The sequence below is a fragment of the Beta vulgaris genome, chromosome 4 (genome assembly GCF_026745355.1).
Source record: "Beta vulgaris subsp. vulgaris cultivar EL10 chromosome 4, EL10.2, whole genome shotgun sequence".
Lineage (NCBI taxonomy): Eukaryota > Viridiplantae > Streptophyta > Magnoliopsida > Caryophyllales > Amaranthaceae > Beta > Beta vulgaris.
In genome coordinates this window covers 30,871,413-30,942,544 of record NC_079205.1, presented here as the reverse complement: position 1 = coordinate 30,942,544, position 71,132 = coordinate 30,871,413, and the positions used below count along the sequence as shown (strand labels likewise).

Below are 71,132 nucleotides of genomic sequence, written 5' to 3'. Positions count from 1 at the left end.
GTTTATAGATGGCCGCGTACTCGGAGACAGATGGGAGACCTGCACAAGATGAAGGTTAGACTACCCCGGGGGTGGATCCGAGACCGCCCCTCCGACGATCAAGTCAGTTGATATGAATTAATTGGGATTTGTGAAGTGGATTGTCTAGAATTCCTTACCTTAATAAATGGGGATCTGCCCACTATTTATAGGTGTTGAAATATGTGAAGTTTGTCCCTGCCATGTAGGCACGAAATTTAAGGCAAGTGGGTCCCACTGGAGGACTTCCATGCTGGCAGGAGAGCTTAGAACCTTGGATCATGTAGTGGCCCACCAGCCAAGATAGGGCCCAAACATTAGCCCCACACGAAATACATGGCAGGGGACTTAGTCGAGGCCATGTGTTTTGCGGAAACCACGAGGCCGTTGTTTTACTACGAAGGGATAGAGAGGCCTGGCTCGAAATCATTCGGGGATACATGAGCCCTGCATAGCTCGAGGAAGTTCAAAGACCTCGCTCGAGGTTACCCAGGGCCAATGAGCCCAAGGTAAGTCGAGGAAGTTCAGAGACCTCGCTCGAGGTTACCCAGGGGCCAATAAGCCCTACGTAACTCGACGAAGTTCAGAGACCTCGCTCGAGGTTACCCTGGCCAACGAGCCCCAAGTAACTTGAGGAAGTTCTGAGACCTCGCTCGAGGTTACTCGGGGGCCAATGAGCCCCAGGTAACTCGAGGAAGTTAAGTTACCTCGCTTGAGGTTACTCAGGGACCAATGAGTCCCACGTAACTCGAGGAAGTTTAAGAGACCTCGCTCGAGATTACCCAGGGGCCAATAAGCCCCAGGTAACTCGAGGAAGTTAAGTTACCTCGCGCGAGGTTACTGAGGGGCCAATGAGCCCCAAGTAACTCGATGAAGTTTAAGAGACCTCAGTCGAGATTACCCAGGGGCCAATAAGCCCTAGGTAACTCGAGAAAGTTTAAGAGACCTTGCTCGAGGTTACCCGGGGGCCAATAAGCCCTAGGTAACTCGAGGAAGTTCAGAGACTTCGCTCGAGGTTACCCAGAGGCCAATGAGCCCCAGGTAACTCTTGGAAGTTTTGAGACCTCGCTCGAGGTTACTCGGGGGCTAATGAGCCCCAGGTAACTCGAGGAAGTTAAGTTACCTTGCTCGAGGTTACTCATGGGCCAATGAGCCCCAGGTAACTCGAGGAAGTTCAGAGACTTCGCTCGAGGTTACCCAGAGGCCAATGAGCCCCAGGTAACTCGAGGAAGTTTTGAGACCTCGCTCGAGGTTACTCGGGGGCTAATGAGCCCCAGGTAACTCGAGGAAGTTAAGTTACCTTGCTCGAGGTTACTCATGGGCCAATGAGCCCCAGGTAACTCGAGGAAGTTTAAGAGACCTCGCTCGAGATTACTTGGGGGCCAATGAGCCCCAGGTAACTCGAGGAAGTTAAGTTACCTCGCTCGAGGTTACTCAGGGGCCAATGAGCCCCAGGTTACTCGAGGAAGTTTAAAAGACCTCGCTCGAGATTACTCGGGGGCCAATGAGCCCCAGGTAACTCGAGGAAGTTAAGTTACCTCGCTCGAGGTTACTCAGGGGCCAATGAGCCTCAGGTAACTCGAGGAAGTTTAAGAGACCTCGCTCGAGGTTACCCAGGGGCCAATGAGCCTTAAGTAACTCGAGGAAGTTCAGAGACCTCGCTCGAGGTTACCTAGTGGCCAATGAGCCATAAGGTAACTCGAGGAAGTTCTGAATCCTTGCCCGAGGTTACTTCGGGGGCCAACAAGCCTCGAATAATTCGGGGAAGCAACCTCGCTCAAGGTTACCCAGGTGTCCCTGGTTCATTTGAGGGGTATGACACCGTAGCGCTTGACGGGTGTCTATATCAGCGATGGTGGGGGCCAAGATATCCCCCACTCGATCTGGGTGAGGTGCATAGAAGTAGGTCTTCGGACTCCATCTGGGCGCGGATTGCCCAGGGAGTTAGAGCTCTGACGAGGAGTGGTTTTCTCGAAGGTGCAGCCGCACTCCGACACTGGATCCAGCTAGGTTCCAGTCAGTTATTTGGAGGGCTAGAGGAGGCTCTGAGCCCGTCACGATATAAACCGTCCTTTTCAGGCAATCTATATAAACGAGGGCAGGCACTTTATTTTGTCTCATCTATGTTCTAATCCTTTTGAGAATACGCCTTTCTTTCCGTACGATCTCGAGAGCCCTGAAGGTCGATTGCTTCTCCTCAAGCCGTGGATGGACGTCGAGGGTCTTTACTTAACAAGGTACGATCTCTCTTCCCTTATTTCTTTCCTTTTCTTCCTTATGGACCGCTCTGGATGGAGCCCCCCATCGATGGACCTGCGGGGTACCTCTTTTAGCTTGGGGACCCCGCCTCCCTTGCTGGAACCATTGTTCGACGGGATCCAAATTGGAGGGATTCTGGTGGTGTCCGCGGCCTTCGAGTGCCTGGACCCTATGCAGGTCCTCGATTCCCTACCATATTCGAGCGACGGTGTATCCGTGCTCTCTGATGGGGAGGGTGAATTAAACAACCCCCCACTCTGTTACCATTGCTCGACCCCGGGCCGTTTGGAGTTACTTAGATGATCTTCTCGATAACTAGGCTATTCGAGTGATGGAAGGGAGCAGTGAGGCTAACTTTCTCACCGCAACCACGAGTGATAGAAGTGAGGATGCAGGGGATCTACCTCGAAGGATAGCCTACTTCCACCTACGGGGCCGTTTATGGACTTTATATCGGGAAATCTCTGGTTCCTCGAGAGCTCCTTCTTCCAAGCATCCTTATGCCCTTTATATACCAGAGCCTACCGAGAGTGTCTCCACCCCACCAACGGGTTGTATAGCATAGTATAAGGCACACCTCGAGCTAGGACTGAGGTTTCCTTTGCACCCTTTTATAGTCGAGGTACTATCATCTTATGGTTTGGCCCTATGCCAACTTATGCCCAACAACGTGGGCTCGATGGTTGGGTTCCTGGCAATTTGCAAGATGATGGATGTCCGACCTTCCTTATTTTTTTGGAGGAACATGATGAAGTTGGTCGTCATGTCCGCAGCCTCGAATGGAGAAGGCTGGTGGAGCTTCCAGGTTCGACACCCTTACAAGGTCGTGGGTGTTATGCCTACGAACCAACAATTCTTCGATACTGAGTTTATGTACGTGTATCGAGCCGAGCAATGGGATTTCCCTCTGGTCCCTCTACTTGAGGGTCCTAATTTATGGTTGAACAGATCTGTACCTCGAATGTTAGAGGACGAGGCTAGGGTAGCCATTTACTGTCAATGTCTCTCCGTCCTCGAGAGGGTTGACAAGAAGCAGGTCCCTCAGTTCTGGAATCCCGCCACAGACGACCTGAGCAATGAGCATTTCCTGTCGACGATGGGGTTGAGCCCAGCCTATCCCCAGGGTAGGGACTTTTTCATGTTTAAGGCACTCGACCACCACCCTCTTTCTCAACGCTTTCTTAACTTACTGTCTCGTTATTTTTGCAGTTATAGCTCGCCAAGAATTCAACGAGGAGATGCAGAAGCGACTGACCGCCAACGAGGAGATGCAGGAGCAGCTGAAGATGAAACTGTCGAAGGGAGACACCCTGGTTCCTTGGGCCCCAAAGGTAACTCTTACCTACGAACGGTTGAGTTTTGTGCGTCTATTATTTTCCGACTCTTTACCCTTTTTCAGGATCCTTCAAAGAGGCTAAAGTTTCGTCCTCCCACCAAGTCTGCTATCATTACTCCTCAAGGGGAGGTCGAGAGGAGAGATGTGAGCACAAAGGACACTCTTCGACCGCCGCGGGATACCCCGAAGTCCAAGGGGAAGTCGGTCGAGATATCATAGGCGGAGGATGCCTCCTTAGCTCGAGTGGAAGAATTTCCCCTCTCGAATAATAGGAAGGCGTCGGAATCCAAGGCTGATACTCGGGACTTTACACAGAAGTCCACTCTCGAGAAGGCCTTCCTTTTCGACTCGGTGGTCAAGAGGTTTATCTCGAAGCCAGACCTGAGGCTGATCCGGGATCTTGCCGAGGAGGAGGAAGTCGAACAACTTCACTCATCCTGGATTGATGTAAGTTAAGCTTTTCTTGTTTCTTGTGCGGTCATTTTTTGTGATATTACTAACACTATTTTCTCTCAGCACTCGATCCGTATGGCGGTGATGAGTCATCGACACACCGTTGGCTTTTGCAAGCTTCGAGCAGGTTTGAAGGAGAAAACTGAGCTGGCTAAGGAGCGAGCTAAAGAGATCAAGGAGTTGAACAAGAGCTTCGAGGAGGAAAGGGCACTCTGGGCCAAGGATAAGGCCATCTTTGAGTATAGGATCAAACGACTTAACGAGCCAAAGAGACTGTGTCTTGTGCAAGCGGGACGAGATCATCGAGGAATGCAAGACCTCGAAGGATGGGCTGGAGTTTGCAACGGACATGGGCCTGGAGGCATTTGGGGTGGCCGCTCGAGAGGCTGTGGATAGGCTCCAGGATCCCTTCCGGAAGGTGTATCCCCAAGCGAGCTGGTCCCCAGTCGAGGCGGAGTATAATATCTCCGCTGAGACAGCCTTCCACGAGGGCGGTGGGGCCAACCTCACGCTCGAGGTGGACGATGCCATCGACATCGGCGAGATTTTGGGGGGGGGGAGCCCCAACAGGCCGAGAACCCCCAAGCCTCCGGAGGGCCCATTGCTCAAGAGGAGGTGGTCCCTGAGGAGAGCTCGAGCGACCGGGTGGCCTCGAGTGACAGCTCCTCGGACAGCGAGGACGTCAAGGCGGTTTCTGAGACCTCAGAGAGCGATTCCTAGAGCAGTTCTGCTTAGCTTCTTGCACTTTAGGCTTTTAGTAGCTTTTTGCTTTTGTATTTAACAGTGCCCTGCGAGGCATTTTAGGTTGCTTTTTTTGGTAGAAATGAAGATTCATTTTTAGCCAAGCCCTTAGTGGCTTTTAGGATGTACTTTGTTCTTGATGAAAATGAAGATTCATTTTTCGCTCATCTTTTGCCTTTTATTTTATGTCCGTCGATGTTGTATGCCACTCGATGTTTGCATGCCCTTCGATGTTTGAGGACCTTCATGGTTAGGCCTAGGGGACCAACAACTAGTGCGCGTGCGAGGCGCATGAGGCCACCTTCTAGGCCTTGCCACGTGGGAGCCCATTAGAGGGGAGCAATTAATGCCTTTCTGGGGAATTGTAGTCAGTATTGCTTAAAAGTACGGACAATTATCCCTGCAGAATTCACAATTCTGTTTTCTCTTCTTCTCTCTCTAAACTTGATCTCCCCTTCTTTGTTAATCTTCGACCCACGATGTCTACGCCTTTGATAACCGCCGAGGCCCTTCGAACGGCCAAGCGTCGAAGGCTGGCTTGGGCTGGCTTGGGCTCATCTTCATCCTCGGGGGCTGATCCTCCCCTCCAAGAGGGGAAGCAGCTTCCTACCTTCCTGGCTCCTAAGCTGGAGCCGAAGGAGATTAAGGCCGAAGAACCGACCTTAGTCGATATCGAGGACCCTCCTGCCCCTTCAGCACTTGCTATCTCGAGCATTGTCGTACTCGCGACGGCCTTGAAAAAGAAACCCTGGCCTGAAGAGGCCATGAGACTGCCTTTCTCTGCCCTTTCGAGGTCCGAGATGGACGCGCTCTTCGACAAGGCCTCGGAGCACTTGGTGATGGAGCTGGACGAAAGGGTGTGCCTGTCGCCCGATGGCCAGGAGGTCGAAGCCGTTAAGGCGACCATGACCGAGGTATGGTGACTTTCCTGGTTTATACTTGGTCATTTTAGCTTTTAATTTTCATATTTGTTAACGTCTGATTTTTATCAGCTGTCGATCAGGGTGTTGGCCCTGGCTCAAAGGTCTGTTCCCGAGATAGCTGCCGGGACAGTTTCGGGGGGAGATGTCTTGGGACGAGAGGAACACTCTCGTCAATCGACTGAGGCTGGCCGAGATGCGATTCTCGGAGGTCCAGGACTCGATGGCCAACTCCCTGAAGGCCTTCGAGGAGAAGAAGGTGGAGCTGGAGCAGGCCCTCAATGTTGCCCTTAATCAGAGGGACTATGCTAGCAGGAGGCACAGGTTGGCGGTCAAGGACCGCAAGAAGGCCGAGGAGCGGGTCGAGAAGGCTCGGAAGGGGGCTGAGGAGGCCATTGCCAAGGCTCGAGAGTGCCGGGAAGCCGTGGTCCAGGACTGGAAGGACTCTGAAGAGGGGAGGGCCTTCCTCGAGGACACTTCCCTCCAAGCCTCTGAGATAGGGCAGGCTGAAGCCCTCCGCAACGTGCGGGTGGTCCTCGACAGGCTTGCCCCCGATCTTCTCTGGTCCGAAGTTGAGGACGGCGTCAAGGCGCTTTCCCAAGAGGAGGGGTCTGCTGATGACCAAGTTCCTCCCCTCGCCAATCTCGAGGGGTGACTTGTGGCTCTTCTCCTCTTCTTCACGGCTTCAGCAGTCCGAGGGATGGACCGTGGCTCTTCTTCTTTTCTTCTTACTCCTCCTTTCTCCTTGTCTTCCTGTAGGCTTTTCTTATGTCTCCTACTAGGGTAAACATTGTACCCTTTAGGCTTTATTGTTCGATCTAAGCTTTTCCTTTAACTTGTATTGTAGCGACTTCGATGGCTTGTACTATGATTAATGGAATAAAACTTCTTATCATTTGTTACTCATATTATTTGTTTGTCCCTTCGAGCTTTTATGCTCTTCATTTTACTTCAGAATTATCGTTGTGCCTGAATAAAACTTCTTAATGCCTTACAAAATGATTACAGGAGTGCCCATGTGGTATGCCCCCAAAGCTCGAGGGACAAACCTATTAGACAAAGATTTTTCAAAGGTTGTCCGCGTTCCATGGTCGAGGAAGGGGACGCCCATCCTGGTCTTCGAGGCGGTAAGTGCCCAGACGGACGATCGAGGTCACGCGATATGGCCCTTCCCAGTTGGGCTGTAATTTTCCCAAACTAGGCTGTCGTCCAGTGGACTCGAACTTCCGTAGCACCCAATCGTTGACCTGAAAAGGTCGCTGCTTGACTCGACGGTTGAACAGCCGAGTGATTTTCATCTTATAGGAAATGGCCTTGAGGAGGGCCGTTCCTCGAGTTTCCGGAAGGAGGTCGAGGTCAATCTTCTTTTTTTCATTGTTGATGTCTTGATCATAAAACGTGATCCGGGGCGATGGAATGCCTGGCTCGACAGGTAGGACCGCTTCGCTCCCGTATATTAAGTTGAAAGGGGAGTGACCTGTTGCTACTCGAACCGTCTTCCTAGTGGACCACAGAATTCCTGGTAGGTCATCGATCCACGAGCCTTTTTCCCCCTCGAGCATTATTTTGAGCCCTTTCAAGACCACTTTCTTGGCTGCTTCAGCCTGTCCGTTGGTCTGAGGTCGACTAACAGCAGAAAACCTGGTCTCAATCCCAAACCTCGAACAATAATCGCGAGTGGGGCCGCTATTGAACTGCCTGCCGTTGTCTGATATGAGTACTCGAGGGACCCCGAACCGGGTGATCAAGTGTTGGCAGATGAATTGTTGAACTTGCCTATCAGTGATGGAGGCCAGAGGCGCCGCCTCGACCCACTTGGTGAAGTAGTCGACAGCAACCAGCAGGAACCTCCGCAGCCCTGATGCTAGGGGGAAAGGGCCCAGGAGTTCCATTCCCAACATGTCGAAAGATAGGGGGGCTTGAATAGTGGTTAAGGTACTTGCAGCTTGATGCGGTAAGTTAGCATGCATTTGAGATTCTTTACATTTGCGAACCATAGCCGAGGCATCTTCCCTTATGGTGGGCCAGTAATACCCTGCTCGAAGTGCCTTGGCGGCAATGGTTCGTGCCCCTTGGTGGCTTCCACATGACCCTCGGTGAGTTTCTCGAAGGACATAGTCCCCCTCCTGGGGAGTGAGGCAACGGAGGAGGGGGTGAGTGAATAATTTTGTATACAATTGTCCTTCATGATAGGCGAACCAACATGCTCGCCTTGCTTCGAACTCGCTCTGCCTCGAGCTCATCTTCAGGGAGGATACCATCTCGAACGAAGGCTATGATTTTGTCCATTCAAGTGGGACTTCTGTCGAGAGAGGTTACTCCCCTATTAATGTTGGGCACCTTCAGGACTTCCCATACTATGGGTCGAGGCGAGAGATCTTCTACCGAACTTGCCAGCCTTGACAAGGCGTCTGCTTGTTGATTTTCTGATCGACGGATGTGAGTTATGAAGAAGAGAGATAAGCTGGTGATTTCATCTTTCACCTTCCTTAGATACATCCGCATACTATCCTCTTTGGCCTCGAATTCCCCTGTTACTTGTCCCACGATCAATTGAGAGTCTGAGTGGGCTTTGAGTTCTCGAGCGTCGGTCGCCTTACAAAGTTGAATGCCTAAGAGCAGCGCCTCATATTCGGCCTCATTATTCGAGGCGGCGAAGTCGAACTTGACTGCATACTCAGTTCTGTTGGCTTGCGGATCGAGGATAAGGAGCCCAGCGCCACATCCTACTTTCGATGATGATCCATCGATGAAGAGGCTCCAGGGTCCTTTTTCGATGGCCTCAGGCCGGGAGGTGCACTCTGCTATGAAGTCAGCGAGGGCTTGAGCTTTTATGGCGCGGCGGGGCTCGAACTCTATACCGAAGTCAGATAGTTGGTTGGCCCAGTCTGTAACCCGGCTTAACTGATTTTTTTCCTTCTATCACCTTTCGTATAGGTTGGCTTGTGAGAACTTTGAGGGGGTAAGCCTGAAAGTAAGGCTTAAGCTTCCGGTTTGCCAGGACTAAGGCGAAAATCATCTTCTCGATTGGGTGATACTTGGACTCCGCACCTCGGAAGGTGTGGCTCACGAAATATACTGGATGTTGATTCTTCTCACGCTCGGCCACGAGGACCGCACTGATGGCGTGCTCAGATACTGCGAGGTACACGAAGAGTGTTTCTCCTGGTAAAGGTGAAACCAACTTAAGGAGACTTGCTAGCTGGTTTTTAAGTTGCTGGAACGCTTCTTCTACTGAGGCATCCCATTCAAACGTTGATTGTTTTAGAGCTCGAAAGAAGTAGATGTTTTTATCAGCCGATCGAGAGAGGAAACGTCCTAAGGCCGCCATGCAGCCGGTTAGGCGCTGGACTTCTTTGACAGTTCGAGGACTTTTCATCTCAATAATGGCTTGTATCTTGTCGGGGTTAGCCTCAATCTCTCTCATCGACAAGCAAGCCTAGGCACCTCCCCCCTTTTACACCGAAGACACACTTCTTCGAGTACAGCTTCATGTTGTAGGTGCGTAGGGTGGAAAGTGTTTCTCGTAAGTCAGAGAAGTGATCTTCTTCTTTCCTGCTTTTGACGATCATGTCGTCAACGTAGACCTCGACGTTCCGTCCGATCTGTTTTTCAAACATTTTGTTTACAAAGCGCTGATAGGTGGCCCCGGCATTCTTGAGGCCGAAAGGCATCACCTTACAACAATACTACACCCTGAACTCGTGGTGAAGGCAGTATGGACCTGGTCCTCAACGGCCATCGGGATCTGATGATACCCCGCATTTGCGTCCATGAAGCTGAATAAGGCATGGCCTGCTGTCGAGTCAACCAACCTGTCGATTTTTGGTAGGGGGAAATCATCCTTAGGATGGGCCTTATTTAGGTCTGTGAAATCGACGCACTGCCTCTAGGCTCCGGTTTGTTTTCGAACCAGGACCCCGTTGGCTAGCCACTCGGTATACTGGCATTCCCGAATGAAGCCAGCGGCTAGCAACTTCTGCACTTCCTCGGAGACCGCGGCCCTCCTTTTGGCCCCTTGGTGCCCTAATTTCTGCTTGATTGGCCTATATCCTTCTCGAATGTTCAGCCGATGAACCATAAGCTCTGGGTTGATGCCGGGAATCTCGTCAACAGTATAGGCGAAGACATCTTGAAATTCTTTGATGACTTTGAGGATTTGGGCCTTCATCCCTTCCGGGACCTGCTTGCCTATTCGGACCGTGCGATTACGCTTGCTATTAATACACACCTCTTCATCTCGGTCCGTTGGTCGAGGCCTCTCGCACCGCTTCAGGTTATCGACCCTGTAGAGCCCCATGACAGGGAGGGGCTCCTCTGGCTCGGGACACTTTCTCTTGCGGGAGATTTTCTCACTCTGGCTTTTTAAACTGTTGACGTAACATTCACGGGCGAACTTCTGGTCGCCGAGAACCTAGCGACCTTCCTGTCGTCCCCTTCGAATTGCAGGAGTAGTTGATACGTCGAGATGGTGGCTTTTACCTTATTGAGTGTGGGATGCCCTATGATTACGTTATAAGGAAGGCTGGTGTCGATCACTAGGTAATCAATGATGACATTCCGTCATGCCCCCTTCTCTCCCATCCGTGTAGGCAGTTTGACCGAGCCAAGGGGATGAACTGATTGCCCCCCAAATCCTACCAGCGGCTGGTCGATAAGGGCGAGATCTTTTTCTTCATACTTCAGCTTTCTCAAGCAGTCCATAGTGATGATATCCGCAGAGCTCCCGCTATCAATCAGAACACGACCTACCCGTAGATTGGCTATCTTCATTTCGACAACCATAGGGTCGTCGTGCGGGGTTTGTATAGGTTGGTGGCTGTCTTTGAAGGTCATAGTTGGGCATATGGCGGAGGAGGTCGCATCACTCACGTGTTTCAGGGTGTAGAGGTGCTTCTTGTGAGAGCGGCTGGTTAAGCCGCCCAAGGCGAACCCTCCTGCGATGACGTTAACATACCCTGCAGTCTCGTCACTTCAAGCCTGCTTTTCCTGGCGGGGTTCGACTTTCTTTTCTTTTGGATCCTTCAGATATCGGTTCAAATTTCCTTCGTCGGCCAGCTTGTCGAGTGCTCTCTTTAATTTCTGACATTCACGCGTGGTGTGACCACAATCGTGATGGAACTCGCACCAGAGCCTCTTATCTCACTTGCTGGCTGATGTTCGAATGGGATTGGGCTTCGGCAGGGGATACTTCCCTTTGATATCGAAGTAGATCTTTCTTTGATTCAAGTTGTACCGGGGATCATTCCAGTGGTTTTCTAATCGAGGCTTTTTGTCTTTCTCTTTCCGAGGGACATCTCTGGGGTTGTCCGCTGGAGGGGTATACTCATACTTTCTCTTCCTGGAGCTAGGCTCCTCGTGTGTTTTACAAATGGGGAACCTAAGGTTCTCCACGCCCTTCGACGAAAACATCATGAGGGCTCTCACCCCTCGAAAGGCTAAGGTTCCCCCTATCGATCATTAGGATGGAACCACTGACCCTATCAATCATCTGGACACTCATTTGCGCTTTGAAGGCGGTCAGATGATTGATAGGGTCAGTGGTCCCATCCTAATGATCGATAGGGGGAACCTTAGCCTTTCGAGGGGTGAGAGCCCTCATGATGTTTTCGTCGAAGGGCGTGGAGAACCTTAGGTTCCCCATTTGTACTTCCGACTCTTGACTCGACTCGGAGCTCAAAGCCCGCTGTTGATGTCCCCATCGATGTTGAAGCTCTTTCTCCTTTCGAGGCTCCCTCTGATCTTGGCGCTCCTTTTCCTGAGGTCCCTCTCTCGAGGTTCCCTCTGCTCTCGGTTAGGGTTGGGAGGAGTACTTCTTGCTCCGGATTGCGCTCATTTCTCATTCAGGACTTCTCGAGCATCACGGTTACCGTTCCTTAGGTAATGCTCGTTGATTACATGTCGCGCATCCCCTTTGTTGGGGGCGGCCTGAGTGGCCCGTCGAGGCACCCGTGGTGAGTTCGAGGGATCGAGGGCTATGACCTGGGTTTGCACGAGGTTCTCTGCTCGATTATGGTTGAGCACAAGTCGAGGCATGGGGGGCAGAGGAGGTCTGTTCGAGGTACCTTCTCCCCTTGCTTGGAAGTTCAATATCAGGGCCCGGAGGCCACGCTCAAAGTTGTCGCTGAGGCGGTCGGCTAGTTGCTGAAGGTCTTATTGAGTGACTAGGTTAGCACTGGTCTGCTCGAGTGGCGGGGGGCCCGCTGGGGTTGGAGCTATCCTAACTCGAAACGCCTCAAGGTTGACTGCACTTGCTGCCACTCGAGGGTTCATCTCCTCAAGGATGTGCTGGTTGCAGGCCGAGAGGATAGGAGCCTGTCGGGGGTTACCCGCTGTCTCATCGGCCACCTCGTGAGATGGCGCTCTCGAGTGATTAGAGGGGACGGGAGCCCTCTGTCTCCTTCGGTCTCTTCGAGTGACGGCCATGGCCTTTAGTTCGATGTCCCCACAGACGGCGCCAACCTGTTTCGGGTAAAAACTTGTATTTAGGTGGGATGGATCGAGATTACGTTTATAGATGGTCGGGTACTCGGAGACAGCTGGGAGACCTGCACAAGACGAGGGTTAGACTACCCCGGGGGTGGATCCGGGATCGCCCCTCCGACGATCAAGTCAGTTGATATGAATTAATTGGGATTTGTGAAGTGGATTGTTTAGAATTCCTTACCTCAATAAATGGGGATCTACCCACTATTTATAGGTGTTGCAATGTGTGAAGGTTGTCCCTGCCATGTTGGCACGAAATTTAAGGCAGGTGGGTCCCACTGGGGGACTTCCATGCTGGCAGGAGAGCTTAGAACCTTGGATCATGCAGTGGCCCACTAGCCAAGATTGGGCCCAAACACTTTGATACATTCCTTTGCGCCAAAATAATGGAAAACTAAGAAATATCCAAGTCTTGCTCACGTTTACATGTCCTAGATGAGTATCCAAGTCCGAGAAACATAAGATATAACTTTTAATATTTTGATGCCAACAAAATATAACATAATCCCCTTTTTTGTTCGTTTTCTTTTCAGATGGGCTGCAAAAGAGGAGGGTTGAAATCCATTACAAGACAAATCAAGAAGGTTTTTTTTTCAGTAATATGACTCTCTATACTTTAAGTCTTCAACCCTTATCAACCTCTCAATTTTTTTGTATCAATGAACCAAATAGGATGTAAATGAATTAAAATAGTAAAATAGAAAGTTGTCCAAATACTCACATATTTGAACACTGAAACAATCAGCTTCTTCCACTTTATTTTCGGTTCAGAACCTTCTTTTCTGGTACTAGTTATACTTAAATGAAAGCAAAAATGAAAAACATAACAAAAAAAATATATATCATACACTTAAAAGCCAACAGTAACATAAAAAAAAATTATTTTACCAGATTTATATTTAACAGCCACAACATCTTCATTACAGCAATGTTTTTCCAAAATTTCATTTGTAACATTCAGAGCCCCTGAAACTTCAAATTTCTTAGTATTAGCCAACTTTCGATGCACAAAGCAGATGCATTAATACAAGAATAACAATGTACATATAGTTTATCAGTGATGTATATGTAGTTAAGATTTTATGTACATTCGACAAAGTATATATCATACACTTTAAATGCAGCAACAACAACAAAAAAATTCAAGGGCCGGTAAACAAAACAAAAATGAGTTTCTAGTTACCTTAGATCATGAAGGTATCTTTGATGGGAAATTTCGAATGTCATGGTATCCAAGCTCTTCACCAACGCTGCATAGCCTCTTTTTCTTTTGATGTTGCTCAATTGCCTTCTCCCTATCTCCCTTTATCCTTTTTCCACCACTTCCCTTGTTACTTGATATCTTAGGGGGTTTAATGGTTGTCTCACTAGGAGCCACAGATCCAAGTAGGAGCTCTATGTCTTATGCTTTGCTACGAGTGTTATTTGCACCCTTTTGGGATTCCATGTCTAATCTCAAGGTCGGAAGGTTTTTAACAAGTTCAACAAGATCTTCATTCTGCTCAGCCTCACTTACACAATTGTAGATTTCTGACCATAAGTCATTCAAGATTTTCTTCTTGTCCACCATTCTTGTGCATTTGTCTAAGATGTTGCCTTCTAAGTCAAATATTAGCTTTTTTGTTGCCATTGTAGTCCATCTGTTAAGAACATATTTCTCGGGAATCATGGCTAGGTTGTTTTCCTTCCATACCCAAACCATGTGCCTACATGGTAATCCATGTCTCTCGAATACCTAGCATGAACAATTTGTTTCATAGTTGGTGTTATTAAACACCACCTCAAACGTTCTTTTACGATTACCTCATTAATCTTGGCCATTTCTAAGTTATTTTCTCTTTTGAACTCTACAGTCCCATAAGAAAAACAAGCTCCTCTTGGACCTGATAAAATATGGAGTGTGTAAATACCTCTAAAGCATGCTTCTCAATGAGAAATGGTGTCTTACATTTTGAAAATTTGTTCTGTGAGTCATTGTCAAATTCAGGTTCTGAGTGTCTTTGCGAATCCGTTGCAATTTCGAAGCGCATATAAAACTCCACAAGAGTAACATGGAGATTAGTAAAGGAGGTAAAAAAGTTTTTCACTTTTCGACATCGAAGTTGTCTTCATGATCCCACACAAGAATAAATCTCTAAAATAAGCAGGGATCCACGCATTTCTTATCTTATACCACTAAGTAAGCATGTTTTTCCAACTTGAACTCAGCAATCAGTTTGTTCCATTTTTTTCAAATTCTAAAGGCTCCAACCCTAGGTCCCACACACATAACCGTAACTTTTCATGGAAGTTTGTATCACTCAAAATATTTCTATCCATTTTGGCAGGCACCTTCTCCATAATATGCCACATTTATTTCTTATCTTATACAATTAGCCACTCATGTTTTTCCAACTTAAATTGAGCAATCAGTTTGTTCTATTTTTCTTCAAATTCTAAAGGATCCAACCCTAGGTCCCATACACATAACCGTAACTTTTCATGGAAGTATGTCTCACTCAAAAGATTTTTGTCCATTTTGGCAGGCACCTTCTCCATAATATGCCACATGCAAAATTGGTGCTCCTTTTCTTAAAAACTTTCTTCACTACAGCTTTCATTGCTGGATCTTAGTCCGTTATCAAACAAGTGGGTTCATTATTTCCCATTGCCTTCAAGAAAGTGGTAAACAACCACTCAAAGCAGCTTATGTCTTCCTTGGCAATAAAACCGGCACCAAATGTGATACATCTTTTATGGTGATCAACACCAGTAAATGGCCCAAAGACTATATTGTACTGATTAGTCTCGTACATGGTATTAAAGGAGACCATATCCCCAAACAAATCATAGTTTTTCCTACAAATGTGATCCACCCAAAAAGCCTTAGTAAGAAATTGTTCATCATCTACCTCAAAGTCATAAAAGAACAACCCAAAATAAATTTTTCATTTTAAAGTTGTCCACAAACATTTAAGTATCAGAGCCATCAATATATGCTTTTAGACCTCTTGAGGAATTCTTGAAATCTTGCTTTGAAGCTCTGATATTGTCATATCCACCAACATTCTCTTTTAAGATTCTGAAACTTTTTGTGGGCCCAATATTCAATTTTGAATTATCAACTATGAACTTCTTATGCAAAATTGTCACTTTTCTACCTTGCTTATGAAATTTTCTACAACTTGGGTGTAAAAAGAGTGTCATAAAAGTTTTTCACAAAAGATCTGCCTTCTTCCCGAAGCTTGAGAACTAACTGAGATTCACACCCTACTCATGTCACCAACCTCCTAGTAGCTGCTTTTTCATCTTCCTTTTGTTTGGGCTTATCCTCAATGTTTGCCTTACGCTTCTCTTTAAAACCTGTCGTATTGTATATGCAATATTTTATTGCAACAACACCACTCTTGTTCTTGTTAGTCGTCGACTTTCGACTGCTGAACCCACAATGTAGGGCATAAGCATCATAGAATTTAATCCCTTCTTCCAAACTATCAAATGTCATCCCTAACATAGGTGTTAACTCATTAGAGCACAAAGGCATCCACTCCCTTGTTCCTCCCGGGGTAACGAAAGGGCGTGCTCTAGGAGTAACCCATGTAGTTGTACTGGAAGTATTTGTTTGAGCTGGAAAGGTAAGCATATATATCATATATGAATTAAGCTTAACTTATGCAAAACAATAGAAAATAATACATACAAGAACTTTATCTTATGCGCTCAATAGACAATGCATACAATAGCTTCATCTTACGTATTATGTATGCACAAAAATATAACAAAACAGAATTTTAACCACATGAAATAGTATTGAACCAACTAATTCATCATGATTACATGAAATAGTATTTAACCAATTAATTCTTCAAACTCATTATATCATATTACCATTTTTTACATTAATGAAAGTTTTGAAAGTCGTGTATTAGCTAATAGTACCAACTATTTGAATACTAAACTAGCACGATAGTCATCACAAAGTCACACCCTATCACATACGAGAAATCTTTGGTTTGAAATTTGATAAACATTTATGATTAAGATTCTTATTATCACATCGAAGAAAGCCAATCATTCATCTGCTACTTGTATTATTGGAGTATGTTGATTATGGTCTTCCATAGTAGGTTTAATTTCCATGAAATCTTCTGGAGAATACAATAATTTTAGTTGAAAGACACAATAAACAAGTTAACTGAAAGAATCACAAGAATAAATTAGATATGCATAGATAACAGTTCATGTTTGTGTAAAATATTGACAAATATCCAACTTCTATATTCATAAGAGATTTAATGTACTTGTAGGTCTCTAATGATGTATATATGGCAAAGATATAATGTGCATGAGTTGCATTGGTACACCAAAGGCTAGAAAGCAAACACTAAACATGCATCATACATCAAAAGGTGTTAGACTAGAGGCCAAAGCACATTAAGCTAGCTAGCCTTCTCAACCTTTAATTTTCTTCTATCTTAAAGAGACCCTCATGATTATTACCTCCTTTGTAGTACTACTCTTCTAAACTACTAACTCTTCTAAACTTTCCATTGCACCTCTCTTCCTACACCTCTATAAGATTTTCTTTCTCTTATATTCTTTCCTTATTCAACTTATTTCCTTCTATCTAACATAAATTCCCAACTTGTACTTAATAATGTCCTTGAGATTTAATGTACTTTTAGTGTAGCCTTAATGTACATGTAGTAAATATATGATGAACATGTTTTTAATAAAAAAAAAAAAAAAAAAAAGGGAATCAAAGTAGCTTTGTTAACACAAATGATTATTTTGATAAAGAGAGGATAAAGGAGTTGGTAAATGTGCATAATGCTTGCATAAAAGAGATGCATGAAAAGTATGTCCCAATCTTAAATTTAAGAATTAGTTTATATGGATTTAGTTGTATGATTGGTCTTAGGTTGCAAATAAAATAAAAAATCCCCAGAAATCATAAGCAAAACATACAAATTTTATGCATTTAAAAAGAATAGCACATAATATCGGGCAAACTAAAATAATCATAAATCATCATAGTATTTCCCCTCCACCATTTTCGCTCACACAAAATACAATAAAAACCCAATTTAGAACCCAAGAATCAAAATAAACTACAACTTTCTGAGAATATAACTTCTACTCAGATACTCGAATCACAAAGAAACAAACCCACAAAAAGAAAAAGAAAAAAAATGATCTTTACATTCAAAGAAAGCAAGGCAAGGTTGTTAATTTCTGCAACTAAGCAAGTAAGCAAAGAGTAGATTTCAAGTGAGATGTGTCGCCGATAACAATGTTGAACGAAAGGAGACCAAAATTTCTGCAATTCAACTTGCTCATTCTAGTATTTTTTCCAATTTCTATTTTCTTGTCGAAACTATACACATAGAGCAACAAAATACACCCTATGAGAAAGAGAGTAGCAACACAGGACTTGTAAGTGATGGCAACATAAGTGCCACGTTTAGCCATGACAGAATATCAAGAACAACAAATTTCATTGTTACTAATTAATAAAAATTTTTATCAAAGAGCTAATTTAACAAGAAGAGCATAATATTAAGAACGACAAACTTAGAAAATAGATTTAAAGCAATCAAAATTTCGTACTTGATAATGATTGAATTGAACGATCGAGGAGCACCCATATTTGATGAATTGAACGATGAGCAGAACCAAAATTTGATGAATTGAACAAACTTTTGATGGATGAATCAATCAATGAAGAGAGAAAAGTTCAGATTTTTGCTCGAAAACAATCGATCGATGAAGAGAGAAATGGGTTTTCGATTTTCCCCATTTAGCTGTTGTTTTTCACGCTTGAAATTATCAATATTGCGAAAAGTTATGGGTTTGGTTATTCGAGCATGGGAAAATCGTAGCCCTTAGATTTTTATGATCTAATGGTTGTGATTTACTCACACATATTAATCTATTCTCATGTAATTCTTCATTTTCACGGGATCCCGACTCTACATATATATATACATACACATATATATAGGGGCTAGATCACATGAGAATGCTCCTTACTTGAGAAATGAGAATGAATCTCAACCACACGATTGGATTAGAGTTACAACACTTGTTCATTAGAGTTATATCCCCTAAAAAAATTTGAACCCAAAAAAAAAAACAAAATTTTTGAATTTTTTTTTCTAATATTCTTTTTATTTTTTTTTTGAGTTACATCATTTTTTCATCAAAGTTACATCACTTATTCATAAGAGTTATAGCGCGTAAAATTCATTCTCATTTCTCATGTAAGTATGCATTCTCATATGAGCTCACTTCTATATATAGGGGCAAGATCACATGAGAAATGAGAGTGAATCTCAATCACACGATTGGATTAGAGTTACAACACTTGTTCATTAGAGTTATATCCCCTGAAAAATTTTGAACCCAAAAAAAAAAAAAAAAAAAAACTTGTGAATTTTTTTTTTCTAGTAATTTTTATTTTTTTTGGAGTTACATCATTTTTTCATCATAGTTACATAACTTATTCATAAGAGTTATAGCGCGTAAAATTCATTCTCATTTCTCATGTAAGTATGCATTCTCATATGAGCTCACTTCTATATATATAGGGGCAAGATCACATGAGAATGCTCCTCACATGAGAATAGAGAATTAATATCAACCATACAATTGGATTAGAGTTACAACACTTGTTCATTAGACTTATATCCCCTAAAAAATTTTGAACCCAACAAAAAAAATAAAATTTTTGAATTTTTTTTTTAATATTCTTTTTTTTTTTGGAGTTATATCATTTCTAAATCTTGGGTGCTCCTCGATCGTTCAATTCAACCATTATCAAGTACTTGATAATGATTGATTGAATTTTTGAATTTTTTTTTCTAATATTCTTTTTTTGGGAGTTACATCATTTCTTATCTTCTTCTGCCTCTTTTTCTAAATCTTCTTTCTCTCTTCTCTGAATTAGTAGTTGTGATAAATGTTGATTGGCAGTTTAGTCTAAGCTATCATCATCTGTGAATATGCTACAACCTTAAATATATTTTATGAGAAACTAATTTTGGACATTGATGGTAGAGAGGAAAGTGAATATGGTGGGGGGAGGTGCTGGAAAGTTGTTGTCATGGGAATTCAAGAAACTTTAGAGATAAGCTCGGAGATGATTTTTAGCGGTGGAGTAGGGAGGTGTGGCGGTTGATGCGCCGATGATGGTGGAGCGAGGAAAAGCCAAGCTTTTGTGGTGTTGGTGGAGAGACGAAATGAGGTGGCTTTAGAGTTTTGGAGGTGGAGGCTTAGAGCAACTTCAATGGTTAGCTAAAACAATATTTGGCTAAAGATGCTACATCATTTTCCTTAGCTAATTCTATCTTTATCCAACTTCTCTTTAGTGGTTTACCTAAACTATTATGTTGCTTAGGTAGGTCCCACAATCACTTTTTCCTTTTTTTAATATATAAAATATTACTTATTGAGAAGCTATTTGTTGGGTGGGACCCAACACTTTCGCTAAGCCAATTTGCTCTATAGAGCCAATTTGTCTAGAAAAGCAAAATTCCATTTTGTGCTCCAATGGTTAAGCAACTAGCTAAGTATTTTGCAAAATTGCTAGCAAGTCCTTTTTTTGCACATTGGAGTTGCTCTTAGACGGGGATAAAAAGAAAGAGATCATATTTGAGGGTTTATTATAGATTCAAGAAATTGAGTTATGCTTTTAGTAATGAGTTAAAAAAATGGTTATTATTAGGAAGAGTTATCTATTGATAAATTTTTTTAAGAGAGTTATCTATTAATATTAAAGCCAATCAATGTATTGAAAAATCTAAAAAATTTACTCATCATTAGATAATGAAATAGGTATTATAAGATGATTATTTTATATATTAGTAGTATGAAAAAATATCTCAATTATATATATGAAAACTCTTCATAAGTTGATGTTCATACAAAGTTCTAAACATATCCTCAAAAACACAAACTCAACTTTATGAAACTTTTTTCTAAAAAAATATCACACTATCCCCCAAGTTACTAAAAATAATCAATACCCTTAATTACCAAAATTAATTAAAACATTTAATATATAATCATGGTGCTAATTAATTTCTTTTGTTAATGATTTCGCACGCATAGTATGCATATAAGACTAACATGTGTGTGTGTATGAATATGAGAATACATACTTACATGAGAAATGAGAATGAATTTTACGCATTATAACTCTAATAAACAAGTGATATAAGGGTATGTTCTCTTCGACATAAAACAACTGAACTGAACTGAATTGAACTGAACTGGATTGAGCTGAACTGAATTGGACTGAACAGAACTGAAATGAATAGTGATATGTGAGAGAAAATATTATCTAGAGCTGAACTCAACTGAATTGAACTGAACTGAATTGAATTGAACTGAACTGAACTGAATTGAACTGAACTGAACTGAACTGAAAATAAGTTGGGGAGAACATGCCCTAACTCTAATGAAAAAGTGATGTTATTAAAAAAGGAAAAATTATTTTAAATAAGTAAACCTTTGGTTGATCTTCTTAAAATAAGTCAATCTTTTGATTATCTTAGAATAAGTTAACTTTGTATCTACTTTTGCTCTAAACAAGTTAATGACATTGAAATTATGATATGTGTCACATTTTAATAGGATAACATTGTGATTCAACTCATTTATAACAAAAGTATAGACAAGGTTAACTTATTTATAGTTAATCAAAAGGTTGACTTATTTTAAGAAGAATGCGCAAATGTTAACTTATCAAAAATAATTTTTCCTTAAAAACAAGAATATTAGGGAAAAAAATTATCTTTTTAGGCTCGAAGTTTTTTCGAAGTATAACTAAAAAAATTCATTTCTCGTGTAAGGAGGCATTCCCGTGTAGTCTTGTCCCTATATATCAGATGGAGAAACTAAGTATTAAAAATATCTAGTCTAGCCCATCCAATGAAAAATTTCTAGATCCACCACCCTATTAACCCATTGTTAGATTCTTATAACAGCTCCTGAAAAATCAATTGTAGAAACAAACACTTTTATTTTGGTAAACAAAGTAGCCAAGGTTTACATACTAAAGTTTAAAATATTATAATGAGGTTAAATGTTCCAAACAACAACTGGGGGTGGGGAAATTCCTGGTTACAACACAGTCCTCATCCATGGACCTACAAGCCTTTGTTAAACTATCCGCCGCACAATTGAACTTTCCGTCACAGTGCCGAATCGGAATCTCTGGGAACATCATGTGCCACCGCCTGCAAGCATTAGTTACATTAGAGTATTTGTTAGCATGTTCCAAATTTAGAATAAGTCCTGCTACATTCAGGCAATCTAAGTATATGATGGATCGCCCTAGCTGATGTGTTTCAACTAAGGACATAGCTGCCAGGATCGCTAGGAATTCCGCTGTGAGTGCACATTTATATATATACTCTTTTCGAAACCCATATGCCACTGACTACTGTTGTGATTCACAACTCCACCAATATATGCAGCTTCATATGAGCTAATAAAAAAAGCATCAACATGAAACATAAGGCAATCGGGAGGATGAGTAAACTAGGGAAGGCCCATAGGCGATTTGGGAAGAATTTTTGAACATGCTAAAAGAAAATATCTTGCACAACCCATGGCTTAGGATATGAGACATGAAGTAGGGGAAGGGCCAATATTTTGAAAAACACGGTTATTTTTATCCTTCCGAATCTCCTGACAAAGATAAGGGAACACGGTACTCCAAGGAAGACCTTTAAGCTCATCATTAATAAACATGTGATTCTTAAGCCAAGCTGTAAAACTAGACATTTCTATTTTAAGGAATATCATGCTCGTCCATACACCCTGACTCTTACAACATTGCCTAATAATGTGAGTGCAGGTTTCCATACAAGTTTACATCTTAGACACCCCAAATCCTGAACAATTTCCAAAAGCGCCCTATATGGAATCCTATCATGCCACAAAAGCCACATTAAAAATTTAATTTTTATGTACACTTTCCCTTTCTAAATCCACGACATGACATCATTTAATGGAGCCTCCATGAGAAGAGATTGATAGGAAAGAGAAAGAGTGAACCCTCTGGGGATAACAAATTTTGAAACAAATATGTCCTCCTCTAACGTCTTGCTTGGAGGAGGGGTACTGAGAATGTGGTCCTGGATGACCTGGGGTAGTGTAACAGATAGACTAGCCATATTCCACTGGTCCCCTACAACTAGACTCGCGATTTTTCTATCCGCCTCCTCAAGAAAAGGTTGGCCTTGGATCTAATTGCGAATCGGCCCAATCTCAAGCTAGTCATCATACCAAAAACTTATGAGTTTTCCATTACCTAGACTCCATGAGCTATTTTGACGAAGTAGGTCCCACCTTCTCCCAATATTTTTCCAAACCATTAAGCCATTTTTTAACTTTGTAGCGTGATTTTTGTGGATGTATGTTGAATGGATACATTCTTGGGAAAGATTAAGCTTATCTTAGGATAATTTCCATCCCAACTTAGGCAGCTTGTTCATCAAGGTTTGGCAACAAATTCCTAAACCCCCTTAATGTTTTGGAAGGAAATTAATTTGACGATTAATGAGATGCAATTTCTTACACCCCCCCCCCCCTTCGCCCTAGAGGAAGTTATTCACTAGTGGAAAAAATCGCAAGGGCTGCATTTAAGGGCTGCGATCAATGCAAAAACCGCAGCCCTTTTAGTTAAAAGGGCTGCGTTTTTAAAAAAACTGCAGCCTTATAAGTAATGTTAAGTGGGCTAGCTAGGGTTCTCACAATGCAATTTCCTCTCCCTAATTCTCTCTCCTCTCTCATGTCCACATCCTCCTTCTCTCTTACCCTCCTCCCTTCTCCTCCTTCTCTCTCATGTCCACAACAACACGACAACAACAGTTCGTTCATCCTTCTCACAACGAGGGTTTCCCCTCTTTCATTAACCCTAAAATCAGCGACTCTCTCACCCCTTTCATCCTCTGTCCTCCCTGTTCGCTCCACCACCCACGATGGCATCCCCCTTTTAATCTTTCTCCTCAACAAACCCCTCTTCTTCTCTCTCACCCTCGTTTCAGCCATTGTCTCGTCGTTCCTCACAACCAACCACCACTGTAACCTTCTCTCTCACCCTTGTTCCTCATACTAACACCACCGGCTTCAATTCGTCATCGTCAATGATCACCGGCTTCAATTCACTCTCGTCAACAACCATCGGCTTCGTCGTTATCAACAACCACGTTTTTTCCGCTCATCTTCAACCACTACAACCACGGCCTCGACGCCAACCACCAACGCACGACACCACCAAATGTCAAACACTAGTCCAGCCACCAACAAGTCGAGTTTAGCCATAAAAGAACAATGGGGTTTGAGTTTTTGGATGTCGATTGTAATTTTTGAGTTTTTTTTTTCAGATCTAGGTTTAAGTTTGAGCTTTGTTTAATTTTCATTTTCGTTCCTTTTTTTTCATTTTCATTCCATTTTTTTTTCATTTTCGTTCATTTTTTCATTTTCGTTCTTTTTTTTCATTTCGTTCCTTTTTTTCATTTTCTTTTTTTTTTTTTCATTTTTAGATCTATAAATTTCGACTGTTCTTGTTGATTTTCCCTGTTGTAAATTTCTTGATATATTTACGAGTAAAAAAATCCAAAAAAAAACATTTTTTTTATTTTTTATGGGTCGAAAGGGCTGCGGTTTTGTGCCAAAACCGCAACCCTTTGTACAAAGAAGGGCTGCGTTTTAGGCACAAAACTGCAGCCCTTCCAATATGGAAGGGCTGCGTTTTTATGCCTCAACCGCAGCCCTTCATTTTGAAGGGCTGCGGTTTAAAAACGCAGCCTGGCCAAAAACGCACCCCTTAGGGCTTTTTTGACCGCATCCCTTCCGTTTTTTCCACTAGTGATTACAAATATTGTCGAGGTCCTTGTGGGTTCTCGCATGAAGGATTGACACTTGCATACAACGTGCAGGGATTGTGGTAAGGTGGAAGAGATCAAACACAAACCCCAACCTTCGACAAGAATTTCGCTTTTCGATTTGAAAGACGCCCTCCGACTTTATAAACTACAAATTGAACCTGGGCCCTAGTAGGGCGTTTATGGGAAATAGGGAGACCAAAGTACATGCCAAGGTTTTTATTCTCCTCGACCCAAATGGTGTCAGAGAATAACTCCTTGAGGTCTTCTCTACTATTAGGGCAGAAAACAAGTTTAGCTTTTAGCGTTATTTATCCTTTTCACTGACATTTTACAGAAATTTTCCAACACATTCCGGACCGAGAATGTTGTAGAGTCATCTACCCTACTAAATAACAGGATATCATCATCAAAAAGAAGATGAGAAACAGGCACACACTTCCTCCGTACCCCAAACGAAGTCCACCCCCCCCTTATCAGAGGCCTCATTAATCATACCAGTGAAGGCCTCAAGAAAGATGTTAAATATATAGGGAGGCATAGGGTCGCCTTTTCTGAGCTCGCATATGCTAGAAACTATCCGATCTTCTCCCATTAATGAGGACAGAAGACGAGGCTTCAAAGACACAGTCATACTGATCTGGATGGACGCCTCATCAAGGTTGTTGTTTTGGAGGCACTCCCTAATGATAGCCCACTCTACCCTATCATAAGCTTTTTCAAGGTCAATCTTAAACGCAAACTAACCCTACTTCCCCTTCTTTTTATGCATAGAGTGGAGGACCTCCGACACCAGCAAAAGGTTGACATCAGGGACCCTCCCCTTAATGAAACTATCTTGGTTGTGAGATATACAAGAGGGAATGATTAGTTTCAATCGAGTAACAAGGAATTTTATGACCAATTTATACAGCGTGTAACAAAGAGTAATAGGGCGAAACTACTTAACCATTTCTGGAGAGGGTTCATTTGGGATAAGGCAGATTAACACCTAACATAGCTCCTCGGGGACCCGACCTAACTGAAACAATTGTTGAAAGCTAGAACAGACCTCCTCCCCAAAGACATCCAAGGTCTTCTAAAAGAAAATAGGGTGATACCCATTAAGGCTAGGGGTTTTAAGCGGTTTCATGCTAAATATAGCTTTTCTAATCTCCCTTGGAGATGGGATATTTCCAACACTAACATCTCCTAGAGACAAACTATTTCTCCTTGGGTACACCATCTGCTCCAATGTATAAATATCCTTGTATAAAGGATAAGGTTGTGAATTTTATCCTGATCCGTAACCTCATTCGCCACCTCGTCCCTCAGGTTATTAATCCTAGAAGCATTCCTCTTAATAACTACAATCATATGGAAGAAACTCGTATTTATTTCACCCTCACCAATCCTCTCCGGCCTACTTTTAGATTTCCTGAAGATCTCTTCTTGGTCTAGGACATTGAGAAGTTCTTTTTCAAGCGCTAATTCAAGGCGTTAGTGAAACCTGGACAGAAGCTTAGATTGCAAGTACTCTTGAACCCCCTTTATCCTAGCTAAATATTCCTCCTATAACATTCCCAAAGACATTTTTATTCCACGTGATAAGATTAGCTCTGAGGACTAGAAGACTCTCCTTAACATCCTCAGCTTGAACCGGCCAAGAATTACTAACCTCTTGCCTAAACCTATCATCCAAAAGCCACACAGGTTCAAAACGTAAATTTTTTCCCGCTAAGAAATGGGGTATTATGAAAACGAATGAATTGTACAATCATCAAATTATATGCGAGGAAGGTGCCAAATATTTGTTTCAGGAAAAAGATGAAACTATTTAGAGTTGACCGATCCCTTAGCTTATCAAGCCTTTCATAAATTGGTTGACGCTTCCTTTTATTGTTCCACGTGTACTTCGGCCCATAAATCCTAAGTCCAATAAATTACAATTATTCATAGTATTAGTGAAAAGATCTATTAGTTTTTTGACAGCCGGACACTCCCAAAGTTTTTCTCCCGGGCTGACAATTTCATTAAAATTTCCTACTACCAACCATGGTTTATTAAATCACATGCAAAGTTCTCAAGATCTTCCCGCAACAATTTTAGAGCATGAAATTTAGTACTTGGATAGATAGCAGAAAAAGTAAACGAGGTTTTAGAAGAGGCTACCTCAACCACGCCGTAAACTCCCTGAGTTCCTTCTCCGATGACATGGAACTCAAGAACATGGGATTTCCATAGAAGAAGGATACCGCCCATAAAACCCACTAGTTTAAGCAAGTGTCAAGAATCAAAGCCAAGATCACTAAAGATTTTGTTAGTTTTTTCCCTACCAACTCAAGTCTCGGCCAACAACACCAATGATGGGTAATTTTGTTGCATGAGAAGCCTAAATTTAGGCTTAAAAGAGGGGAGACCGAACCCTCTAACATTACAATCAAGCACTGTCATCCCCTTGTGAAGTGGTGTTTTTCCAAACAACATCTTAAAGACGTCCTTGTTTCCTATGACCCGTGGATCGACTTCGATTCGGTTTGAGGTCATGCTCACCTCCTTTGATGTGGCGACAAGACTACCTCAACTTCGCGAGGGTTTTTTTTCTGCCATTTACCTCACCCTAGGATGCCGACATTCCCATTTCTTTTAGTGGTAGGTAAAGACATGCCATCATCATGGCACTGGTGTTGCTGACGCGGATCCAAAGACATCAAGTCAAGTAGAGCCAATCTCACTTCTTATGGAACACATGGGGTTCATTTTGAAGACCTATAACAATGCATTTGTGTCATGTGATACTTGGCTCGAAGAAGAAGCTAGTTAGCATTTTAAATTAGTGTCATTATTACTTAAAATGTTAGTTAAAGTAGTTGAGTTGTTTAAAACTTCAATAAGTCCAAAAATATTATGTTGATTTCGGATCATTTAGTCTTAATATCATGGTTGTATTTTAGGAAAGAGGTGCCTTAACTTGGATGACTAGTTAGGCGTGTGAAATCCATGTAATTAAGGAAAGATTTGCTATCTTTCCTTAAGCTTTTGTTTCCTTAAGTTCTAGCTAGATTCTAGGCTAGAATCAAGGAAGAATAGTTTCCTAAATTACTCTATGGTGGCCGAATGGCTAGGTTGATTGGAGGGCAAGTTGATTCTTGTCATTATAAATAAACATGTCATGCTACATTACAAGAGCATAAATGTTTTAGACAAAAACTTTGTTATTGATTTTAATAGTGACTTGCAATTATTTTCGACCACTACTTAATTTTCAGGATTGTTAATTTACTAGTGTTTAATCTACTTAATTCCAGGAGTGGTTTGCGTGAGGTTAAGAGTTAACTAAAATATTCAGGAGTGTTTATTTTAGTTTTCATATCCGAAATTCCTTGTGTTTGTTCGAAGTTCTTGAGTGTTCAACAATCCTAGTTGTGCATTCATATCAGTTGCTCATGAAAACCATTCAAGCATCCCTATTTTTGACTACAACTATGGTTCGAGTCATCGGGAGCAAAGGAATGAGGTCCACCCATGGTCCCAATGTTGCGAGGAGTTGATGTTCTTCGCTCTCAACTCCTACCTCTTTGTTGAGGAACCATGACAAAATTATCTTCATTAGTGGGGGAGGTGGGCAGCTTCCATCATTTGAGGCACATGTGTTGGGCGAAAATGGGAGTCTTCATACATCATGAGGTGATCGGCTCTTTTTGGGTAGAGATAAAAGGGTTGGCTCTAAGCTCCTTCACCTCCTTGAATGTTATTTCCATGTGGAACTTGTTGGGTTCCTCGAGGGAATCTGAAATGTAATACTCTGTGTCCCACGAGGTCAACTCCAATTTCAGTGGTTGTATAAACATGTTAAAAACCACCGGTTTCTAGCGAAATGACAATCATGACATGTCGTTCCAACGACGAAGGGGTGGGGAATCTAGTGGAGGTGGGGAGAAACATCTGGGTAGGTCTAGGTACTCCGGGTCTCTGGGCATTATCATCTTTGGATTGTGGCTTTTTGTGAGAAATTTTTTATGAGTTTCGAGCTGAGAGTTTAAGAGAGAGTGGACTAGTTTTTTTGGGGGGAAATGAGAGTGGGGGTGTGATATTTAAATATTTGGGTTTATTAGAATGTTCATCCGTGATCAACAAAGGGGTGGCGTGAACAGGTGAGGGGGAGCAGGGATGGGATGGATTGAGGCTATGTTTCGTTTGGTGAGAGGGGATAGAGGAGAGAGAAATTGTACATTCTAAATCTTGGAGTGCACCAAACTGATTTTGATCCAGAAACTTAGATTTTTCTTCCATTGGCCCACCCATATTTTTGGAGGGATTGACTTTACATAATGTCGGCCCATTAGTCTTATCAACCGCCTTTTGAGCCAGATTAACATCCCCTTTTTTAGGGTCCATTACACCTTCTCATACTTTTTTCCTTCTCCTAGGGGCCCACTAGACTTTTATCTCTGGGTTTCCTCCTACCCTTGACCTAGGCCCATCCTTCTTCCTCTTGGACCCTCCCAGTGGTTGCCCTAGACACCTTACTTCCTTCTTCCCCTAACGTCTGCTAGAAACTCCTTTTTGGACATTGATTCAGGTCATGCCCAACTATCTTACATCTAGGGCAAACGCATGGACTTTAAGGGTATAGATAGTCTTGGAAAGTATCAACAATCCACACTTTTCCTGGCATATGTGTAGTACCATGGACTTTTTAACTTATTTTATTTATTACTAGTTTTGTTTATTAACTAAAAAGTGACCTTACTGTTTTATGAAATCATAAAGTGGCATATTTTTACGTAAATTTCCAAGTATGTTTTTTAAAAAGGAACGATTAGTCATATAAATGATTTATTGATGATGAAATTTATTTATAAATAAGCCTCTAATATTTCCTTTATGAAAGCAAAGTTTATAAAGTTTTTGATTTTCAACTTTGGCTCAATAGTAGTCCAGATGTTCAAGCTTTGAGCCCAAACCATTCTTAACCAAGTGCTGAAAATTAGCCTCAAAATCAGATAAAAAGAAAAAAGGAAATAAATATAAACCCATTTTCTCTCTCTCCCTCCTCCTTTCTCCCACGTACCAACTACCATGGAAACCATGATTGTACTCCTCCTATTTCACAAAACTAACAACTGAATACTTGCTCTTACAACCATATTATACGCATCGATTTTGTTCTAAACCCATGAATTTGGCCATCTGATTTCTTAAATTCCATGGACTCACATGGTTTGAGAATTTTAAATTGTGAAATTCACCTTATTATAGAGCATGACTCTATAAATAGCATGACTCTATAAATTGTAAAAATCAGATGCAAGGGTTTCTTAAAATTTTCGAACTCTCTCACCTGAACAGAGAAAAGACTAGCGACTGAAGTTCGTCGCAGCTACACATAGTCGTCCACCATCGCCGGCGCCACCTCCTGCAGCTCCTTCGTTGCAGCCACTAGATACTTCTCGCATCAACGAAAGTCCTTTTCTTACGGTAGAAATGTCGCTTTTTTTTTTACACCTCCGTTCTCCTTTTTTTTAAAATTTATTTAGGTTGTTTGAGACTGGAATAGTGGAGTACAGCTGTGACTCCTTTTTTTTTTACAACTTATTTATAATTATGTTGGAAAGTAGTATGTAAACCAACGAGTCACGTGCTGAAGTTGTAAAATATTCACTAGTAGAAAAAACCTCAATTGCTCCGATTTTCTAGGCCGCAAATGCTCCGTATTGCACGCATAGCAGACGCCATACGAGCATTTGAGACTCTTACAATGCTCCGGTTGCAACCGAAGCATTTGGCAACACAAATGCTCCGGTTTTCCTTATAAACCTGAGCATTTGTGCTTCCAAATGCTCCGATTTTTAAGGAAAATCGGAGCATTTGAGGCCCAAAAAATATAAAAAAAAAATTTTGCTTTTTTTTTTACACTAAATTAATACATAATCAATTATATATAGGTAAAAAGTTATATTTCTAATATTTTTGTTCCTGAATACAAGAAATACTACAAATAAACAACAATTGCAAATTATAAGAAATACAATTATGGGCTCAAAGAAACACAAACACTAAAATTTTTTGGAGTGTGGATTGTCTATAAATGTCTTCATATTTTTGGAGTGTGGACTGTCTATAGATGTGCCCATTGTACAGTGCATAGTAATCTTGTGTCCTCGCATGGAAGCATAAAAGAACTGAAAAATATGCATGCAATAGTCCTACACTAAGACTATATATTTTCATTCAATCAACACACGATCAATATGTATGAAAATAAATGAGTAGTAAAACAAGCAATGACCTGAGAATCATGCTGATTATACCCACTGAATTGGAGAGCAAAGCAAGCAAGTTTCCCTTTAAAATGGCGTGGTGCGATTGTTGTCCGCCAGAAGACCACATTTCCCTCAATAGATCACCGAATGCCATGGCAAGCTCACCCTACATATTAAGAGTATAACAAAGCACATGCTAAATATCAACTATAATTTGGCTACTTGAAGTATTTGACATTTGGGTTTGGTACATACTAACACCTTATAATTCAGTAGCACTCATCTTGAACAAATTTGAGGATCAAGTTTGCAACAGTGGACGGGTTTTCTACATGAGGAATATGTCCACAATCTGGTATCAGGTAGAGGAATGTTGCAACTCACTATGCAGCCTTTGGATTTTTTGCCATAGGGAAAATGAGATCAATTATTTCTATATTCAGTCGAATTAAGACAGTTGATGAGATTAAGATATTGACATTTGAGATGGAGGAATCATTACTTATTACTAAAACCTTTTAATAGTCTTCTTTAACAAAACAAGTGAAGTAGGTAATGAGATGCAAGTTGCCACTTACATGTGCAAGCTTATAGGAAATGATCTGATCATCCTCACCCCCAATGATAAGTGCCCGTTGTTTGACCTGTCAAGTGTAAGTAGCTTACTTCTTTAGGCACAAGTATTGGTTTATCTTACATGAACTTCTTGGAGAAGATAATATACGAATGTAGTCATTGTATTAGGACTAACATGTCTTTCAAAAGTAGTTTGGATGATTTATAAGCAAAACACAAAGATCTCTACGCTGGTATCTAGTTTTCTTTTTTTTTTTAATCCCCAATAGTATTACTCTCCATTCCAAAATAAAAGCTTGTGTTTGACTTTTAAGGTTCAAGCTTCTTAATGTTGACCATTCATCTCCTAAATAATATGAGGAGTTCTGATGCAAAACATATTCATGGATTCAACTTCTTACTAGATTCGACTTATGAAACACTATCCATAGATAATGCTTTTTGTATGTTCAATAGGTGGTGACAAGCAAGACAACTTAAAATCAGGGAAGGTTTAACCATGAAAGTTAAGTCTAGTCATATCCGACAAACCTGTTTTATTAGAGAAGTAACTTTGTAACCTCCACTTGCCATGAAACTAAGAGTTGCACCCCTCCACGATGGAAATAGACAATGTAATCGACCTATCTGCAAATTTATATTGAAAATAATCACCTTATCATATGAAGGTCATTTGCTTACTATAAACTTCTTAACTGTAAGAAGGATGAAAAGATTCTCACATTCATCCAATCCAAACTGGTCCTTACTGTTATATTCTTAAACACCAACTTATTCACAAATAGGCATAGTGGTATGCTTTTCAATAATGCATGCAAGCTGCTCCAAGAAAAACTCAAAATGTTAAATACCCGAGAATGAAACGACAAATGCTGAAGGCCATCAAGAATACATGAGTATGACAAAGAATGGCACACACACCAGCATTAGCAATAATAACAGACAGCTACGCCAGTCCACCTATACCTTCTGAATACACACTTGCATCTATAAGAACCAATCTATCAACCTAAAAACATGAGCAATAGAGAGTTTAGACTTTACATATAGAAGTGACTAGCGTGTTAGATTTTTAGAAGATCTTATGAGGGCAACTCACAGCTTCAGGATGGTTCACGACAAAGTCAACTGCGACAGCAGCCCCTAGACCGGCTTGTTCCTACAAGTATCATCGGTCTCTTGATGTACAATTTCCAAAACTATGATTACCAAGACGCAAATGAATACTTGTAAACGCGACATATTATTCAGTGGCAGTAGAAAATGAATTTGAAAAAAGACATGGATTTAAGATTTTAAGTACCTGGTATAGATGATCACGCTTAGATGCCACATCACAAGATGGAAGCCATTCTGATAGACCATATTGAGGTCCAGTGGTGCAAGTTAGCTAAAGAAGAGAACATGAATCTAACAAAGAGACCAATAAGAGGCACAAATGTTCTGTGATGTATATCAAGGCAGCATACCTAAATTAGAAAAACTCCAACCAAGAATGTCAGCGGCCCAACTCTCTATGCCAGCTTCTTCAAGTAATGGGTAGACACATCTGCATTCTAAGATTTATGAACCATGTAGAAAATAAAAACACAAGGTCCTTTGCACACAATACAAGCACATATCACCACAAAATACGTCACCTATCAAAACCATGAAGGAGAACAACTGAAGTTGTCTTTCCTTGTACAGAGGGCCTAATGCAGCTACTCATGATACAAGCGTCTGAAAAAGAGACCTGCAATGACATTAAACAAAGCACGTTAGAATTCGGGGAAGTTAAAATCAATCCCATACAGAACCAAAGCAAAACCATCGAAAAAAGAAAGAGGACAGGTTGTCTCTAAAATGTCATTTCGAGAATCCTGAGAACATATTTTTGTTCTCAGATGAAAACCATTCTTGTTAGTATGACTGCCTTATTTTTGGCGAAGTAATTCACAAGGTACTCCTTCAATCTAATATAAATTATAGGGTTTTTAAGATGCTAACTGTAGTTATGTTTTTCAATAATTATGTAAATATTCAATTTTCATTTTCACTATATACCTTAATTTTTTATGTGCAAATCACGAACTCATCGAATATTTGAAATAACTTAATCATTTGAACTCTCCCTTTCTTTTACCGATATATACAACAATTAAATTACATCTAATTTTACTCGGTAAGGGTAAAATGAAACTTGCTACTTAAAATTGCGCACCAAGGTAACAATTGTAATGTTGTCCTCACTCTGCCACATGCTGAACATAATAGATGCAGGATTAGCGGTCAAATTGAAGCTATAACAAGATCAACCATGAACAAGAATCTAATACAAAATTCTTCGCAAGATACTATTTCAAAAACACATTTCCAGCTAGGTGTTACACCACAATGATGGCAACTACCATAGAGTCATCCATATACAGCAACACTATCACCTAAATGAGGAAGTCTACCCTACATTTTTAAGAAAACAAAGTACAAGTTAGAAGGAAATTAGATACGGGAAAATCAAGAGAAAAATAGGAACGCTTAAGTGATATGAATTGACATGCATTACATTAGACAACCACAGATTACTTCTTAGGGTAGACTTCCCCATGGTACTTTCAGAAATAGTTTAACTTATGCCAGTCAGGATTGGGCAGTTAGATTTTAATAAAACAATTAGCTATGAACAGCTTAAAGCATTTCAATACTACATACAATAAGAGGTCAAGAAGCTTGAGATAATAATAAGAGGAAATTAATTGATCAATAAATCTTGACGATACAATCTTAGCTGGATACAGTGTATGTTATAGCACTATCACTTTCCAAGCCATTAATATTATTCCACCTCCAAAACACATTTCCAAGTTCCAACAACTAAAAGGAAAAAGTTCCAACCAAAACAAATCCCAGTTGAAGTACAAGAGCATTCTAATCTTCAATTATGCAACTTACTAGTTCAATTGGAGGATACAAGATGTGACTATTTCACATAAAAAGAGGAGAAATAAAAAGGTTAAGGTACTTAGTAAAGAAAGAAGACTAATAATAATCTCATATGCAAGAATGCATAAACTTATGAACTCGATAGGACTATGGTAATTATAACACAGATAAATCATATTAGGAGAAACAAGCAATAATGGCTTATCCTTTTGTTTGACATCCTCATTTGTAAATTCAACAAAGTAGCATTTGACATAGGCGATTAAGAACTATTCTGGACTATATCCAAAGAAGACCATATAAATAAAATAATGCTGGGAAGCAAAAGGGTTAAGACATGCAACTCTATGCAGTTACTGCCAGATAAGAATCTCTTCACCAACAAGCTTGTACATTTTATATCTGTCTAGCAGAAAATGAAGAAGACGTTAAGCAGAAGAATCACATATGCCAAGGGAAAAAATAGGAAACCAAACCAAACTTAGCGATTGTCTACAGAAACCATGAACATGTTGCTCTTTCACATATTCGTATTCACAAACGTAAAAGTAGCATTTGACCTTACCAAGTCAGACTTATGGTGTTGAACATTGATGAAGCTTAAGGCATTGAGCCGAGATGAAGAATTTCGACCATAGTCTTATTATTTTTTTGAAGATTATAACTTATGAATGCACTACTTCATAAATAATAATATTATTATTTAATATTTACTTATAATTATGATTGAAATTTTTGAAGGATGATTAAAAAAAAATTATATGTATCGAATCCAAGTCGTACCCGTTTTCTTAAAATTTTGATTTTGCCGTTTTTCGTCCTCGTACCTGTATCCGTATCTAAGCTACCTAGCATACCACAACAAACCCCACTGCACCACCTCTCGACCACTACCGGCGACCACGTCAGCACACCAAACACCGCCCAATAGCCACCATTCTTCTCCCTCCTTCTCGTTGCTCGTACAACATACCCCTCTCGCCCCATTCTCTCTCCTCCCCTATGAACTACCACGCACCATCGCCACCCCTACACGCCTTATGCCCACCGTCCCTCTTGAAGCCTACTGTAGCAAACGTCGCCTCCTGTCTACCGGTCCTCCTGCCTTCTACCGCCACCACACCTGCAACCCTTCGTTCTGTCGTTGTACGTGATGATCCGGTATTGGTCTTTGCAAAATAATATTCAGGCCTTTAGGTAGCTAGGTATATTGAATGTGGGTAAGTTCTAAGCTCACACTTATGAATCTTAAATGTTAGCTTAAAGCAATTATGTTTACTGATATTATTTACATCTTTGTGGATTTTCAAATGAGTGTGCATATTATGCCAAGTCTACAACAAGTATATAAACACTTATGTAGTTAAACTATAATTTATTATTACTTATACACTTTTTTTTATAATTTAAAACTAGTATTTTTGCCCGGGTGATGCCCCGAATCAGTTACAATTATCAAATATATTATTATTCATAAATTTCATAATTGATTTTATTGGCTTTTCGTAACATTTTGTCTGTGCGAAATTGGAAAATGGACATTATGGCATAATAAGTTGTTTAAAATTTTTCTTTAAGGAATTGAGGATAAAAATAACAATTTCAATGGAATTTGGGTAAAAGAATGTTATTACTTAATAAAAGAGAAAGATCAAAAAGATTATCTACATGTTTTTATAATTACATACAATTATAAGACTTTATATGTTTTACTTTGAAACATTAAGCATTAAAATTGTAATGGATTAGTGGTTAAATTCTCACATTTCATTTCAAAGGTCAGGTGTTCGAATCCTAATAACTACACATTGTTAATATTTTTTATTGAGCTTAAAAAACATGTGTATTAGAAAGAAGTTTGAGAAGAGTGACACGTGGTACCGTTCCTTTGATAGGGAACACCTTTTAATATATTTGTATAGATATTAATATACCACTTTATGATCCTAAGTAATTAAGAAGACTTATATTATTCCTCAAACTTATATAATACCTCCCTTAAAGAGTTTCCTAACTAAAACCAAAAAGTATTTTTTTTCCCAATTAGTTTTGTTACTTAATATATGCTTGTGTTAAGATTGTGAAAATATTACCTCCCAAAATACAGACGATTTACGGATGCGATTTTAATCCGGAGCAGTTGCGTTATGACATATAAGGTTTTTTACTCTAGTGTATTTTTCGTGATAAGACACAAGCATTTTTCAAAATCACTTTGGTGATATCCTTCCATTTCCTGCTGCTAGAGAAATAAATAAGAGAAAAGAGATATAAAGAGGCATGTGTCCTCATTTTTTGCAAATTATAATGCCCTAGATATCATTCTTCTTTGTGGTGTTCGTATGTATTGATTGCTTTTAAGCACTGAAACCATAAGAAAAATATCAAATGCAAAAAAGGCTGAACCCGGAGGTTGCCTACGTATCTCCATAGGTAGGGGAAGAAATTTTTCTTGTGATGAGTTTTTTTATGGAGAATCAAGCCCAACGTAGTTTTGATATATTAAAAATAAAATTTTGTATAATTTTTTTTGCAGCTGCACTTAGAAAATGAGTTGCACACGTACCTCTTTTAGTACATTACATAGTAGAGAAAGCTAACATAGATGCATTACAACATTGGAATTTTTTTAGGGATCAAGCCACACGTAGCTCTACCTATAAAGTACAATATAAAAGCGATAACAGATTTAGGTACTTCACAAACATTTTCATACTTCAGTTTGTTGGGCACTATGCCATGTATTCTCCCGCTGAAGATGTTTGTTCCACCTTTCCTTTTTCTTCTCAACACGTAAGGGTTGTCTTCTCGACTGAGAAGCCATGTTATGTTGCCCATGCCTTGCACACAAGCATGCAAGGTGCTCTTATTTCATGTTTAATTTCATCAAGGAAGATGTAAGATTCCATGATAGATTGAATATCAGCAACCTTGTGCGTTGGACTCTCTTCTCCTTTACACTGAACGGCCCATGACTCTTTGTAAAGCCAATGTAACTTCTTCTCAATCCTCTATCCTCTCTCTTGTCTAATTTCCAGTTCGGTTGATCACGATCCTGCTCCCATGATTTAGATGACGTATATGAGGTATCTTTATATGACCATTGTCATTCTCTTCATGATTTATATGACATATATGAGATATGTGGGATTTTTGCATTGTCACTTCCATTGCTATATCTCCTGGGATTGTGATTAGCCCATGTGGAGTTATCATCTTCATTTTTTGGTGCAATGTTGAAATGATTTCCTAGTTCTCATGGAGCCCATGGTCATCCTAACAACAGAGTGAAAGGAGCCTCATAGTCAACGATCATGAAATTACCCTCTCGTATGACTGCTCCAATGCGTAGGATCATGATTGTTGATCATAGTTCTCATATGCAATTATGGTTCCTATGGAGGCCTCTCCTTATATAGGGGAATATATACACCAGCCAAATACGGGTACTAAGAGGGCAAATATTGGTGGAGGCTCCATTATCAACCATTACCCCTTTGAGATGTTTGGCACTATGATCGACAACGATGTGTAAAGCGCTATTATGAGTTAGGTGATCGGACAAATTTTTATCAGAGAAGGTTATGGCAGTAGTGGCTTCGGCCTGATCTGCGTTGAAAGAACAAACTAGCATATTCTAGGCACAACAAATGTCGGCATAGACGATGTATTGATCAATTGTCATTGGGATGTTGTAAATAGTTAATGTATTTGTTCCTTGGGTAATGAAGGAACATTTCTCCCTAGCATGCAGGGGTTTAGAGAACTTACCCAAGGACCCATTTCACCTTCTACAGTTGGCGGTGCAAGGGTAATACTTTGTAGTTGTGTCGGATCCCCATGGATGGTTATTATTCTCAAGGTTGTTGGGCACTTGAGTTTTTGGTGTGCAGGAAAAGCAACAACTTTGTTTGCATGGAGCCACGGTCGTCCTAAGAGCAAAAAAATGAGTTAAAGCTTCGACGACTGCAAAGTCTGCATCACAAACCCAGTCTTTTTATCTCAGTTGAAGATTGATCATCCCAATAGCCTTCCCTGAAGAGTTATCATATGATCCCAATATCGTATCAGTAAGGCTTAATAACGCGTTCTTATATCCCAACTCATAAAGCGTGCCTTTAGGGGAAACGTTAAATACTAATCCATCATCTATTAGTAAGTTGGTCAATTCACGCCCATTGCATTTCAAAGTGATGCATAAAGCTTGATGAGGATCCATTTCCTTAAGAAGACCAGCCTTAGTGAAAGATATGATTGGGGGCATCCATGATGGAGGAATGGGGATTTTTGCATCTTCTATTAGCTGGTGGATGGTCAACACACCGGTCTATTTCGTGTCCATAATGATGGCAAAAGTTCCAGTATAAACCCATGTTAACCCCTGGAGGTTGCAGAGTGTAACAGTGATGTTTTGGTTCTAAAAGACCATGTCTTTTACGACAACCATACATGATTCCCAAAGGTTCCTCCATGTCTGCATAGATTTGATTAATAGACCTCCAACGACCTTTGCCCTTTACCGAAACTTCAGTTTGAATTTGTTTCCCCGAATCAGATATTGTGAGGTAATGCAGGCTTTAGTTCTTTTTTTTTTCAATGTGAAGTACCTGAAATTTAAATACTAACAAAGTGAGTCACATAATAATGAATTCTTTTATTTTTCTTAGCAAGAAATGGAAGAATTCTCTTTTTTTATTTGAAAACAATTATCCCATTTGATTTGACACAACTTCTTTTTTTTTTTGTTTGACAACAATTATCCCTTTTGATTTGACACAAGTTCGCTCGACATGTCTCAGGGGATAATGAGCCCCATGTATCCTGAGGGGCATTTTGGACCTCGCTTGAGATGTCTCAGGGGATAATGATCCCCATGCATCTCGAGGGGGATTTTGGACCTCGCCCGATATGTCTTAGTGGCCAATGAGTCCCATGTAGCTCAAAGGGAATTTTGCACCTCGCTCGAGATGTCTCAGTGGCCAATGAGCCCCATGTATCTCGAGGGGCATCTTGGACCTCGCTCGAGATGTCTCAGTGGCCAATGAGCCCTATGTATCTCGAGGGGTGTCGTGACGGGCATCGACCCCAATAGTTGCGATGAATTTGGAGTATCCTTCACTCGATCTGGGTGAAGTGCCTAACTGTAGGTCCTTCTAGGGTCTGGTAAGTCCCGTGTACCTCGAGGGGTGTCTTGGACCACCTCGCTCGAGGTGTTTAGGGTATGGTGAGTCCCGTGTACCTCGAAGGGCGTCTTGGACCTTGCTCGAGGTGTTCAGGGTCTGGTGAGCCCCATGTACCTCGAGGGGCGTCTTGGACCTCGCTCGAGGTGTTCAGGGACTAGTGAGCCCCATGTACCTCGAGGGGCGTCTTTTGACCTCACTCGAGGTGTTCAGAGTCTGGTGAGCGCAATGTACCTCTAGGGGCGTCTAGGGCCTCACTCGAGGTGTTCAGAGTCTGGTGAGCCCCATGTACCTCGAGGGGCATCTTGGACCTCGCTCGAGGTATTCAGGGACTTGTGATCCCCATGTACCTCGACGGACATCTTGGACCTCGCTCGAGGTGTTCAACGTCTGGTGAGTCTTATGTACCTCGAGGGGCATTGATGTACATCTAAAAATACCTTCCAAAGGATTGGATGATGATTCTAAACTTAGGGACAATAGAACACTCACTTTGACAAGAAATCACTTGAAAAAGGGATAGTACCAAACACAAGAACTCACTCAATGTTTTTGGGTTCTAGGCCAGAGATAAGACTCACTCAATATCCCCTAGGCTTATCACTCAAGACTCACTCAAAGGAATAAGGGTCAGCAATACTTGAGACAAACTCAAAGTAAAAACTATAAACACAAAGGTTTTTTTTTTTAACAAACTCAAATCTGAACTTCTCATACCATATGCTCTCCTTAAATAGGATATTAGAGCAGCAAAAATGAAGCCAAAAACCCTATAAAACCGTCCTCCCTTTGGACAGGTTTTCGGAGTTACAAACTCCCTTAAAACATACCCTTTTCATGTTCATTTAATGAGCTATTAATACAAGAGGTTATAATGAGCACAATTTATCCTAATTTGCTGCCTAATCACAAGCCTAATAGCAGCAAAACACAAGCCTCGAATGAGTTTACTCTATGAGTAATCTCAGGGTTTTATTACAACCTAAAACTAACAACAAAAACAAATAGAAACCCAAACATAACTTGGGCTTCCTTTACAATCATGCTTGAAACCCAAACAGGACTTGGGCTCTTCAATTGGTTGATGCATGCCTCATGTTGGACCTTCAATTTGCTTCGTTGTTGGGCTCATATTTGGTTCATTCCCCCTTTCTTTGAAAAAGTTTGGCCTCAAACTTAGATCATCCAAGCAAAGAGATAAACCTCTCAAATGAAATGGAGGATTTACACTTTTCATGGTTGACGCATCACAAAGGAAATACTTGGCATTCTCAAAAGATCTTATTGCAACACCCTATTTGATATCTCCCATCTTCAATAATTTGGTGAATGGAGTCATAACAATAGTGAAGTACTTATGGAACTGATAAGTAATTTATATATATAGTTTTTAGGTGCATTTAGGTTGCATTTTAGAGCATTTAGTTTCATATTTTTGTTCATTATTGCATTATATTCTTAAGTTTTGCATTTCCACTCCTATTCGGTATGTTTTCTTATTTTTGATGAATTTTAGGCATTGAGAACGTATTTGGATTATGATTAGCTAAACTTGAGGATTAGGAGCACTTGGAAAGGAGTTACAATGCATAAAGATCGTATGGATATGTCATAGTACGAGTTTGAGCAAAAACGAAGTGGAAAATCACTAGAAGAAATGTGAAAAAGAGTCACGTCTACTCTTCTGATCATAACATTTGATGTGCTTCTTAAAATCGATTAATTCCAGAATATTTGGAAACTAGACTTGAAGAGCTTTCCAACGATAGGTAGCACGCCCCGAGTAGACTTCTAGTCAAGGAGTTATGCCTTTCGGAAGATTGCACTGTTTCTGCTGGAATCTGCCACGCGTACACGCGGATGACTAATCCGCCCATTAATGATTTAATTAAGAATTTCCTTATCTTGTAAAATTATTTCCCTAGTCATTTTAGGTTATTGAATAATTTTTTTTTTTTTTTTTTTCTTTTTTTTATTTTTTTTTTTTTTTTTTTTTTCGTTACTTTTAGTTTTCTCTTTAGAGTTTTTAGTTTTCTCTCCTCTTTTTCTCTCTAGTTTCTAGTTGTAAACCCTAGTTTTTATTCTTCTTCATTAATTTATGAATTCTATTAGTTTTTTTTCCTTGATTTATTTAATTATGTTTTCTTTTATAGTTTTAGATTTGATCTTTTATTTCATGTTAGAGTAGTTTTTATTTCTAGGGTTTTGGGAATCCATGTATATATAATATGATTTGATTGATATTTATTCATCGTTTGATGAGTTATTGATTTCTCTAATTGATTAGTGTTATTATTGTTAATTTTACAATCTGATCAATTGTCTGATTAAATATTGCTAATATTGAGTCATAGATAGAGATAGCAGTGGGTAATGGACCCTACCCTGATCCGTGGATCCAGATCCATTTTTGACGGATCTAGATCCTCAAATTTTGGACCCTATGGATTCGGGTAGGATCTGGATCCTCCTTGAAAAAAATGGATCTGGACCGGGTCCTAAATTATTACCCAGGTCCAAATCCGTTTACCCATTTTTATAATATTATTATAATTTAATATTATTATAATTTAATATTATATTTTGATAATATTATAATATTAGTTAATGTGTGATTTTTGTGCGAATTTACAAGATAATTAAGTTCCAAAATTAGGTTGATAATTAATCTACAGTTTGATAATTGAATACTTGTAAGTAGCTGCAATGGTTATTTTTCAAAAATTAAATGTATTTTTTGGTTGATATTAGATAACTTTATCATTTAAAATCTTTAACTATTGTGGAAATTAAGTTAGTTTGAAGACAATAGGCAAGGATCCGTTTTGGATCCGTTTAGGACCCGGATCCATAGGATCCATGCGGATCTGGATCTGGATCCTCATTTTTATTAACCAGTGGATCCGGGTAGGATATGGATCCTTGCCTAAAAAACGGATTTGGATCTGGATCCTAGCTAGAGGACCCTATTCAGATCCTACCCATTGTCATCTCTAGTCATAGATCAAGAGATGATACTCTTTAGAGGCATACCTACAATTAGCAAATCTGATTATGTTGAGCGATCGTACTAGCATATGTTGATTTGAGAGCGTTAATGCCTGACCAAGGATTAACTTGTGCTCTAGATATATGATTAATTGAACTGTGATGATATTTTGATAGTTTATAAGTATAAATATGGTGAACCATTGCCCTAGATTTTTTAGTTTGATTAGTTTAGAACTTTAATTCAGATATTTGTGATCTTGTTTAGTTTCTCTATACCTTAGAAACTATATTAAAACGACCATCTCTCTGTGGATTCGACCCTACTTACCCTACTACATTGTTAGAAGGTTTTGCAGGAATTATTTTTGACGGGTGTACCACAGCCTATCAGGAACCTCTTATAAAATAAGGCCAAAAGCACTATTAACCACTCATACACACTTTGTTTTGCTTTGGAATCCATTTTCAATGTAGCCCCCTCTAGAGATCTTTTTTGATGGTAATCTTTTCTTAAGTCTATTTTTGAAAATACTAAGGTACCACCCAATTCATGCACTTTGTTGTCAAGCTTGTTACTCACTTTCGAGGTACATCATGGGATGCTTTGTTAGGCAAATGAAGAAAGTCGACACCTTGCTCAATGTCTCTTATAGGAGAGAGAACTTTGGACATGTCATTGGAAATCCCTTCTTTGTACTCTTCTAACAACTCATTCAAAGGAGATGAGTCAATTACAAATAGTACTATGATGCTTTTTGGCCCTCACAACCAAAGTAGTCCCTTCCCCATTCTTTTCCACTATCTTCTCATTTTTATTACAAATTACAAGATAGTTGCTTTTTTCCTTTTCTTTTCCAACAACTTTGTGGGGTAGGAGAAGCAATTTTATTCTTCTACCATCTTTGGTAGTTACATGATATACATTGGTTTTGCCTCTATGCTCTGAATCATGGTCGAATTGCCATGGCCTTCCAAGTAACAAATGACATGCATCCATCTCGAATGTCACACCACTCTCATTTTCAAACCTTCCAATGGAGTAAGTCACCAAGGCTTATTTCTTCACCCTCACACTAGTACCATCATTCAATCAATTAAGCTTATGAGGCTCTTCATGTTCTCTAGTTGGTAGCTTCAATTTACTCACGGTTTCGGATGAAATAACATCCACTTGTGCACCACCATCAATAATCACATTGCAAGTCTTATCACCTACCTTGCATCTAGTGTGGAACAAGTTACTTCTTTTCCTCTCATCAACTTGAGGCTCACTAAACAACACTCTCCTAACTACCATCATGTTCATCTCTTCCTCCGGAGGAATTTCCTCCTCATAATCATCATCTTCAAAGCTACTCTTCTCATGAACAACAAAATTATACATTTTTTCTTCTTCATCCATTATGGCACATTGAGCGGCGGTCAAAACAGTTTTACTAGGGTACTCACTAGCAATATGACCCCTCCCATTACATTTATAACACCTTCTTCTAGTAGCAAGTTCACTAGGAGAAATCACGGCCCTTTCTTTCTCTTTCCCCAATAAAGATGATGAAGAGGATTGGTTTTGAAAATACTCCATTAGAATAGGATGGAGTAAATTCCAAAGTACCCTAGAAAGAAGAAGAAGAAGAAGTTTTGGGCTTCTCTTTCTCCCTTTCCTCCTTAGCTTATGCCTCATATTTCAAGGCAAGCTTACAAACATCACTAAAAGTGGCATAGTGAGTCACCTTCACTTTTCTACTAATCCCTTTAGACAACCCTTAACAAAGCGAGCTATCTTGAAAGTCTCCTTCTCTTGCAAATCACAAATAGACACAACTTCTCAAACTCTTTCATGTATTCCTCAAACTCATGTCATTGTTTTGTGAAAGGTGGGTCAATTTTAAGTATTGCTCTTGTTCATACTCCTTACTAACCCATTTATCCCTCATTTTCTTTTTCAATCGATTCCATGAATCAATCTTATCTTTTCCTTCTCTCCTTCTATTTGACTTAGGTTTTCATACCATAATGCAGTAAGTTTAGTGAGTTTTAGGACAACAAGTTTAAACCTTTTTCTATCATCATACCCCTTATAGTCAAAAACGGTTTCAATTTGCCTCACCAACTAGAATAGCCTCTATCATGCCCCGATTAAATTTGGGCATCTCAATTTTCAAACCCCTATCTTCATCAAAATTTCTAGGTGTATTGATCTCACCTTTCTCATTTTTCAAGAAAATTCAGTTTTCTACTTGCTTGAATCAACATTTCGGACATATTATCTAATCTAGTCTTTTATTGAGCCTTATATTCATCATTTGCTTCTGATTTTCTCTCTAATCTTTCTAACTTCTGAGTTATTACTTGTAACATCCTAGCAAGATCACCATCAGCCATGATTTCACTATTTTTGCTAGACTATTACAAATACAAGATGCAAACTGTCGTAAATTTGAACAACAAAACGAAACTGCAAATGAACTTGAGACTCAAAAGCTTACAGATTAATAAAATTCAGGAAATTTCAAGCAGAATAAAAAAAGAAACTCTTGAAAAGCCTTCCGGATGAAGGAAGAATCGTCGTTTGAAGTTATGTCTGCCAGATTTGCTCCATTTTGGCGCAGTTGCGGAAAACGTGCCCAGTTTAATATCTAAAAAATTTTAAAAAATCTGAAAAATTATGTGAGTATTTTAGACAAAACGTTATGCAGAATTAAAAAAAATAGTCAACCAATTTGTACTCTTGAAGATTGAGAAATCGTCTTTCAAAGTCGGGTGAAAAACGGGTTGAATTCTGGCGGTTTAATTTCTTATCCAAAACTCGATTTTTTCGACGAATTTCTTCACCAAAGCTCTGATACCAGATGATGCAAGTCTAAAAACACCTTCCAAAGGATTGGATGATGATTCTAAACTTAAGGGCAATAGAACACTCACTTTGACAAGAAATCACTCGAAACAAGGGATAGTACCAAAACACAAGAACTCACTCAATGTTTTGGGGTTCAGGCAGAGATAAGACTCACTCAATCCCCCTAGGCTTATCACTCAAGACTCACTCAAAGTAATAAGGGTTAGCAATACTTGAGACAAACTCAAAGTAAAAACTATAAACACAAAGGTTTTTTTTATCAAACTCAATTCTGAACTTCTCATACCATATGCTCTCCTTAAATACGCTATTGGAGCAGCAAAAATGAAACCCAAATCCTATAAAACAGTCCTCCCTTTGGACAGTTTTTGGGAGTTATAAACTCCCTTAAAACATGCCCTTTTTCATGCTCATTTAATGAGCTGTTACAAGAGGTTATAATCAGCACAATTTATCCTAATTTGCTGCCTTCACAAGCCTAATAGCAGCAAAACACAAGCCTAAGATGAGTTTATGAGTAATCTCATGGTTTTATTACAACCCAAAACTAACAACAAAAACAAATAGAAACCTAAACAGAACTTGGGCTTCCTTTACAATCATGCTTGAAACCCAAACAGAACTTGGGCCCTTCAATTGGTTGATGCATGCCTGGTGTTGGACCTTCTTCAATTTGCTTCGTTGTTGGGCTCATATTTGGTTTAGGCATCTTGGAGCAGCTGTTATGATTAGGTGGACTTCCTCAACCACGACATGGAGCTAATAAACCCCAAGATTTCGGGGAGAGTCTAATTGCCTTGTTGGAAGGGCTTTTTTACTAAGAATATATTTCTTCAAGTAAGATGAATACATGGTTCTTGACCTTAACGAGGAGCTGATGGACTAAGGGTCCAGGAGTTGTCATATTGGAAATCTTTACTCGACTCGAGTGAGGCTATCTCGAGCTTTTATGAATGTTCGGAGGTTCCATGAGAGGTCCTCTACGAACTACGTTGGGGATGGATGTCCATGAGCGTTCGAAGGCTTGATGAGGGGACCCTGGAGATGAATAACTCCATGAGTGTTCGAAGGCCTTCAAGAGAGGGCCTCTTTGAACTACATTTTTGTATGTTGGTTGACCTGATGGAGCGGTCGACTTTGGTTTTGTATGAACGATGCGAGCACACTCATGTAGTTGTGACCTTTTATTTGATGAGTCCCCACAGACGGCGCCAACTGTTTTGGGTGAAAAACTAGGATATGATATTTAGGGAGTCGTCTCGAGCCGTCCCCCAGTCCATTTCCAGCAAGCCTCGTATAATCAACTATAATCTTGCAAAATAAGGAAACCTACCCCGGGGGGTGCCCCGGGAACGTCTCTCCAACACTCAAGTCAGTAAATAACTTTGTGGAGGGAGACAGTAGTGAGAGAAGTTCTCAACTGGCTGAGATTAGATACCTGAGCTATAGGGATGCGTTCCCTATTTATAGGGAGTTGTCTAAGACGTGAAATGTGACTTGTATTGCCAATGGGGAATTCTTGTCCCTTCAGTGATTATAGGCCTAGCAAGGCTATGGACTAATATGTGAGGCTCAGTTCCCGGTGAGGTATTTTTGCCTTGTAATATGTTATTGGGCTCGTCGTATTTTGGGCCCAAACAAATTCTATATTTTTATATTGATGTTACCAACTGTTTCTTTCATGATGTGTACAAATCGTGCCTTTGTACATTCTAATCTCTTTTCTACACGTTATTTTATATTCAAGTTATTATTATTTCATATTTATGCATATTATATGTTTGCCTGATTATTCTATACATATTATATGATTGTCCACCTTTATTGCTTTTATCACCCACATGTTATTTTTGTTAATCTAAGACTTAAAGAAATGTTCTAACATTAATCAGATAAATTTGGACAACCTGCTAGTTTTTATGTAATTTGATTGCATAATAACATACCACTAAAAAATAGTATTTTATGTGTTCTTTGAACCAACCTAGACTAAATTTTTTTTAGCGTGCTTAAAACATTTTTTGGTTATGCTATTGCATAAACATTGACATGAATCGATATTTAATACAAGCATATAATGGGCGAATGTGGTTCATTATGACCGTGTTCGTACCTTCACCTCCGAACTCAATCTTTGGTTCATTTTGACCATCTATGGAGTCTAGACGGAGAAATCTACATTAGATCAGTCCGTAACTTTGTCCCTATGATTCTCAATATCCAATTAGGTTTATGAGTCTTCCTTTAAAGACTTGTTGGTGACTTCAAAATATTTTTCAATAAAACCTTTACAGTGGGGTAGTCTAATCTAATACGCGCTCATCTTCCATAGGCAAAATAAAAACACAACTACAATAAGTCATTAGATGAAACTAAAGAAAGAGGTAAAGGCCGCCAAAACCCCCATTTGCCGACATCGGCAATATCATCAGTAACCACCTGATCAACCTTTGAGCTGCCATCTTCCTCCTCTTCAATGTCCATCTCAAAACAAGGATCTGAATTACGAACATAAATCATTGAAACCAGCTCAACCTCATCTTATAAAGGACCCTTATTCTTGCCTTTGTTGGAAACTGCCTTAACAAGATCCTAGTCATATTCAGGAAATTCCCTCAAGGTACAGCGCATGCCTGCAGCCCAACCAACGGCATGACTCTGGACCAGGTAGTTGATAAAATTATCGGAATAACGATATTCTTCCACAGCAGCTATCCTAGTATCGGCAAGCTAACTCTCTAGTAAAGTTGGCAAATTTCGCCCGCTAAGTCTTCAATTCGAGAGTAACGCCATCGTACTTTCTTCTTGGCACAACATCAATCTTTAACTTATAATCCTGATTAGCCTGGGGATAAGCATCAAGTTCGCGCTTCATGGTAGAACACTTTGACACAAAGGTATCCTTCACCTCACATGCCTACTGATAAGCCCGGGTGAGGTTTGCCAAAGAATTAGTCGTATGTAAAAAAAAAAATCATCCGGACACATCTCCAACAAAATTAAAAAAAATTAACACTGGCATGAAATTCACCTCCATAAATTTACGCGTAGTTGTGGATGCCGGAGCAAGTATGACGTCCCGTAGCCAGTCCAGTGGAAGTTGTAGGTTATTAAGCATTAGTCATCCAAGATTACCCCGAAGATCTGGATAATTAAATTCAAGAGACTCATTGGTCTCAATGTCAAGGGTAGGCCGCCAGGCACATGCCGGCTGAATAGGAATCTCGTCATACTTGAAAAGAGGACTCTGGGGGGGAACCGCCACTTCTGCAGGCTCAATCCAACCATCTCCCTTAAAACAAATCCTAGTTGGAATTTGCGAAACAAAGTTGGTGCAGCAGGGTCGGCAAGAGTTCTAGGGGATTTCCTCTTGAAATGATGAGAAGAGGCAGCCATATCAGCTGATATTGGGTAATTGTCAACGCCTATAGAGTTTTCGGCGTTCTCCACCTCCATTGTGGAACTGTCTTTTCCAGACCTCGCTTGCAAATTCTTAGAAGAGGCTATGGTTCCCCCTCTCTTTGTACAGCCACCTCGAACAGTTGGTAAAACATGGAGTACTTTCCCGGCAAGAGGTGAATTAGAGTTACTCTTAGAAGGCTGATGATTCTTAACAGAGTTGCCATCAACCTTCATACCAGAATCCTCAGCAACATGTTGAGACTTAGCAAAGGAAGCAATAGTCTCATCTTCTATTGAGGGAGGAGGTGCGTTAGGCATGGTTGTTGTGGGTATCCATCGAGGACCTAAACCCAGACACTTCTTGTCCAAATCCCTCAACGCTGAAAAGAATAAACAATAGCAAGTAAAAAAAAAAAAAGACAAGAAAAAAACAAAAAGAAGAAAATCGAGAATTGTGATAACGTCCTTACCATCCTTACCATTGGGGTGTGTAAGACATATTACAGTGGCCAACAAGGGAAGGTTTTTCCAAAATATACTTGGAATGAGGAAGCCAATTCTTAGGAATGCAACACCCTTTCGATTGTTTTGGCAGCACAGTATCAAAATTTGCAAAGGCTTTGAGATCTCTTTCCGTCAAAGGAGCCTTAGGAATATGCTCCAAATGAATGCGTGCTTTGGTAAACTAATAACGCAAGGGATAATCTTGGGGCAGCTTCACCCAAAACCAACGTTGCCTCCAAAGCTTCAAACAAGTCATACGGGGGGAAACCGCCAACTTCTTCCTAACAGTATACAAGGAGTACCAACCCTTGTTAACATACCCTTATCATCATCATCATCCTTAGCAGGTCTGTAGTCGCGGGTGTGCAAAGAGCCCCTCCACACATGGTCCCTAGTACAAATTTTTTTGGTTTTATTTGAAAGGGCCCAATTTGAAAAATATCATGATTTGTATAAACGACAAACGCTTCATATCTTCATCTCCGGACTCCATAATTAACGATATCCCCTTTCATCTTCCTCAGTCTCTTTCACCAAAAATTCAACCTTTCATATCATTAACTTTAGTATTGTCATCAATACTTTTCATAATTATCAATAAAATTGGATTAGTATTGATTCTCTCTACTCTCTACGAAAAATTGTGGTCCTTTTCTCTCACTAAGGGGAAAGAAAAGGCCCAATTTCCGTTATAGAACAGGGCCCCATAGATATCCAAGACGGCTCTGATCCTTAGAACCATGTTTGGAGCAATCCCTCTTAAAACTATGTAGAAGGCGGAATAAATTGAGCAACAGAGGAAAATTATGCCACCGACAAGTTCAGATGTAACAAACTACCTCAGGAAAATTATGCCACCGACAAGTTCAGATGTAATAAATTGAGCATCTGACAAATAACCAAGGGAGTTAGTTGTGCATGAAAAACATTGAAGCCAACCACCAAATCCTTAAGATGACGAACTAGAGGAAAACATAAACCGAACTCGAAGTGATAAGGGTATATGCCGACACAGCCGTCGTGAGGGCGGATAATTACATCATCTTCCTCAGGAAAATATAGCTCAAACTCGGAAGGAAATTTGTAAAGTTTAGCGGCGGCCCCATAGAAGTCATACTTAGTTGCATCATGTAGCCAGGACAAGTCTGGTATTATAGTTAACGGATCTTCGGAATACCCTTCAGGTAAATACTCATCATCAAGATCGACATCCTCGTCGGCACCGCCAACATCTTCTTCTTCTCCTTCACTGACGCTCATTCTCTCATCATCACCTTCAGTGTTGTCATCTTCCTTGGTGGCCAAACGGACAACTGGTCGAGAGTCATTTGAGGGGCTCACCACTCTAGTACGAACAAGGTGGCCAAACGGACAATTGGTCGAGATTTATTCGAGGGGCTCACCACTCTAGTACGAACAACAGTATGAGTCTTCTCATACTGAGAGGAGCAGCAATCAACCATCCCAGGAGTTGCCGTCTTCTTGGCTGTTCTCGTGGCAACCCTAGAACGACCCTCGAGTTTGCACTCGTCTCTACTAGTTTTTCCTCGGCTAAGGGTGTCATCCCATTCTGATGGCTCCTCTGACGACCCAGTGTCCATCGAAGCAGGCGGGGGAACCGCCATAGTTTCTTCAGCCAAACCTAGGTCGGTGCCATACTCATAGATGGTGGGCTCGTCATAAGCCAACCAGTACTGATGGCTGATTGGCTCTATTTCAACCGCATCCGGAGAGAGGATCTATGGAATCTCTTTGCTACGAAGCTCGCCAAGGGTTTCATAGCGAAGTCTCTTTAACACTTCAGGGTCAAGAAAAACTTCGACCTCATGCTTCTGATAGACAACCTCATTTTTTATTTCCGACAAACCGTGGACCATTTCTTTCCTGGTCACAAAAAAAGTGCGGGGAGTGGAGGGACTCGCAAAAGAAACAACACCGCCTTTCGAAGATGAAGAACTTGCACTCCTTTCCTCAACAATTGCGGGTGTCTCCTTAAAAGAATGCTCGGGAAAAGGCAAGTCGGAGCCGAAAATGGCATTAACAAAGTCCACATTTTGATTATCGCCGGAGGCACTCGACATCACAACCCTGAGAGATGAATAAGGAGTACCGAGAAAGACATCCGAAATGCTCAGAGAAACAACCCCGAAGGACAATAATGGCTCGAACAACTAAAACCCACAAATAAAACCCATTTAAAAAATTTGTGTAAAGGCTAGAAAAATAGGTCGGTGATGACCGCAAGAGGAAACTAAGAAGGAATCCGAGCACATATTCAGAAAAGAAAGCGAAGTCTGTAGGCAAAATTGAGAAATATTCAGCGGAAGTTGAAGGGTTGATTAAAGAAACTAGAGGAAAAGATGAAAGAAATGAGAGAAAGAAATAAAATGACGTATAGTAACCACCCCATTTAAGGCAAAAAATGGACGGACCAGATTAAGGGGTTAGCTAACTGCAACCCAAAAATAACGCCACATGGACCTATCTCAAAAATTGCAGCGCTACTTTTTCAAATCGTACTTAAACTGACATCTCCTCGGCAAAGCAATGACGGTCTTACCGCCATCACTTTGGGGGGGCTAGTTGTACGAGAGTATATAATCCTTAACAGTCAAATATTTTCAAGCTAATTTGGCTTGCGGTCATAATGGTTGTAACCGGCAAAGTTATGTTTGTCAGCCACTACACAAGCCCCTTCAAGTATTACAATTATGACATAAGGTGTCGTCAGCACACATTCTTTTATCTGTACAGTAGTAACGCGTATGGACAGAGACTGTGACGTACACGTGTACGAAGAAGAATCCATTTGGGGAAACCGACCTACTTTTCAATAGTTATAAATAGCCCACTTGCACTGTTCCTAAGGTACATTCAATTCTGACTCTACGTACTTTATCTACACATTACTTTGTGGAACCCTATCTTACTTAGGCATTGGAGTGGGTTTCATCAGCAACCTCCCGAGATCAAGCATCCTAGTTATTTGTGAGGGTATACCGGCAACCCAGCACCGACATATCGACGTCGTCAAACTCTAATAATTTTGTCCCTGTTTTACTTTGTACCCCATATGGCAGCGTCAAAGTTTTTTGTACCCATAGACTCAAAGTAAAAGTAATGTTGGTTTCGGTCAAACTACGTCAAAGTTGAAAGACACATGTTGGTTTCGGTCAGTTTCACGGGTCAAGATTCCAATAACGGTGTCTGAGCTTTTTGTAAATAAGCCAAAGGAGAGATGCAATTCTTGATATTCCATTTCCATGTCAAAAACAATGACAAATGGTAAGACCTTCTTTGACCCCATTGCTCAACCAATTTTCAAAGTATCCAACCGTTGGAAACTGGAACACCCAAATAAGAGAAGCTGTCAACAATGGCTACCCCCACAAAGCCCTTACACTCTATCGTCTGATGAAACAAGCTGGGTTGATTCCAGACAAATTGACCCTTCCCTTTGTTGCAAAAGCTTGTGCCAAGATTTCAGATCTCAAACAATCCCAAATTATTCACGCCCATATATTCAAATCACCCTTTTGGTCAGATATCTTTGTTGGTACAGCTGTTATTGATATGTATGTAAAATGTAACAAACTGAATCTTGCACACCAAGTGTTCGATAACATGCCTGAAAGAGATGTGACTATGTGGAATGCAATGCTTTTGGGTTTTGCTCATTTGGGTTCTGTGGATGGGTTTTTCGTACTTTTCCAGGAAATGAGACTGCATGGGTTCATTCCGGACTTGATCACAATAATAGGATTGACACAATCTGTTATTGAATTGAAGGATCTTAATCTGGTGAGAGGTAGTCATGCCTTCGGAATTCGTTTTGGAATGATAAATAATGTTTCTCTAGCTAATACTTTGATTTCTGGGTATAGTAAATGTGGGGACTTGGTTTCAGCAAAGTGTATGTTTGATACAATATGTTTTGAATCGAGGACCAATGTGTCTTGGAATTCTCTGATTGCAGGACATGCTTTAATCCGGAATCATAATGAAACGTTTAACTTATACCGGTGTATGTTATGTAATGATGGACGTAAACCTGATATAAGCACATTTCTTAGCGTTTTATCATCATGTGTGCTACCGGAGGCTTTAGGATATGGCAAGTTAGTTCATTCCCATGTGATTCAGTTGGGTTGTGATTATGATGTTACTCTGGGGAACACATTGATAACAATGTACTCAAAATGTGGAGATATTGATTCAGCACGACACTTATTTCATAACATGACTTATAAAACATGTATAACATGGACTGCGATGATTGGTGGTTATGCTGCTAATGGAAGTTTGGACAAGGCATATTCCTTGTTCTTTGATATGCAAGCGGCGGGTGAGACACCTGATGTTGTCACCCTTCTTTCTCTAATAGCAGGCTGCGGCCGGACAGGTTCCCTTGAACTTGGCAGATGGCTTAATAACTATGGCATCTCGAAGGGGCTCAGGGATAGTATTGTAGTGTGCAATGCGATGATTGACATGTATGCTAAATGTGGTAGTTTAGATGAGGCTAAAAAACTATTTCATTCTATGCCTTCCAAAACTATAGTCTCTTGGACGACAATGATTTCTGGGCTTGCAATGAATGGTGAATTTACAGAGGCTTTGGAGCTTTTCCTCAAGATGATTGAGCAAGGTGTGGAACCAAACCATATAACATTTCTTGCTGTTCTACAAGCATGTATTCATGCAGGTTTCTTAGATGAAGGAATGGAGTGTTTTGATCTGATGACCAGAGTCTATAAATTAAATCCTGGGTTGGAGCATTACTCCTGCATAGTTGATCTTCTAGGACGTAAGGGAAAGTTTAAAGAAGCACTAGAGTTCATTAAAAGTATGCCTTTCGACCCTGACGCTGCCATATGGGGTGCATTGCTGGGTGCTTGTAAAATCTACAAGAATGTGGACATTGGCGAGTATGCAGCTTACCATCTGTACAAATTGGAGCCTGAAGCTGCTGTTTCATACGTGGAAATGGCAAATATCTATGCCTCAGCAGGAAGATGGGATGGTGTATCTAAAGTTAGAGCACTAATGAAATGCAACAAAGTGAAGAAATCTCCTGGTCAAAGCCTCATTCAAGTCGATGGAAAGAATCACATATTTGGTGTTGAAGAAAGATGTCATCCAGTAGGTTCACAAATATTTGAACTTCTAGACGTACTGGCCTTCCAGTTGAAACAAGCTGGAGTGTCTTACCATTTCGAAGGTGTTCCTCAGCATGAAACTGAATTGCAAGAGTCTCTGGTGGCTTGATTGCTTCTTGATAAACTAATAATGTTTTTGTGATAGCTGTTCAACCAATGCTCGACTGAGTTGTCAGATTATCATTGGAGAGCAACAGAGATGATTAAGCCACTTCTTTCATAATAGGGTGTGAGTTTTTTAGTTATGTTTTCATTGAGTATCTCTCATCTGGTTTGTGTTACTGAGCTTTAGACACTCAACTATAGTGTCGGGTGCTAGACTCTTTTGCTCCCCTTATGATAAGAATCTTGCAGGTTGTGTATACCAATCAACCTTACAGCTAGTGAAAATTTTGGTATTACTTATATTATTAATTGTTGCACTTTCTAGGTACCAAAATGTCATTTTTATTTACTGAAGACTGTTGTTTACTATTTGCCTATGCTTTGGTTCATGAATACTTTGCAGGAAATACATGGAAAACGTTTTCAATTCCTCTCAGCTTATGGGTGCTGTTGAAGAGTGAGGTCCTCTTTAAACAAATACTTTTACTTCTTTTCTGACCAAACAATGGCAGCTTGCTTCTCGTATCTTGGACACAATTTTTTGAAAACTCTTAGCAAAATGGTTGCTTAATAATATACTGCAAATTAGCACATCTTCCGAAGTTCTTAGTACGATTACCTTTTGGACTAGGGAACTTATGTTTTCAATTTTCGAATAGCCAATCTTTCTTTTAAGTATACTGCATCGTTGAATTCTGAAAATCTTTACAAGAGAGGAGGTAGAATGAAAAGATATCATATCTGATAATGATTCTCCTCTAAGAGTTGGCCTTGCTGTTGAAACCCATTAAAATTTAAAAGTCTACTTGTAAGTGTCCCACATTGGAGAAAGAGGAGAAATTATTACACTTTATAATATAGAGGGGTTATTCTTGCTATCACCAATTGGTTTTAGTATGTAACCTCCTTTGGGCTTATAAAGTGGACCAAATGAAGAAATGGAACACTTGGGAATCTGAGAGCATGTGTGATCGGTTTAAATAACCGTTGCTGGCGAACAAGAAACATATAGGAATAATTGTGTGAAGCATGCATAAGAAAACTAAAACTGGAGAATGTATGATATTTAGGATGTTGTTCCTTGTATTGCTTTATAAAAATTGGATTGACCGGATGAAGAAGGCATCTCATCAGAATTAGAGAAGCATTTCTGATATTGTAACTCTAAAAGACTTGTGCATCGATAGTCTTTGACATAAGGAAGATGAAAAGTTTGAGAACTTCCTTGAAATACAGGTCGGCCACTTTAATGCCACCATCGGTTTTTATTACAAGCTACAAAGTAAGTCATTCTAGAGAATTTATCAAAAACTACCATGATGATATCCCTTCCCCTTTACATACTTGGTAACCCCACAATAAAATCCATGCTAATACTTTCCCATGGAGCATCCGGAACCGGTAATAGAGTGTACCCTTAGTGAAGTATCATTAGGTCTTGACATGTAGGACATCTCTTCATAATAAGACTAACATATTTAATCATTACAAGCCAATATACGTGATATCAAGAGTTTTTTGGATACTAAAATGACCTGCCAAACCCCACTGTGCAATTCTCTCACCAACAACTCCTTACTCTACCCTCAGGAACACACAACTTGAAACCCTTCAAGAGGTAACCATCTTGTTGAACAAATACTTTTGTAAGACTCTCCATCTTACTAGAAAAGTCGTGATCATATTTGTAACACTCCTTCTATAGTTCAAAACCTAGAGTCTTATTATCCACCATGGAAAGTAAGTAGTTTTGATGAGACAAAGCATCAACCACAACATTACTCTTGCCATATTTGTACTTGTAGGTAGAAGTAAATGATTTGAGAAACTTCACATATTTAGCATGCCTTTTTGTTGAGTATTTTGGTACCCATGAAGGAATTGTAGAGCCTCATGATCGGAATGAAGAACAAATGGCTTTGGGCTGAGGTAGTGAGACAAATAATCACGCGACCTAACTATGGCATATAACTCACGGTCATAGGTGGAATAGTTTAGCTTAGCCCCATTCAACTTATTAGTAAAGTAACTCACGAGCTTTCTCTCTTGGATGAAAACAATACTTATCCCTATCCGACTTGCATTACACTCCACCTCAAACACCTTGTCAAAATCTGAAAGCACAAGTATCGAAGTACAGTGAAGAAACTTGACCTTCTCAAAAGCCTTTTGTGCCAATTCACCCCATTCAAAATCACCTTTCTTTACTAATCCCGTTATTGGAGCCATGACAGTATAGAAATTTTGAATGAATCGGCTATAGAAGGAGGCTAGTCCATGAAAGCTTCTTACTTCATGCATTGGTTGGAGCCAAACATGATTGAATATCTTCACTTTTAGTGGATCTACATGCACCCCCTCTTTTGTTACAATGTGTCCTAAGAATACACTTGTAACCGTATTTTCATTGCCTATGCGGGATGAGTGCGGATTTTAATTCTTTATTACAAAGGTTTTATTTTTAAAACTGGTTTTCAAAAAGTAGTCGCCAACAAGTCTTATAAAGAAAGACTCATAAATCTAATTGGATTTTGGGAAATCATAGGGACAATTTAAGAACTTATCCAACATACATGTTCCCGTCATGACTTCATAATTGGTCAATAAATCAAAGATAGAGTTTAGTAGGGATGGGCAGGTCCAAACAGACAAAGACGCAGACCCGTAAATTATTATTTAGACCCAAACCCGTCCTAGACCCACGGGGTCTAAAAATTCTATACTATAAGAAAAATCGCCTATAAGGCCAAGGTAGATTTGCCTAAATCAAAGATGTAGCCCCTAATTGCTTTTTGAAGCAAATTAGGGGTTGCCTCGAATAGTTTATCACTAATTAATAATTGGCTCTAAAAGTCTCTTTTTGAGGCAATATAACTTGTTGCTATAAAAGACTATACGTTTAGAGGCAACCATATATTATTGCCTCAAAATATTATTAGAGGCATCAATGTATTCTTGCTTCAAAATATAATTAAAGGCAATATGAAATATTGCTTCTAAAATATATATATATATATATATATATATATATATATATATATATATATAATATATATATATATATAATATATATAATATATATATATATTATATATATATATATATATATATATAGAGGGGCATCATATAATTTTTCCCCGCAATATTATTAGAGGCAATATAAAAACTACATATATCTAGGGCCAATCATATGATTTTGCCTCAAAGATATAATAAGAGGAAATATATAAATTTATTTCTAAAAATTAATATATTTTGGGACAACCATATAATTTTAAATTGAAATATAATTAGAGGCGTCTTATTTTCCAAATAAATGATATTCAAATGCAATTTGAGACCTGTCATGAAAAGTATTAAGATGCAATAAAACCAATCTAGCATATTATTTTGTTCGATTCCAAGGACTATCACCTATAAGAAGTAACCTTGATAAAATTGCAAAAGTAAACCAAAAAATTTCATGGAAATCGAAGATTTATTAATTACAAGAAATATTACTAAACAGAAGCAAATACACTGTAGTAAAATCTCAAAAATTGTAGTACAATATCAATCATATAAAACATCATTTGTCGTGCAACAACCTGCTAGCCCAACTCTCACAATAACTACCAAAGTCAAATAAGTCAAAACTAGTCTTCACCATCAGTAGCACAAATAAGTAAAACAACAGTATAATAGATAAAAGAACATCAATAACATTAACACCTTAGAGTCAGCCAAAGTCGTATTACACTTCGTTTGTTTGCATTTTAATTACCTCACTCTTCATCCCCATCCTCATCATCATCATCAATAACCTACCATTTTAGAATTAGAATGTACGATTAATAATAAATGAAATGTTTATTTAATTTAAAAATATAATTATCATATAATGAGTACAAAAGATAGATTACGTCATCATCAAATGTACACATATCATAACCCATGATTTCAAAAAAAATTGCTATGTACCTTTACACGACTTCCATTTCCTCTTTTAGGTATTTGATCTTTCCATTTAATATTTTGTTCTTCACATGAGCCTCTCTTGCCTCTTTTTTAGCCTCGTTTGCCTCACTCTTTGCCTCATCAGCTTCACTCTTGACCTTGACCTATCATTAGCTTCTTTTTGTAATTTTGCTTCTTCACCTAAATGATCCATATAATGATGTAATAGATGACTTACTCCTTTGCTACGATCACGGTCGTGTTTACCAATGGCTTTAGCATTACATAAAGGTGAGACACACATAATATTATTATTCACTATTTAATTATCAATAAAAGTTAGAATGGTGTAGCAAGCTGGCACTAGTGCAAAAAGGTCGATTTGCGTCGGACCCTGGACACTTATTTGCGCTGGACTTGGGTCCGACGGCACAGGTCTTGACGCAGATGACCTAAAGATGATCTGCGTCGTATGCGAAAACGACGCAGATTAACTAGCTATTTGCGTCGCACGTTGTATATTGTGCGACGCAGATGGCTCTCCCCAGCCCAACATAGAGCTTCAGAGGGTAATGTGCGTCGCATTTCGCCTAGGTTGTGACGCAGATGAGTGATTTGCGTCGCACCTTGGGCTACGTGCGACACCAATTGCAATTCTTTTTAAAAAAAATTATTTGTTTTTTTGAGAGGAAAAAAGATTCATTTTATGAACGGAATGAGGCTCTGTTGCATACGCAATCGTAGATTTGTAATAATAAATTATAGAAAATAAAGAAAAAGAGATAATTACATAAAAAAGAATACATAAATTACAGAAAATCAATAAAATAAAATTACAGAAAATCAAATTGTATACAACTCCACAACAATTATATTCCTTCCATTTATTTTCTTTCATTTTGTATGCAACTCCACAACAATAAAATCGTAGCTTCGGCATTTATTTTCCTTCATTTTGTATACAACTCCACAACAATAAAATCGTAGCTTCGGCATTTTAATTTTTTGGCACTTTAGCACATCAAAGTATCAATGCAAGATCTGGGAGTGAACTGAAAAAAACTAAAAAAAGCCAAGATTAAATAGAACAAAATCTGTAAAAAAACTCAAATTAAGACAAAAAAAAACAATCGAAGCAAACCAACATCATAAAAACTCAAATAAAAGCCAAAAAAACATTCACACTCACCAGATCTGGGAGTGAGATGAAAGAACGAAATCAAAATCAAAACCGACGAATCCATCACAAAATCAAAACCGACGAATCCATCAGATCCTGAAATACGAATCACAAAATCAAAACCGACGAATCGAATCATATTAAAAGTGTGCCCTAAAAAATAAACGAAATAAAATGAGAAAAAATAAACTAAAAAACAAGGAAATACATTGAGTAATGAAGAAATCGTATTTTGAAGGATTAGATTTTGAAAAAAAAATAAAAAACGAGAAAAAAAAGGGAGCGTACCTTAATGTTGACTAGATTTCAAAAATCGCCATTGAAGGGTTCATTGAGAACGGCGAAACACCATAAAATTGTTATTTGTTGTTCGTTGTTCGCTCTTAGTAACAGGAGCGATGCGCAATTGTTGTTTGTTGTTGCTTTTAGGGTTTAAGGGTGAGGGTGAGAGAGAGAGGGTTTGAGAGTGAGAGAGAGAGGCGATGTTTGCCGGAGAGAGAGAGAGAGAGTTTGAGGGTGAGAGATTTCATGAGTTTGAGGGTAAGAGAGAGACGCGAGAGGGAGAGCGAAGGACCTACTGGAGTTTTTTAGGGTTTGAGGGTAGAGACGTGGTTAAGAGGCGCAAAGGGGGTTTTGGGTTGATCTGTGTCAGATGGGTCAATGGGTCCGACGCAGATTAGCCTTTTGCAACGTACTTTACTAAAGTGCGACGCAGATATGGCTTAACGATGTGCGTCGGATAGGCTTCAGTGATCGACGCACATGAGCTATATGCGTCGCACATCGACAGTGTACGACGCATATAGCTCATATCTGGTGCTTATGCAAGGATGTTTTGCATCGCACTCTTATTAGCATGCGACGCAAATTATGTTTTTGCATCGTTTTGCCTTTCATGCGACGCAAATGGGGCGACGCAAATCATCCTTTTTCTACTAGTATGGATTCTAATACATGAATAATTTTGATATTCTTAGTTTATATAGAAATTTTGTCAGCACTTCTTATGTAATACTACTTGTATTCAGATTCAATTAACCATTTTAACCTATTTGCCACATATTAAACCAATGAGTTTTCACTCTAGCCACAACCTTACAACACATAATATCATCATGATTTTATTATCAACAAATAATTTCCAGGGAACAACAAAATAAGAGAATAGCAACTTATGAATACTGCTAAGCTCCAGCTAGAGACAAAACTGTAGATAAATTTCAACTTTGGAAAACTACAACCAAGTAAATTACAATTTTTGGTTAGTTATCAGAGCAAGAAAATCAAGTCACCATATCAAGTTTTTAGCTATATCAATAGTTTACAAAGCATTATTTCTTACCATATAGTTTCTTTTGCCACTTCAATACACAATGTTTTATCATTTCTTGTATGAGTTTTCTCGTACACAGTCGGTATGGTTGACATTACATTGTAACATTTAAACTAGTATTATAAAGGAGAAAATAATTAGAAAATTTAATTTTTATTTTCATCAATAAAAAAAATTTAGTAATCAAAGAGTATTACCATATATTCAACTTTTTGAGCAAAACTTGTTGTACCAGCAATGCGTCTAGTATCTAGGTAAGATTGATTATCAATGTTTCTTGTACTGTTATCCTATATTATGTAAAATTTTAGGAAATGAATGATGTATAAAAATTGCCCGATGGGATAATGGAAGATTTCTTAATATCATATATGGTAAATATCATGACTATTATATATATATGGTTGGGTTCTAATGAGAACCCTCTTATGGTGAGAACCGTGAGAACCACTTAAAATGAGCAAAACAAAGTAACAAATGAGCATAAACATAAAATGAGTAGAAAACATTAAGTTATCAAAAACGTAAAATGAACAAAAATGTAAAAGAAAAACGTAAAATGAGCATAAAAAAGTTCAACGAGAAAAAAAGTAAAATGAGCAAAAACGTTGCTAAATGAGCATAAAATTGTTAAATGAGCAAAACCATAAAATAAGTGAAACAAAAAATGAGCAAAAATATTATGAAATGATCAAAATCTTCGTGTTGCAAATATCTCCTTTAATCTTCTTAGCCCACAAATATATCAATATTAGCTACATGTTTGGTACAAGGTCATCAATTGATTTTTAATAGACAACATAGTTATAGAAAGATACATACAAATCTGACAACTACGCAACTGTATAAGGTAACATCAGACTCGGAAGTTGGAACATAATTTGAAGCACGAGAATTCCCCAAGTTTTCAAAAGTCATAAGTGGCATGTACTTCACCGGTTGTGATATTGGGTTTACTATTCAAATTGTTGAATCTTCCAGCAGGATGTGAAAATTGTCAGTCCTAGTAAACCCAAAAATGCCTCGGCATGATCGTAATGTTAGCTGGTGTCCTGTTCGAGCAAGTCGAAATGGATCCCCGATTTACAACTTAACATTTGCAGACAATTATATTTTCTTCGGGGAAGCCAATGTGAATCAGGCGCGCAAGTCATGAAAAGTTGTCTAGATCATTTTTGTCTTGCATCAGGGAGCAAGGTTAGCTTAGACAAGTCTCAGATTTTTTTCTCCAAGAACATGAATCATCATCTTAGAGATGTTATATGCATTGAGTTATCAATTGAAGCTACTGATGATTTGGGGACTTATCTTGGCGTCCCAACCATTAATGGTAGAACTTCGAAGGATGAGTATCAATACATCATTGAGATGATTAATTCTAAGCTAGCAAGTTGGAAGTCCAAAACGCTTTCCATGGTGGGGAAAACAATGATTGTTCTGTATGGGTATAACCTAAGTCTATTAGCGGCCATAGGGAACAAGGCCGCGAATAAGATAGTGGACGCGAATATGGTAAAACCATCAGAAGCATCGTTCAGGTCAGTTCGCTTTTAGAGACCGACAGTGTTGGCGGACGCCTAACAAGACAAAATAAAGGGAATCTTCCCACCTGTCAAATGCGGCATAGCCCTACACGTGTCAAAGGATCATACGCCCTGTCAGAGGAATAGTACTTCTATAAATAGCTTATCTATCTCTCTCTAGTTTCTCTCTCTATAATCTTCGTGGGGCCAATTACTGACTTGAGCGTCGGAGGGGGTTCCTCAAAACCACCCCGAGGGTAGTTTACGTTTGCGTCTTGTGCAGCTTCCCAGTAAGGACGTGACCTCTCACAACTTAGCGGACTCCAGTGAGGACGCTAACCGTTTCCAACCGAAACAATTTGGCGCTAGAAGGAGGGGTCCTCACCCTTCTAAGGTATCAATCATGGAAGATGCAAACAATGCTACTCGCTGTCAGCCCGAGCCCGAGCAGGGTCAGACTTCCTCGCAGCCAGTCATCGCTGGGCAGTTGGGAAATCCACAGTTCCATTACCGGACACCAGGAAACGAAGAACAAACCCCAAACAGCAACGTACCATTTAATCTGGCACAGCTAAGTCAGTTCTCTCCCGAACAATTACAAACTGTAGCATCATTCATCCAGATGCTGACAGGTAATCCTCAGCAAAATGCTCCTCCCCAACCCTCTGGCGGCACCCGTAAGCGACCACCGCCTATGGCTGGTAGGAACGCGGACGGTACCCCGCTTCGAAAGATGCAGTCCTTGGGAAGAGAGGGACGAGAGATGGAGAAGAAGATAGATCGATCTAACTATGAGGAAGAGGTCCTAGAAACACAGGGTTACTCTCGCCGTGAGTACAGTACCGCCGGTGCTAGTAACTATTCGGCCGGGGGTCACCTCTTGATCAAGCCTAAGCTTTCCCCCTTCAATCTGGAGATACTAAATCATCCTATGACACGGATCAAGATGCCGTCCTCAAAATACGATGGCACTTCAGACCCGGACGATCACGAGGCAGCCTACGAGGGCCACATGTTCCTTTACACTGACGTGGACGCCATATGGTGCAAGGTCTTCTCATCTACCTTGACAGGCATAACCCAGACGTGGTTCAAGAGTCTCAAACCAGGTAGCATTTCTAGCTTCTCCCAGCTGTCGTCCACATTCAGCACTCATTTTGTTAGTAACAGACGCCGCGAGCGTACTACGGGAGAACTGCTATCTGTCAAGCAGGGGGCTAATGAGAGTTTAAGGGATTATATTGGCCGTTTTAATGTTGAGGCCGTCTCAATCCCACGATTACAGCAGGATGTAGCGGTGCTGGCTCTGATGACTGGACTCAAGGAGGGGTCGCCATTTCGGAATTACCTGGGCCGTAAGTCTTACACCACTCTGGGTCCCGTCCTGGGCAAAGCCAATGATTATATCATAGGGGAGGAGTTTGACAAAGTTGTGGGCAACCGCGAATCTGATAAGGAGGATAAGCAGAAAAAAGATAAGAGCCGTGAAGCTGATCGAAGCCGAGATGATAAAAGGCAAGAATCACACATGGTGAAAAGAGGAGATGACCGAGAAAGGGAAAACCAGAGATATGACCGCGATTGTAGGGAGCGTGAGAGGAGCGGTCGAGAAGGGAGTGAACGCAAGGATAGATTTGATGCGTACACTCAACTCACTACTTCAAGAAGTCAGATTTTTCTGAAAAATGAGGATAGCGACAAATGGCATCTTCCTAAGCCCATGTTTCACAAAAACCGTGATAAAAGCAAATGGTGTGATTTCCATGGGGACCACGGTCATCTCACAGAAGATTGTCGTCATTTAAAAGATAACCTAGAGGATCTGATAAGAAGAGGTTATTTCAGTCAGTACAAAGTTCAGACAAAGGAATGAGATCTGGTAAAGCCCACCAACAAGAACGTCCAATCAAGGATCAGTGAAATTCATGTTATCAGTGGCGGACCTGTCCATGGAGGTAGTGTGAATGGAGCTAAGGCCAGTCTGAAAGAATTCAGGCACCAGGTCAATTTTAATGAAAGTATGAAATGGAGGCGACCGCCTGCCATGCCGGCAATGTCTTTTACATTGAAGGATGTAGAGCATGTGGTTTTCCCTCATGACGACCCGTTGGTGGTCACTTTGAAAATATCGAACTGCCTGGTCCATAGAATCCTGGTACATGGTGGGAGCTCCGCCAGCATCTTATACCTCTCAATATTCGAAAAGCTGATGATAGGGCGAGAATATCTAAAGCCTGTCCGATATCCTATAATAGGGTTCACTGGGGCGTCTGTGACTCCGGAGGGTTTGGTGAGTCTCCCGGTCTAGATTGGAGATGGCAGTGAAGTCCGAGATGTTATGACTGAATTTCTGGTGGTTGATGTCCCTGGTGCCTATAACGCCATAGTAGGGCGTCCTCTGATTCATGATGTCCAAGGTATCGTCTCCACTTATCACCTGACAATGTTGTACGTCACCAATGAAGGGACGACAGCTAAGCTGAGAGGGAACCAGGAGGCAGCAAAGTCATGCTATTTGACAACACTCAAGCAGCCAGCTAGGAGGATGCCAATAGAAGAAATAAACCCACCAGGGAGAAAGCAGAGGCGAGCTCAGAGAAGGGCCGCGATGAATGAACAAGAAGAGAAGGAGTTAGCAAAGCATAAAGAAGAGATGATGGAAGTATCAATGGAGGAGTTAGAGGCCAGGCCAGAGGATACGCCAAGGCCAAAGCCTGACGGAGAAACTCAGCAGGAGATGCTGGCGGAAGATCCTGCCAGGACGGTAGCTGTAGGAGCAGATATCGATCCAGAAATCAGTATCAATTTGGTGGCTCTCCTGAGGGAAAATGCAGATGTCTTCACGTTCTCTGCAGATGAGATGCCAGGGATAGACCCTTCCGTGATAGTCCATCGTTTAAATGTGGACAGTACCGTCCGTCCTATCAAGCAGAAGAAGAGAAATTTCTCGGCCGAAAAGAACAAGGCCATAAAAGAAGAGGTAGACAAATTGTTGGCGGCAGGTTTCATTGAGCCATGTGACTACCCAGAATGGCTGGCTAATGTTGTCATGGTAAAGAAAGCCAACGACCAGTGGAGAATGTGCGTAGACTTCACAGACCTCAGCAGGGCCTGCCCTAAAGATTGCTATCCCCTGCCCAGGATAGACCAGTTAGTAGACTCTACTAGTGGTCATGCTCTACTGAGCTTTATGGATGCATTTTCGGGATATCATCAAATCAGTCTCCTCGAAGCAGACAGAAAGAAGACAGCATTTATAACAGATTGTGGGGTTTACAATTACAAGGCGATGCCTTTTGGGCTTCGTAATGCCGGAGCCACTTATCAGAAGCTGGTGGATAAAGTGTTCGCGGATCAGAGAGGCAGAAACATAGAGGCTTATGTTGACGACTCCATCGTCAAAAGAAAATCTGACCGCGAACACCTAGAGGATCTCGCTGAAACGTTCAAGACGTTAAGAAAGTATCAAATGAAGCTCAACCCCAAGAAATGTGTGTTTGGAGTAAAGGCAAGCAAATTTTTAGGTTTTCTTGTCAGCAAAAGAGGAATAGATGCGAACCTAGAAAAGGTTCAGGCGATCATGGACCTCCCGGAACCCAAAGGGGTGAAGGATATCCAGAGATTAACTGGAAGAATGGCGTCACTCACCCGATTTATCTCTAAGTCAGCAGATAAGGCCCTGCCTTTCTTTTCCTTGTTGAGGGGAAATAAAAAATTTGAATGGGGGGAAGAACAGAGTAAGGCCTTCGCGGCCGTAAAAGAGCATTTGAAAGAATTACCAACTATCACAAGGCCTGAAATAGGAGATATACTGCAGCTATATGTCTCTGCGTCGCCAAAGACGGTCGCGGCCGTACTACTAGTAGAAAAGGAAAGAGACAACGACCTATATATTTCATCAGCCACATCCTTAACAGCCCAGAAAGCCGTTATCAGCTGGTGGAAAAAATGGCCTTGACAGTCATCATAGCAGCCAGGAAACTCAGGCCATACTTCGATTGTCATCCTATTCAGGTGCTCACAAATCAACCACTGGAAAAGGCTCTTCAGAAAATGGACAGCTCGGGTCGTTTGCTGAAATGGGCCGTAGAATTATCTGAGGATGACATACAATACAAACCTAGAACCGCCATCAAAGCTCAAGCCTTGGCAGATTTCATAGTAGAGGCCTCATATGAAGAGGAGGAAGTAGAGCAAAAAGAGAGCTGGCTATTGGAAGTAGATGGATCCGCTGTTGATAGCGGATCAGGAGCCGGGATAGTCATGACAAGTCCGGAAGGGAGTAATTTCCAGTGTGCCATCAAGTTTGGTTTCCCAGCATCAAATAACGAAGCGGAATACGAGGCAGCTATAGCTGGGCTGAGAATGTGCTTGGCGGTTGGTGCTAAGCAGGTGCTTTTAAAGACAGACTCGCAATTGGTTAGCGGCCAGCTGAAAGGGGACTTTGAAGTTAGAGGGGCAAACATGATGAAGTATGTGGAGAAAGCTAAAGAGGTGATAGCTCAGCTTCAACATTTCGAAGTGCAAGCAATACCACGGGCAGAGAACGCAAAAGCAGATGCTCTTTCCAAGCTTGCCAGCTCCAATTCATTTAACGTCGAAAGAACAGTCACTATAGATATGCAGAAAGAAAAGAGCATTTCAGAGCAAATCGTGACCGTTAACAAGATAAATCAGCAGGGAGAATGATTCAGCGAATTGGTAGCATACAAACTGACAGGGACACTCCCAAATAGTCCCTCCGCCGCAAAGAAATTGCGACGACAAGCCAACTGGTACATCATATATCAAGATGAGCTGTACAAAAAGTCATTCAGCCTGCCTTTGTTAAAATGCGCAGCAGCATGGGAGTCGAAGAAAATACTTGAAGAAATACATGAGGGTATATGCGGAAATCATATTGGCGGAAAAGCTCTAGCATTGAAGGCGCTAAGGGCTGGATTTTATTGGCCCACTATGCTGGCGAATGCCCAGAGTTACGTAAAGAAGTGTGATAAATGCCAAAGATATGCTCCCGTCATCAACAGACCAGCTAATGATTTACAACCCATATTGTGTCCTATCCCTTTTGCGCAGTGGGGGATGGATATCCTGGGACCGTTTACAAAGGCAACTGGAGGAAGGAAGTTCTTAGTAGTGGGCATAGATTACTTCACAAAATGGAAAGAAGCCGAGCCGACAACACAAATTACGGCTAGCCAGGTTAAGAGGTTCATTTGGCAGAATATAATGACAAGGTTTGGGATCCCTATGGCCATTGTTTTCGACCATGGCGTTCAGTTCGATTGCCGTCCAATACAAGCTTTCCTAACAGAATTCAGGGTCAAGTTCGCGTATTCAGCTGTGTGTCACCCCCAGAGCAATGGCCAAGCAGAGGCCGCGAACAAGCAAATTCTGAACGCCCTCAAAAAGAAGCTGGATGAATTCAAGGGAAAATGGGCAGATATGGTATGTGCCGTTCTTTGGTCGAATAGAACAACAGAAAAGGAGGCGACGGGGGAAAATCCTTTTAAACTGGCTTTTGGAGCAGAAGCAGTGTTGCCGGTTGAGGTGGGTCTGCCCTCGTACCGAGTGAAATATCAGAATCTGGACGTAAATGAACAAGCTCTTAGGGAAAGTCTGGACATCCTGCCCGAAATAAGGCTCATGGCGGAACTGAAAGCAGCTGCTTACAAAGACAGAATCAGTAGGGCCTACAACAAGAGAGTCCGGGAAAGGCCACTAGATGTCAATGATCTCGTCCTCAGGAGAACAGCTGCCACCGGGAAAGCGCATGCTGAAGGGAAGCTAACTGCAAACTGGGAAGGCCCGTATATCATTACTCAGAAGATAGGCCCCGGTTCTTTTATCCTTAAGGGAATGGACGGGAAAGAGCTTAAGAATTGCTGGAATGCTGATGTTCTCAAAAAATATTATGTGTAGGCAATGGTTGTAATGGGCCAAGAGCCTTTGATTGAATTACATAAATAATATGACCTACGCTAGCAATCTGATAAATTCTCTTATTTACTTTGTACCATATTTTTGTTAGCAACCAGATCAAAAGGTTAAAGGTTTTTGCGTTCCCTTGACAGGTTAAGTGCATTAACGGTCATATGACAGACGTAGCACAAAAAATTAAAGCCATATAACAGGCTAAGTGCATTAACGGTCATATGACAGACCTAGCACAAAAAATTAAAGCCATATAACAGGCTAAGTGCATTAACGGTCATATGACAGACCTAGCACAAAAAATTAAAGCCATATAACAGGCTAAGTGCATTAACGGTCATATGACAGACCTAGCACAAAAAATTAAAGCCATATAACAGGCTAAGTGCGTTAACGGTCATTTGACAGACCTAGCACATAAATTGAAGCCATATAGCAGGCTAAGTGCGTTAACGGTCATATGACAGACCTAGAACATAAATTGAAGCCATGTAACTGGCTGAGTACATGTCTCATAACGGATATTATATGCACGAGTAAAAGGGAAGTGTAAAAGCAGAGATACGACAAATCATACAAGCATATAGACGATAACAAGGTGCACAATCAAAAATGAACAAAGAGTACTTTCCATAGAATAAAAGCTACTGGCTTGGCGGCCAACTACAAAAAAATATCATGGCGGCCAATATGAAAAAGGCTTTTAGTCAAGATAAAAAGTACTTAGCAAAATTAATGTAATAATTATCTAAGAACGCCAACGAAGGGCAAGTTACAATACCATGAATTCAAAAAGTATTACAGGCTAGGATGCAAAAAAATTAAAGACTATTGGAAGAGCTAAGAGATGGCCGCCAAAAACTTCAAGAAGGGGGAGCTCCTGAGTCGCGAGGGTCCACGTCAGCAATGGCGTCCTCATCCGCGAAGTTCGGATCCCCATCAAAAGGCGAAAGATGTTGACCGGAAGCATGAGCGTCTTCAATCACGTTCCAGTCGAAACTAGGAACGGTTTTGCAGACACCTCTCATGGCAGCTGCCCAGCCGCCATCATACCTTTTGTGGAGCTCCGCCACATAGTCGTCAGAGCCCTTGAACTCAGCGACCGCCTTCGCGGCACCACGCGCTTCAGCAGCAGAAGCGTCCAAGACCGCCATGTCCTTCTCAGAATTGGCAGCTTCCACCGCCTTGGTCAAGGCCTTGGCGTTCTCCTCTGCTTCCTCCAGTAATGCCGCCCTATCCCTTAGAGTCACCACATCATCTTCCAGGGGCACCACTTTATTCTCCGCCTCTTTCAGAAGACCCTGGCAAGTCTCCAAGGAAGCCTTGTAAGTGTCTGTCAGCCTCTGGTACTCCAGATACTACTCTATCAGCTCAATAGCAGCATTGTTGGCCTAAAAAAAAAAACAAACAAAGGACGTAAAAAAAAAAAAAAAGAGAAAGAGAGAGAAGAAGAAGAAAAGTTAAATCATACCACTAGCTGGTCGTGAGCCAACCTAGCAGCAGGAGTCTTCAGAGAGCCTGAAGGACGGTCCAAGGGTAGCTGCATACCCTTAAGAATACGGTAGGCAAGGATGCCACCGTTTTCAGGGATGTCAGAATACGAGGACTCATCCTCCCTAACGTCCTAGTTAGGCTGGTAGACCTTGCTAGGAGTCACAGTTTGGGGAGCGAAAGCGGCCGCCACTGCATCACTTAACGACACCTCTTTCTTCTCGATCCATTCCCGGAATCTATAGAAGATTCCAGGAGAAAGATTAGAGAGGAAGCTAGGAGTGGAAAACAGCTCCCTTAACTTCTCCTTAATAGAAGAAGTGGTCTGGGAGACTAAAGAGCCAACACCAGCTGTACCGGCACCAATAGCAGTGGCGCCCTCATCTTGAATTTCCTCAGCAATGGAGGGGTCCAAGTCCTCTATCTGCACCTCGTTCAAAGCAGAAGTGTCAGGATCCTCCACTGCCTGCCTCTTGTTGGCGGCAGAGTCTTCAAGAGTCTGTTCCCGAGAGCGCCTCCTGTTCAGAGTACCGCCCCTGGTGACGGTCCTGGTAGCGGAGGACCTAAGAGGGACGGTAGGGGAGTTAGCAGCGGAAGCTGCCGCGACTACTGGGGCGCGAGTGCTAGTAGATTCACCGCGACCCCTCTGTCGGATAGTTTTGGGCCCATGACGGTTCCCTCCCCTACGGCCGTTAGTAAAGCTATGCATTGTCAGGTAGTCAGAAGGAGGAGGAGTAGGCAGATGTGTTAATGGTCGATAATCGTTGTCGACGCGGAGAATGGCAAGATCAAGATGGTCAAGACCTACAAAACAAATGAGCCAAGACGATTAAAATATATATATATATATATATATATATATATATATATATATATATAAAATAAAGTAATAGTAATAAAAAATGGAGTAATAACAAAGAGTCTTATATGTATATTACTGCAATCAGACGGACCAATCTGACAACACTACTTACCATTTTCATGAACAGGGGACAGTAGGAGAGCCGACAAAGGCTTATCTCCCAAGATATACTTTGTATGGGGAAGCCAGGTTGAAGGCTCTTTAGACCTAACAACCTTCCCATCTTCAAAAGTGATGTCGTAATCGACTGAAGCAAAGTAATCATAGGCCGCTAACTCCTCATCAGTTAGCGGCTTCAGAGGCAGGTGCTCCATATGAAGAGCAGGTTCTGAAAAATGACGGCGTAGGGGATAGTCGTCTGGCACCAGCACCCAAAAGAAAGCGTCCTGCCAGCCCTTCAAACTGGTCATCTTTGGCTGAACCGTCATCTTCTTGTCAGCCGTCATAAGAGACCACCATCCAGCCAAACGGGAGGACCCGTTCTTCTTCAACCAATGAAGGTGGCAGAATAGGTTGACGGTCTGGGGGAAAGTCAAGAAAGCGTACCACCCAGATGTACGCAATAAGGTTGCGAATGGCCAGAGAAGTCAGTTGGGCCAGGCAAACATTGAATGCATTTAGAATCTTCACCAAAAAAGAATCCAGAGGAAAGCGAATACCAAACTCAAAATGATGAGTGTAGACGGCTATGTGACCGGGAGGACACTCAGTTATAGTGGACCCTTCTGACGGTACGATCAACTTATAAGGAGCCGGCATGTGATATAAATCCCGGGCCACCCTCGGATAGTGCAACTCTAAAGCATCCCGGCGCCATAATTCATCTATCACTACTGTAAGAGG

At 40.6% G+C, this 71,132-nt stretch overlaps 2 protein-coding genes across 5 annotated transcripts; one reads left to right on the top strand and one right to left on the bottom strand.

Moving 5' to 3' along the window:
* Positions 1 to 16,253: 16,253 nt before the first annotated feature.
* Positions 16,254 to 33,977, bottom strand: LOC104907791 (alpha/beta hydrolase domain-containing protein VTE7-like). 4 transcript variants are annotated; one of them, XM_048643016.2, is made up of 7 exons: positions 32,551 to 33,977; positions 32,380 to 32,459; positions 32,214 to 32,263; positions 31,442 to 31,537; positions 30,913 to 30,978; positions 30,361 to 30,500; positions 16,254 to 16,340 (listed from the first exon to the last, which is right to left on the bottom strand). In XM_048643016.2, exons 1-7 carry the CDS (start codon positions 32,721 to 32,723, stop codon positions 16,322 to 16,324), a joined length of 624 nt encoding a protein of 207 aa, XP_048498973.2. In that variant the 5' UTR covers positions 32,724 to 33,977; the 3' UTR covers positions 16,254 to 16,321. The 4 variants fall into 4 exon arrangements, 3 of the variants coding, with proteins under 3 accessions (XP_048498973.2, XP_057250242.1, XP_048498975.2); XM_057394259.1 differs by lacking the exon at positions 16,254 to 16,340 and adding an exon at positions 21,205 to 21,434 and having other exon boundaries at positions 32,380 to 32,466; XM_048643018.2 differs by lacking the exon at positions 16,254 to 16,340 and adding an exon at positions 21,205 to 21,434.
* A 17,679-nt stretch (positions 33,978 to 51,656) lies between these two features.
* LOC104907783 (pentatricopeptide repeat-containing protein At4g19191, mitochondrial) lies at positions 51,657 to 54,339 on the top strand. The gene has a single exon (XM_010696773.3). It carries the CDS (start codon positions 52,049 to 52,051, stop codon positions 54,032 to 54,034), a length of 1,986 nt encoding a protein of 661 aa, XP_010695075.1. The 5' UTR covers positions 51,657 to 52,048; the 3' UTR covers positions 54,035 to 54,339.
* Positions 54,340 to 71,132: the final 16,793 nt, after the last annotated feature.

Excerpts from the sequence above, each read along its gene's own strand:
- LOC104907791 (XM_048643018.2), bottom strand. The coding sequence starts at position 32,723 with ATGGTTTTGCTTTGGTTCTGTATGGGATTGATTTTAACTTCCCCGAAT. Across the intron at positions 32,264-32,379 it reads TTGGAGTTTTTCTAATTTAG|AATGGCTTCCATCTTGTGAT; the intron begins GTATGCTGCCTT and ends ATGGTCTATCAG. Across the intron at positions 30,979-31,441 it reads TTACTTCTCTAATAAAACAG|GTCAAACAACGGGCACTTAT; the intron begins GTTTGTCGGATA and ends TACACTTGACAG.
- LOC104907783 (XM_010696773.3), top strand. The coding sequence starts at position 52,049 with ATGGTAAGACCTTCTTTGACCCCATTGCTCAACCAATTTTCAAAGTAT.